Genomic DNA, 72,089 nt, shown 5'->3' with positions numbered 1-72,089 from the left:
ATATGTGTACATACCTGGCGGCCCGCCCACTTACCTGGGCGACCACATTGGGCTTTATACCCCAACATTGTCTTGGTTCACAGTCTTCTTTAGCCCATTCCCTAACATCCCTCAGGGCTCAGAGCTTCTAAGGTCTCTATGGGGGCATGGAACAGATATAGGAACTTGTCCAAGGTACACTGGGACTCCAAGTTCAACTGGCCTATCAAAGCTGCAGAATCGATATGGTGGTCTCTCCCCCTCGTCCCCCTCTGAACACTAACCAGCAGAGAACATCAAGGAGAATACACTATAAAGGAATTCAAAGGTGGAAAGCTGTGTGGCACCTTTAGGAGCACAAATGGCTGTTAGAAGAGGAACCGATAACCAAACATAGGCTCCAACCCTAGGAACTTAGACTAATTATCACAAGAATTTCACTCTTTCCTCAAAACCTAGCCTAGACTCCCTCATGTAGGGACCAACTCTTGCCAAAAACCATGTACTGGAAAGGGGGATTCAAGCTCTCTCACCCTCTTACAATTATTCCAGCTCTAGATGAACCTTTACATGTCACCCTCAACAGGAGATGGCACACGAGCTATGACAAAAAGCAGTGGACCTTCGATTCCAAAACATATGGGATAAAGGAATCCCGGCTAAGCATTCAATATTGCTGTGTTGACTGCTCCTTCACAAGGCTACTTGGACTAGCAAGATGCTGAGAGAGGCTAACTTAAGAAACAGGGTCTATTGCAGATGCAACAAAGCAATACAGGATATCCCTCACCTATTCATCAATTTTCCTAGGTCAAAAAAAGTTGTATCACTGTTAACATCTGCCCTGGGGTACACCCCCAATTGGAAATAGCTGCTCTTATGTAACTCAGTGAAAACATTGTTGCTTTATGGAACAGAATAAAAGTTGATTTTTTGTGGATTGTGTGGAACGATAGGAACAACAAGGCTATTTGACGGTGCTTACCAGGTCCATGGTCTGAGAAATCTGTTGTCAAATGTTAATCTATAAAGCTATCTACAAGGTTCTAATGGACTACTTAGGTTATTACAGTTGGGCCAATCTCAATAAGGTACAAGAAGTCCTCCATGATGGTTCCTATGATCATTTGTAAAAGATGTTGGATGAGTGCAGCACTAAAGGTGACAATGTTGTAAATTAGTACAATGTTGGGATAAAGCCGGTCAATCGAATTGAAGACATGATTAACAAGCTACTAGGGGATTTTGATTAAGTTTGATGGGTCAAAATGCTTTTTGTAGTTATGATGGTGTAATCGAATGTACTCTCATGAGGACTTGTGTATATAATCATGGTATCCGGGGAATGTAAAATTTGTGAGCTTCTACTTTTGTTCTTATTAATTTTAGTGCAAATTTTCGTTCTTTTAGTAACCTTATGCATTCAAGGGAGAGAAAGTAGAATTTTTTATGAAGAAAGTTTCAAAGTTGTGAGTGTGCTATTAACAAGACTCAAATGTTGGAATCATTAGTCAAGCATAAAAACCCTCTTTGCCATTACTTTCTAATTGAGATACATGTTAACAACATATATTCAAAGTTGTCATTGTGAACGGTAACGAATCATAAATGTTGAAATTAACATAGGATTATTTTCTAACGGAGATACATAGAAACAATGTTGCCAAAATTATTACAAAACAACAAAGCAAATACAATATATCAAAATTTGAATGTCAATCTAGACTAATCGGCTGTGAATGCCCAACATGAGGTATAGGTCCACAAGCAATAGTGGAGAGACACCCCTCGTAGAGAACATCATCGATCTCCATGCAAAGACAATGCCATCCCTCCTCAAATGCTCGCTCCACCGCATCCGGCAAACACGTCCAAAACATAATCATATCAATTCATAAAAGTAGCTAGGAGCCACTTCTGGACATTCCTAGTCATTTAACTTAGTCAAACCCATGAATTCTTATACAATAAGGTATTTGTATGAGACATCATCTGAAGAAAGTCAATGACCACTACGAACCTCCTCTCATGGGAATCCCCTGCACCTTCAAAGGTGTAACCTCACAATCTAGGACATAACTACGCATTGCAGAAAAGTGCACATAATCAATAATGGCACCAGCATCACGATCATAGGAGGGCACAGGCTTGCCAACATGATCCCACAAACATAACGTGAGATTTAGCACATGTAAATACATGATTCATCCTTATGTTGATGTTCTATTAAAAAACATAAATTTCCAAGACATAAATAACAATCCTACATAAAGGCCAATGAATTCTCACCACCTCTCTAATGACTGGGTGTCTATAGCCATGGCTAGTGCACATCAAGGTCCAAGTGCAATGAAGTTTAAGACTGACCCTAAGAGCATCTACAAACAGATCTCCAATGTGCTCTACTAAACATAAGGTGACCAGGGATCCCTCGTGTGCGAGAAACTTGTGTACTAGATCCATGGTGCCAGGAACAATTAACTCCTTAGAGTATACATTCCATGTTGGCACAAACATATTCTCTACAAATTCATAAAACATGTACTTATCACATAAAATTCAGTTACATTTGATTTAACAAGGAGAAGTTTGTTAAGGGAATGCACCTCCAGGAGTTACTTCCAAAGCATTAACCAATAAACCATTTGGGAAGTCGGCAAAAATCAATCGTGAAACCTCTTTGCATGGGACACCATTCTTACTATATAAATCCACTTTTTGAGGGGAAAGAAACATGTCCTAACTTTGGACAATATTACCCTAAATAGACTAACCGATTGTTTGCTCTCTCACTTTCAGAATTGCATTAAGGCCATCCCAAATGCATGGTTAAGCCAAGAAACCTCTTCAATTACACCTTCTTTATCTCATCTGCTTGCTTGCTGACCTAAAATAGGAATGGTCTATAGTGGGCTTAGACAATGCACCACATATCCCTACCTTAGTCTGTAAACAGCTTGTAAAAGCTGCTGTAGTAGAACGATTGAGTGGACCTAAATTTGAAGCTTCAGAAATGAATGCGGACAAGATAACTGAGTATATTCAGGAAGCCTTAAAATATTTCAGACTTGAAGCTCTAGGGAATAAGATTCCTATCCTCTTTCCCACCTACAAAAGTCACAAGCACAAATTTAGGTGGATATCGGATGCATCTAGTTGTATTATGATACAAGCCACCTCATTCATAAAATCTTGTTTGAATCTCTTTTTAGAGGATTTCTTCACCATATGTCAAAAGAAATCATTGACTGTCAAGATCTTCACTAAACAGGAAGTAAATACCTTTTGGCTAGTAAAGAATGACACATAAGTATTTGTTAACCTACCATACTTCATATTTTCTATGTTTTCGACTGACATAACACAATCCTATGATAACATTTCACTCTTTGACCCATCTGGGATCTACTACATTTTAGAAAAAATAGGAAAACTAGTATTTAGATACTAACAGGAAATGGAGTTCAAAAAGGTTTCTTTAAATAGAAATCGAAAATGGGTAAAAAACTCCTTAAAAGGACCACCTACCAATTATGAACTCGTAGAAATCATGGAACTGATTGAATGGCTTCTTCAAAATTGTTTTGTCCAACTTGGGAAAAGTTGCTACAAACAAATCTATGGGATTTTGATGGGTTTCTCATGTTCCCCTGTAATGTGTAACTTGTACTTAGCTTTTTTTTTAATATTCTTGGATGATGAGAAAGCTAGAAACCAGACTTATGATCATTCCAGCATACTTTCAGGTACATGGATGATGTACTCAGATTGAATAATCCTCACTTTGATGGTTATCTCCAACAGATTTATCCTATTAACCTCAAGATTGAACCAACTATGATGGAAAGTATGACGTGTTTTAGGGAAATAAAGGTAACTAAGACTACCTTCCTAAATATTGAATTTTCTATCTTTTCTCCTGGAAGAGAGACAAACTAAACCTCATTCACATAGAAATCATGAAAAAGAAAAGCAACAGAACCTAGAAAAGTGCCCTCAAATCCTATCTAGGAATGTTTTATCTTATCTTATACTCTTTTTCTGACTCATTCACAGCCTTTTAGGCAATCTGTCAACTTATGAAAAAATATAGGTCAAATGGATTCACAAATATGGAGCTTTTAGCTACAATCAAAAACTTTCTCAGTAAGAAGGAATGGCATGGAATGATGGCAAACATGGACACTATCATACAGCTATTAAGCCTCTAAAGCATTTGGATGAAGGGGCGGCCCCCCCTCCAAGTGGATGACCTTCCCTGGGAAAGGGTGGGTCTCTCTCTCTCTCTCTCTCTCTCTCTCTCTCTCTCTCTCTCTCTCTCTCTCTCTCTCTCTCTCTCTCTCTCTCATGTTTTACAAAAACTGACTGCCTATAAAAGCTACCTAAGATCCCTCCCCCCCCCCCCCCCCCCCCCCCTTTTTGTAGAAGCACAACCCCTAAACTGTCACCGCATGCATCACAAAAGACTTCAAAAGGCTTAAAGAAATCTGGCAACTTTAATAGAGGTTGCGTCATAAGCTTAGCCTTGAGTGCTTGGAAGACACTTTCTTCTTTGGATGTCCATTGATATTTAACCGTTTTCTTTGTTACATCGTGGAGTGGTCCAGCAATCACTGAGAACTTCTCTATGAATTTGTGATGAGTTAGATTATGGAGGGAGTTTCACAAAGCGAATTTTGAGCGAGTTTTTTTTTTGGGTTGTTGAAGTGTCATATTTGTCTTATGGGTGTCATATGTGCATAAGAACAACTTTACTCAATTACACCACCCAAAAGCTTCCTTTTCTAATGCAATTCTAATGTCTCTCTCTCTCCTTCCTCTCTATCTCCACCAAACACCTGCCATTGCTCATCATTGTCACCGTCCTCCCCTCCCTCTCTTGCTTACTCCTCTATTGCCACCAACCTCCTTCTCTATTCCTACATATATCCTCTCGATCCCTCTTTGTGTAGATAGAGTTGTTGCTCCCTTATGTGCAACCCATGCTCTATGCTTCTATCTCAATCCATCTCGCTGTCTCTCCCTCTTTCTTCAATCCTCTCAGTTATCTCTCTTTGATCACCTCTCTCTCTCTCTCTCTCTCTCTCTCCACCCTACAACCTCTCACTTCACTCCTCCCCATTCTCTCTATGGTCATCTCTGCTCACCTCTCTCCCTCTCTCTTCCTCTCTCTCTCTCTCTCTCTCTCTCTCTCTCTCTCTCTCTCGTCACCCACCTAAGAAAGAGAGACAGAGAGAGGGGCGCAAAGGTGGAGAGAGAGAGAGAGAAAGAGAGAACTCTCGACCTCATCCCCTTGTACTTAGAGGAGAGAAGGGAGGGCAAGAGAGAGAAAGATGGTGTAGAGGCAAGCTCAACAATTTTCTCTGTCTCTCTTCTCTCCCTCTTGGGGAAGTGAGGACTTACGTGGGGACGTGATTCCCTCATTCTCTCTCTCCCTACTCGTTACCCTTCCTTCTCTCTACCCTCTCTTAATGAGAGGGGGAGAGAGAACAAGGGGTAATAATATTATTCTACAAGAAAGGCACAAATGCAAGTCCCTGCATAGAGTTGGGTTTTGCAAGCCAAATCTGCTCCCCTGGATGTTTCATCCTTGTCCTCAATAGGATTCCGCCAGCTTAGCCCACCAAAGATTTCTTCTGTGTTTTTTCTGTGTACTGATGTATAATCATCATTCGTTGATTGCAAGGGACATCGCCCTCTATGCCACACTAATTTATCTCTCTCTCTCTCTCTCTCTCTCTCTCTCTCTCTCTCTCTCCCCCCGAAGTGAATAGGTTCAACAAAATTGATTCTCATCTCCTATTTACATACAATGTCTTCCGGCACTCGCAAGGGTTCTTCTTCTTCAACAAGGTCCACAACCATTGTGGAAAATGATCCAAAATCTCCTAAGTGTGGAGATAGCAACACAACCACCCAACCAACGACATCGGAAACCATGATCATGGCGTACTTGGTATCATTGCAAGAGACCGTAAACAAACAAGGCGAAGACTTACGAGCACTTGCAATGGAGAATGGCACACTAAGGGTACTTGTGGTTGAGAATGAGAATCTCAAGAGGACACTTGAGATGCAAACAACACATTTGATGCAACTTGAAGAGGAAGTCAAGGAATGCAAACGCTCTCTTGTGGACTTGAATGCTTTGAAGGAGCAGATGAGCAAAGTAGAGCATGACCATGTATTGAAAGAGGAGAAATTTGACACTATGAGCTGGGATGTATGCGACATGAAAAATGTATGCACAAACAAGTCTTGGGCTCATGTATGTGGTAGCAATGTGGTTTCTAATTCCTCACTCATGCAAGCTATGGTTCAAACAAAGAATGTTGAGAATGTGGATGTGGAGGAGTTCAAGGAACGGGAGCGACGTTCCAAGAACATTGTTATTCGTGGAATTCCCGAAGAGAAGTTAGAGACACCTCCTTCTCTTGCCATTGTTATTGAAGATTTCTTCAAAACCCACTTTGGCATGTCCGGAGTTATGGTCTATGGAGCACATAGAGTGGGGAAGCAAGGAGCTCCTCGCTCGGGAGAACGGCCAATTGTATGCACCATGCCGGATGAGACCAAGCGAAAGATTATCCTTGATAATAGTTGGATCTATTTGAGGGATACAAAATGTTTTGTATGTGAAGATCGCACTATTAAGCAACAAAATATGCGTCGCAAGGCATATGAGGAAAAGAATAAAAAAAAATGGAGATCTCTCATGAAGAAAATGTGCCCAAGGAGGAGGCAAGTCTCTCAGGCAAATAGGGATGCGTGACCTATGAGACCGAGTTACAATTGAAAATATGCTTTTGGAATTGTAATGGATACCCATGGAATGCAGGGGTTGGCATTGATCAACTAACAAGCAAAGCCGATGTTGTACTTCTTGTTGAAACATGGGAGCATGATACACAAAGGATTAACGGCTTGGAGGATTACAATGTACATTCATTGATGTGGTCAAAGAATCTCAAGCAACGAAGAGGACAAGGAGGGTTAGCATGTATGGTTAAGAAAGGATTGGAAGATTTTGTATCAATTGTGAAAGATGACAAGTACAAACGTTATGTATGGCTGAAAATTATGACACCAAAAAGAGCACCCATTTTTGTAGCCGGTTGCTACATTCCTCATCATGATTCTCCCTTTTATGCTTGCATGGATAGAGATCAACCATTTTTTGATTTGGAAGAGGACATTGCTTATTTCAAAGGTGAAGGTGATGTTATTGTATTTGGGGATATGAATGCTCGCACAAAAACATTGCAACATGATACTCAACAATTTGATATGCCATACATTTCAAGGGAGTTGGAGGAAGTTCACTTGTATGATCATACCTCAATGGATGAGAAAGAACCGGATCACTATGGAAAGTTACTTTTACACATGTGTAATAGCACGGGTATGCTCATTGCCAATGGTGTATCTTTGTGGAGTGGAACCAATGGATTTACATGTAGAAGACATAATGGGGATAGTGTGATTGACTATATGCTACTCTCTGAAGCCATCATGTATCGCATAAAGAGTTTTATGTTTGGTCAATGGACCCCGGAATCTGACCATCGCACCTTATGTATTGACCTTTCATGTGGAGAAGCAACTAAGCATGATAATCTCAGCCAAAGGAAAGAGAAGTTATCACTATGTATGGATTTCAAACGGGCACCAATGTACATTGAAATGGTTGAGCAAAAATTATGGATGACAAAGCTTCAATGTGATGCACCATTGGAAACTAAATGGGAAGCTTTCAAGAAAGCTATTTGTTCTTGTGCGGAAGAATGCTTTGCCATAAAGCATCTCCATGGTATCAACAAAGATAGATCACGCAAAAGGTGGTTTGATAAAGAATGTCAAGATGCTCGAAAGTCCTTGATAAAGCTTGATGCAACTATGGACAAAGACAACTATCAAAGTCATTTGCATACATACAAGGCATTGATTCAAAAGAAGAGAAGAAGATGGGAAGTAAAGCAACAAGAATTTCAAGTCCAAGAAAAGGCACATGCATGTGGAAGGTTTTGGAGAAACTTGAGAGGCAAGCGGGTTGAGAATTTTGGTAACTTGAGTCTAGTGGATATGTACACACATTGTAGGCAATTATATGAGCAAGAAAATACTGAAAAAATGCCATTTTATGGTTCACTCCCATGTATGCCGTCTTTTTTTACTATTGAGGATGTATGCGGTGGGCTTGAAAAGTTGGCCACTCGCAAAGCGGGAGATCTTCAAGGTATCAAGCCGGAGATGATCAAATGGACGGGAGATTTTACCCATGAGTGGATGTGTGATATGTTCAACCTTGCACTTCAACATGGTATGCCTTATGATTGGAGTACTAATTGGGTTAAGCCTTTGCATAAAGGAGGGGATGTAAAGAATGTAAGCAACTACCGGACTATAATGATTGGGTCTCTTATGGCAAGGTTATTTGGGTGCATAATGGAGATGAAATTGAGTGATTGGGCTGAAGAGAATGACAAGCGTGCAAAGGGACAAGCGGGTTTTCGTCGATGCCATAGCACCATTGATCATCTTGTCACTCTTCGTGTTCTCATGGAGGAAAGTCGGTTGAAAGGCAAGCGATTGTATTGTTGTTTTGTGGACTTTAAGAAAGCCTTTGATATGATTCCACGTAACAATTTGTGGAGAAGGATGGAAGAACTCCAAGTGCCAAGTGAGTTTATGCTTGCGGTTTCTCGAATCTATGAGAAGGTGATTTGTCAATTGCGCATGGGAAGAGAAATTTCAGAAATTTTTGTAAGCACTATTGGGGTTAAACAAGGATGTCCATTGTCACCAACTCTCTTTGGTCTATGCATCGATCAATTGGAACAAATGGTACTTGACTTTATGCAAGAAGAAGGCATTGAAGAGGTCACTATTTGCAATGCGGTAATCATGCTTTTGTTGTATGCGGATAATGTAGTGCTTCTAGCACACACTTTAGAAGATGCACAAAAGCTTATGGTTGTCCTTGAGAACTTTTGCTTGCATAGTGGGCATGAATCCAAAACAAAGGTTATGCTTGTGAAAACCAACCATAAGGAGAAGCCATGCATTGTGTACAACAACGAGACACTTGAAGTTGTTGAGAGCTTTAAGTACCTTGGCCTTGAGGTTCCATCCAATCACAAGTGGCATGAATGTGCTATGCATCGTTTGGAAGCGGGAAAGAGATCATATTATGCATTTGAGAACATGTGTAATGCGGGAAACATCAAGTGTTGGGTTCTCAAGAAGTATCTTTTTGATGCATTGGTGACACCGGTTCTTCTTTATGGAGTTGAAGTGTGGGGCGGGAGCATCTCAAAGTCTACTTGGAAAGAGTTTGAGAATGTCCAAAAGCGTTTTCTTACAAACTTTCTCCAAGTTAAGACACAAACACCATATATGCTCCTACTTCTTGAGTCGGGATCTCTTCCAATTGAGGTTATGGGCATGGAAAGGGTTGTGGAGTACATGATAAAGATGCGTCAAAACCCCTCACATCGACTTCCTACAATTGCATGGGAAGCAAGCAAAAAAGTTCAAAAGACGCATAAAAGCAAGATCTTGAGCACGGGATGGATGCAAGACATAAAGAAGTGGTTTGGGAGATGGGATGCATTACACTTGCTACATGATGCTTCAATTGACTCTCAAGTGAATGAAGCTTTTCTACAACGCCAATGTATTACGGCTTGGGAGAAATCCGGTGGGTCACGCTTCATACATTACACCACCTATATTGCCCCCAACTACAAAACCATGTTCTTCGCTGAGAGAGGAAACCGTACTCACACTTACATACTTGAGCCTATTCCCTTGTCCGCGATATGCACTATCGCAACAATTCGACTTAGCTCCCATTTTCTTCGATGCGAGATAGGGCGTTGGGGCAATGGAGAAGAGTCAAATCGATTGTGCACATTATGCTCACTGCAAGTTCGAGAGTCTGAGTACCACACACTACTAGAGTGCTCAGCTTTTGAGCACATCCGAACTTGCTTCTCTCACATTTTCAGCCATAACTTAGACCTACACACTTTCCTCTCCCAGCCAAAGTGTGGGCTCTCCATTGCGACTCTCAGTCACTCATCAGCCATACACATACTACATCACATGTAACTTTGGTCCCATAGGTCATATTTGACCTCCAAGGACGATAATAAAATCTATCTATCTATCTATCTCTCTCTCTCTCTCTCTCTCTCTCTCTCTCTCTCTCTCTCTCTCTCTCTCTCTCTCTCTCTCTCTCTCTCTCTCTCTCTCACACACACACACACACACACACACACACACACACACACACACACACACACACACACAACCCCATAGTTGTCATTCTAGCTTCTATTTATTGGTTGCACTGAATACTGAGTCTTGCTAGCCTTATCCATTACTACACTTTCTCAGCCTTTATGCTCGCACACAGACACAATACTCCTATTTGTCTCTCTCTCTATTTTCTCTGGACACTCTCAAGTCATTGACCCACGTGTGCTATGTCAGTAGCTCCCCCTTCTCAGCAGGATCCCCTTCAGTATAGTCCCGACATGAGCTTGGGTCTTCTATTTTGGAGATGAAGGAGCCTTCATGGTGAAAGCCAATTGGGAGAAAGAGCTTGTTCCAGTAAATTAGCATCCCCTGCAAGGTGCATGTTCTGATGGTCTTGGCATTCTTCACTGCCATCTGGTAGCTGGTGATGGCCCCCTTACACCTCTGTCAAGCCTCTGGAGAGACCCAAAAGCTATCTTGCACTACGTGTTAGATATGCTCCTTTCCACCTATCTGTTTCCCCTCCAACAAGGCAAGCACATCATCCCTCCTATGCAGGGTCACGCTATGTGGCACCTTAAATGCATCCGCACTTCCATACCGTTGTGCAATATGTGTGCCATTCCTTTTTCCATTCATGCCATCGGTAGTCCCTCCTATTTTCCATTGTCCACGTTGCAAGCCATGCCATACCCTACCTCGAACCACATGGTGTCCCTCCTCATACAACCTTCATTGACTTTGAAAACACCCTCATAGTGTTGTCCATTGCTCTTGTGCCTTACTCACGCCTTGTTGTTTCATAGCATCAGGGCACACCCTAGCGCTCGAGTGTTCTCCACACCTATATTGCTTGACCTCCTCGATCATCGATTATACCCTTTGCTGTTATGCATCTCCTACAGAGCTTCACCAGCACCATTGTAAACCTCCCTCCATCCCTTGGGTGGTGCGGCTACCCATCTCACCATCCCAGCCAAGTGAGCCACTCTCGCCAATTCTTGTCCTTTCTTGCGCTTTCACGCCCACCATGCTTAGTTACATGTCCACCAATCTCATGCACTAGTCTACCCTTATGCCCATGCAAAACAACCCTCCTCTCTCTTGTGCCAATGTCTCCACTAAACTATTTGCTTATAGTATGCTAACCCTCTAGATATTTGAAGAGAAAGCATTTTCTGTTGCAATCACTTGCTGAGAGAGAGAGAGAGAGAGCAGTTTGATGAGTGGTCAATGATCATGGTGCTGCAGCCTCCATCCCCCGCTTCTTCTCGCTCCATCTCTCTCTCTCTCTCTCTCTCTCTCTCTCTCTCTCTCTCTCTCTCTCTCTCTCTCTCTCTCTCTCTCTCTCTCTCTCTCTCTCTCTCTCTCTCTCTCTCTCTCAGGGTAGTGGATGGAAGCGAGGAGCTCCAGGAAGTGGTTTTCACCTACAGGCTAGGAGGGTTGCAGCAATAAAGGATCATCACGGGGGGTAGCAAGGGAAGGCACCAATGAAGGAGTTATGGCTGAGTTTGAGGAAGAGGAACGTTGAGAGTCACCTAATAAAAATGTAACCTATCACGTGAGTTCAACAGAAGGGCATATTTAAAGTTCTTGAAAGTTACAAAAATATATATACAAAAGGGCATTATTTTTTCAAATTTGATAAAAACTTACAGATTTTGAAAGAAAAGGGTACATTATATTCTTAACAATATTCACAGATAAGGGGTTTTACAAACATGTCTTGAACGCACGTGATATGGTAGTTTTACACATAGTGAACCCCCGGAGAGAGTTAATTGGAGAAGAGAGAGGGCCGGAGAGGAGAGAGAGAGTTGCAGAGCGGAGGTTGAGGAGGCGAGAGAAGGCAGGAGGGCAATGGAGGTTGAGGTGGGAAGCGTGTCAGAGAGGATGAGGGCGGAGGACGCGACACAGGTGAGGCCACACCAGGTACAAGACATGTCATTGGTAGCAGAACAATTGGTGAGCATTTTGTAAGTGTTGACGAGAGAGCCTTTGAGAAGGAGAAAGGTGGGTTCATCAGGTGATAGGCCAAGGCAAAAGGGGGCGAGGCTTGCAGCTGCAGCTAGTAGAGGAATGATCAGCATTCGCGGGCATGCATGTTGTATTGCAAGAGTCGAGGAGTTGGAAGAATTAATTAGGAGTGGTAAATACTCCAAGCATGGACAAGAAATGAACACAAATGCTCAAATGGAGGCAGTAACATATCCTCAAATGTACCAACGAAAACATTCGAAAGTAATTAACCAAGGAGAAGAGTTCTTGCATTCATCGTTTAATATGTATGTTTTCTTCTCCAATTTTAGAGCTCATTTATTCTCTCTCTTTCTCTCTCTCTCTCTCTCTCTCTCTCTCTCTCTCTCTCTCTCTCACTCACTCTCTCTCACACACACACACACACATGCATGCACTTGATATGAGTTACCTCATATGTATACTAATTGATTCTCTTGGCGTCGGATGACGGGTTGCATGCTAGTTTATCATAAGAGGAAAAGGGACGTGTCAAGAGCTGCCAAGTCCGATAGACCACACGCTCACAAAGTTGGCAAACCCGTTTGCTTTGCAGACATGAGTACTAACCAATGACCACTTCTACTAACAATATAATGGGGGGATGGATTCCAACACCCCCTCCCTCCACGTGTCAAGAGCTACCAAGTTCGGTAGACCACACACTCATGAAATTGGCAAACTCGTCAGGCGTGAACACTAACCAATGACCACTTCTACTAACAATATAATGGAGGGAGGGATTCTGGCACCCCCTCCCCCTAAGTGTCAAGAGCTGCCAAGTCCAGTAGACCACACACTCATGGGGCAAACCCATTTGCTGTGCAGGCGTGAGCACTAACGAATGGCGAGCTTTGAGAATCAAGTCAATCGACATAGACAGCTAGCCCAGGGCCCAAGCTGCAATTGTGCCAGAAGCCCAAGCAGCTAGTGTGCTAAAGTTGTCGGTCTTGCATTAAATTACACATTCTATGGGCTACCAACTTGACATGGTCGAGGTGGGGCCAAAGTTGTCGGCCCTACACTAAATTACCCCCTGCAAGCTGCCTTAAGGTTTTGGCCAATTGACATGAGCACTAACCAATGATCACTTGTGGCAATAATGGGAGAAAGTGAGAGAGACAAGGCAAATATCATGTCTTTAGGTGTTTGAAATTGGTTGGGGATAGAAAGACACATATGACACCAATGCACGCATCACTTGAAAAAACTCGTTCCAAACTCGTTTTGACAAAATCGCTCTGTAACCTTCCCCATTTGTGGTAATAGGCACACATGCCAATAAAACTTCGTAAGTCATGCAAATTCCTAGGTTGAGGCCATTCTGCACAATGACCTGCAACTTCTTAGGATCCATCTTAATCCCTTCCTTGGCAATAATATGACCAAGATAGCGGATTTCTTGTAAAAAGAACTCACTCTTTTTACCAAAAAAAATAGGTCGTGTTGTTACGCAACTCTTCAAATACTTTCTTAGGTGCTCTTTATGTTCTACAAGTGTCTTGGAGAAAACAATAATGTCATCAAAGAACACTCCTGTGAAAGAACGACATGGTCTAAATATCCTATCCATCAATTGGTTAAATGTGGCAACAGCATTTGTTAGACCAAATGGCATAACAAGAAATTCATACAACCCAAAAGTCATACAAAAAGCTGTTTTATGGATATCTTCGAGAACTATCCTTATCTGATGATAGCCACTCTTTAGGCCAATCCTATTATAGTAAGATGAACCTTGTAGCTTATCGAAGATATCCTCAATACTTGGGACCGGAAATCTATTCTTTACTGTGCTCTTGTTTAGCGCACAATAGTCCACACACATACTGAATGAACCATCTTTCTTTTTCACTATAAGCACATGCAAGCAAACTGGAGAGGAACTAGGTTGAACTAGCCCTTTCTCTAAAAACTCATTTATTGAGACATGATTTCTTCATGTTGCGCCAATGATACTCTGTATGGTGGCTTATTAGGAGGAGATGTGCTCGGAATAAGTTCTATTTTATGGTCATCTTCCCCCCTTGAAGAAGGCAACTCTTCCGGCAAGGTTTCCAAGAAACAATCAGCATAATCATTAAGAAATGATTCAAATTCTTGTTCCTGACTTGTTAAATACTTTTTAACTTCACCAAACTCAGCCTTTAGATCTCTTACAAAAATCATGTACGAGGAAAGGATTGATTTCATTGATTTATTGTGAGATTTATGATCTACAAGGGGAATGGTATTCCCTTTATTTTGAGTGCCGATAATCATATCTTTTCTTTTATGAGAAAAGGTATCAAGTCTTTCAAGAAAAATCAAACTAGTTGTTTTTTTTGTAAAACCAAGGACCTCCTAATATCAAATCTTGATGCAACAAGGGAGAAATAAAGAATTCCTCTTGGTTCACATAGCCTTGCACATGAATTGTGGAGCTTGCCAATCAACAAAGTGATCGGTGCTTCCTGGCCTTTAAAACCTCCATCAGCCTCCAGTGAAGGTCCCATTGCTTTTGCCTTGATTCCAAGCTTCTCAGCTAATTTTGTTGAAATCATGTTGTGAGTGGAGGTTGGATCCGTTAAAACAAAAACTTGTTAATCCCTTACTTTGCCCCAAACATAGCATAATTGATTAGCTTCTGAGCAATCAGCTTTAGGAGAAGAACATGTAACATTGCTTACCCAAGGAACATCCTTTCATGAATTATGTTGCAGGCATTCACAATAGGCATGTATATTTGTCCCACAACAAAAGCAGCAATTCTCCTTGCGATACTTCTTGAGCTCTGCAGGAGAGAGCTTGCTAGACCCTCTATAAACTCCATTGGATCCCCGCTTCTTTGCATTATTCTTTGCATTTGGGTTTCCATTAGGCTTGACATTAGCAAGTATGCTAACATTTCCATCCTTGGCAATAGTCTTTGGCCTGAAAATTTTATAAGCTATTGCAGTGTGATGTAGAACTTCAGCAATCATCTTAGGCCGTAGAGCTTGAACATATGTTCGCATATCTTCAGGCAAACCGGCACAAAATTGTTGTCTTTGCTCAAGAAAGTCTATCTTCATGTAGACAATGTCTTTGACAGATGCATCCCAAAACTTTTCTACTTTGAAGAGACTCACCTTCACCTAGCTTGATACTTTGCCAGGTAGAGAGTACATCATCTTGAGTTTGTTCATGAAAAAATTGTTTCATAATTGAAACTCTCATTGCAGACCAAGTCTTTGGGGCTAGACCTTGAGCTTGGAGACTAGCCCACCATTGTCGCCCAGTCTTTTGAAGATACATGAAAACATTTTGAAGCTTAGAGGCTTTTGTGAATGATTCACCTTCAAAAGCAGCATCAAATTGTTGGATAAAGTTAGGTATTTTGTCTGTATCTCCATAAGTTTCATCAAAGGTTAGGAAAGTAACGTTCTTTCTGCCTTCCTTGAACTTTTGAAGCTTCTTTGACCTCTTCCAAGTAGGATGCTTTTGTCTTTTGTCCCTGGCCTTGCAAGGCGGAGATGCTGGCTTTTGAGGAAGCTTCGTTATCAGAACTTGATGGACTAGAAGGAGGAGAAGGTGACTTCTTCCTCTTTCTGTTGAACAACATGGTTGTTCTTGTTTTTTTTATCTCATCCTTTGTAATTGCCTCTTGTAGAACCAATTGAATAATTCTTTTAGTGCATTGCTTCTTCTTTGTCCACCTCCTTTTCTTGTACATATAAAAAATGAAGTCCTTGCTTGATAGTGAGACTTTTTCATTCCTTGTGTATTTGAAGTTGTGATAGGTCCTTCTTTTCAAAATATGGTCCATGCAGGTAGAAAATATGCTACAAACACAAATTTTCATTAGTAATATTCATGTGATATACAATGTGTAACTTTAAGGACTGTTTTGGTCACTCAAAATTGTTTGAACAACCACCAAGTAATAAGTGATGTCGTTTTCTCCCCAAGCATTTGTGATAGCCTTTATCAAAAGTTTTATTGACTTTTTGAAGTCATCTGCATATGTGTTTGAACTAACTTGTTGTCTTAGGACCTTCAAGAAATTGTTGAGCTTCTTTTACACTTCCATGCATTTGTTGGCTACATCTGGCCTACTTTTGATGTTTATAGTTATGACATAGATATTCTTCCAACAGTTCCACATAGCATTGACTTGTTTACTGTCATGGTTGCTCAAGAATCTTCTTGCTTTTGTCCCTCCCAACGAAACATCTTGCAAAACATCACCTGTCCCTTTAGAAAGAGTAGGATCCTTTTTTTCAGATGCACTTGGTCACCATGCAAACCCATTTGAGAGAGTAAGGCTTCACATTTTTCTATGCACTCATCTACAAGTTTAGTTGACTTAATAGAGTATGCATAATCAGGATATAGTTGAAACAATTTATCAAAAATTCTAATCTCTACATGTAATGTATATACATGTATATTTTTTAAGTCTATTGGTAGAATTGGATCCCAAATCATTAAAGACGATGGGTAGTCGACAACATTCACATTATTTCTAGATGGTGATTTTCCAACCTTATGTTCATCGAGCCATCCTCTCATTCCAGTGCTTGCCATGCAATATAGACATGGATATTTAGTATTGGCACCCCTTCAGACACCAAACATGCACTTCACTACCTTAAGGTCAACATTCAAGTACCGATGGAGAGGTCTTATTACTAGGAGACTCTCCTAGGACAGTGTCTAACTCCTTACAAATGTGCGCTTCTCAAAAAACATAAATAAAATCATACATTCTGTGGTGTGATACTGGGTTTCAAATAGTTCTTTATTAAGAGTAAGAAAGTGAGATGCAAAAGACCCTTAGAAGTGTTTTGTGCAGACGTCACTTTAGTCTCTCTTAGCTTTGAGCTCTATGTGTGAGTTCTTACTTTCCCAACATTGTGTTGTTTAAGCAACCCAAAAGCTTTTACCTTATAATACTTAAGGACCTGGAACTAGGTTTTAGAGATGGTCCTATACGCTCTTCTACTCACCCCCACTGTGTCACAAACTTCTTGCATTTGGGAAGGTTGGACCAATATATCCATATGCCAAGCTTTTATTCCACACCGCTCCTTTTAACTCCCTCTTTGCATGGATTTTTGCTTCAAATTAATATGAATAAAACTTAAATTTTTTTCTCTTCCTTGGTGGGAAAGCTCGCCATCCACATGGGCCTTTAAGAGGGGTTTTTGCACCTTTCTTAAGCCTTTTTGGTTGTGGGAACTACCCCTTGTGTGTGTGTGTGTGTGGGAAGGGGGGGGGGGGGGCAGCACCTGTCTGGGCTTCCCACCCCATGCGCCTATGGGAGGCCCAAAGGCCCATGATCCCAAGCTCCCTCTCTCCAAGAGGGCCTTCTTCCTTTGTGATGAAAGAGGACTAGCCTCCATCCCCTCTATATACCCCCTTCCATTTGATCAAGCCCCCTATGTGGGATTATCCTAGAGCCACTTGGCAGCTTTGCTCCCTCTCCCCATGTTCCACAATTTTTTCCCTCTTCCATGCACACAAACTGGAGGTATTCTTAACCACTTCTTGCACCATTTGGACCATCAGGGTCCCAAGCATCTGAAGCTAAAGCTCATATAGGAAAACACGAGTACCTCGCCACTTTATGTCTATCCATGAAAACATAAATGAACATCTTGTCCTTTCAATTTCCACTTCTGGACCCTCCACTTGATGACACCATGCGCGTGCAAAGCTCGTTGTGGTGCCAATTGTGATGAGGAGAAAGAAGAGATGCGGTGTGGGTGGAGCCTCTACTTCTCAATGTGAGAAGTGTAGAGAGAGCTCCAAGGGCAAAATAGGATGTAAAGGCAAACGGTCTTTAGCCACCGGTTGTCCAATTCATTAGCAAACATCACATTGAACCGCAAACCGGATGGCGTCTGCATATACAGTCGGCCACCACAACCCTGCTTAGAACACCTTCTTGGTGGTTAATACAAATATCAGGAGGATGTCGGTGTTTTCAAACACTTTGATTCTGCCATGTCTACTACCTTTTATTACAGATGTTCTGATCCTAGAACCCATGAGATAACCAAAGAAAAGACCATGTATGTGTACATTAGAGAGGGTCCTATAGGTGAGGCTACTATGACGATACATAAGTACCGATGGCTAGTGTACAAGAGAGCCCTGATGGAGGACCTCACAGATGTGATGATTGCAGGACATCCAGCACCAGTGATACTTAGACCAAGAAAATCACGAGTGGAAATGAGAGAATCAGCGGAAAAGTTTTCTGCTTCAATGGGGACTTAAAAAATCAGTTCAGACTTGAAAGGGAAAGGGAAGATACCTGTTGAAAGAAGTGAGACCGCGGAGGTCAAGGCAGCAAGACCGACCATGACCACAAGCCTCATAGATGAGCCTATGTATGAGAGTGGTGGACATATGGTCACTTCAGGACCAACCCATCCACATGCAAGACCAGTTGTATCAGAGACAACAGGGCCTGAGTCTAGAAGACCAGAGTTGGGTCACATAGCTAGAGCACCAGAGAGAGAACTAGCTAGAGGACATATATTGGGGCATGGATTAGACCATCTACATCCAGCAATGCATGCAGGACAAGGAAGGGGCTTAGGTGGAGAAAGGATGTTCCATGAAAGAATTCCTAGGCCTTCCCAGATAGGAAAATGGGTGGCAAAAAAGTTTTCTGGATCACGAGACCCACATTCTTATGTGGCAACATTTGCTCAAGTGATAGAGGCTGAGAATATTGAAGAATTTACACAGGAGTTTTTGAGGAGGGGTATTAAGCATAATACCTTCTCCTTGATTTATGACTTCAAGCAAGAAACAGGAGATTCGGTTAAGAATGTTGCAAGAAGAATGAAAAGATATGTAAAGAGATGTCCTAGGGAAGAACTTCAATGGAAGAGAGACAAGTAATCAAGTTCATTGAGGGCTTAAGAAGCGATATGCTCAAGAAAGATTTGTATATGCGAGGATGTCGTACACTAGAAGATGTCACCAAAATTGCTATTGATTTGGTTGACAATTGCAAGATCTACGAGAAAGACGTCTTGGATACGAATTCAAATCAGAAAAGCACAAAGTCCACAAAGATTCCTTCAGTAAAGTCAAACCCAAGAGCAAGAGATGTGGACTATGAGCAGCTGATTGAGGAGCTTCTCAAGAAAGTGACACAAGTTCAGAAGACTTTAAGACGATGCTATACACAACATCTAAATTGAGGAAGACATGTCCACCGATGCTTTCCTTTGACCATATTCATCCGTCTGGGTTGCCCTCTAGTTGCTTATTTGTACCTCTTTATGGGCAAGGTCTTATTGGATTTCCTCCGAGATCATAGTGATGCTTTCCGAGGAGTGCTTCTACCTCCTGTTGGAGAGGATCTACTGGATCAGGAGTTTGTTGATTATACCTCGCTCTTTTTGCAGTATTTGCATGGGACACTTGAGGAAGTTCGCAAAGCCCTAGAGACTTTCTCTTGTGCCAATGGTGCGTGCATCAACTGACACAAGTCCTACGGCATTCTGGTTAGTTCAGAGGTGCAATCTATTTTGGGGAGTTGCATAGGGTTTCACTGGGTTACAACTAGGTCAATCCTGTAGATATTTGGGTTTTAAAGTAGGGATTGGCATCTCCCTGTAGCACAGTTTGCACCTATACTTTAGTCCATTAGACAGAAGTTATGTCACTGATCCTCCAGGCATCTCTCGCTAGCCATGTGGGCCCTGGTAGCAAATCAAGGCATTTAAGCCTCTATCTGGTACATTGCATCTTGCTGGATGCTACATATGGGCATCATCACCCAAGTGAGACATTTGGTTCAGAATTTTGTTTGGGGACGTTAGGAAAAGTTTGGACTCAAAAATGGGCCTTGTAAGAATTGTTGATGTGGCATAGCTTTCAAAAAGTGGGGATCGGCAATTTTTTTGCAAATAAGATCCAAACTTGTCGGAGGTTGGATATTTAGAATCTACTCTTCAAATGCTATCTATTGATATATAGCATGCATGTATCGGACATTGCCTTCATGTAGATCTAGAAAAAGGTGATTTTAGATTACCGTAACGGTAAAAAAACCTGGCTGATTGAAAAAAAAATGGCATAAATTTCATAGAAGTCATCCAAACTTTTCGGACCTTGGCTCTTTAGAATCCATTTTTCAAGAACTTTCCAATGATAGGTCATATCATGGGGTTCTAAGCAATATTTAGAGGGGTCTACTGGGTTGCTTTCTTTTGTACAACTTTGATGATGTGGCACTCTTAAAAGGCCCAAAAATGAGTTCAAAATTTTCCTAATGGGCTCTGAAGGCACCAGAGACGCTCGGGCTAGAGTGAGATGGCCTACCCTCATTATGCCATGCTCAATGGGTGGTATTGGCATCATCGATCCAAAGATTCAGATTAGAGTGCTTTTGTCCAAGCTCATCATCAGAGGACTATTTTCTGGCAATGAACCTTGGAAGAAGTTTCTCTTCGCAGTATTGTAGACGACCGCACCTAGCCATGGAAATTGTGATGGTCGTTCATAATCATCAGGCATGCGTTTCATATTTTTAGATGCACCACTATCAGTGTCTGATGCCTCACGTGTTAGAGATTACATATCCACTGCTCTCACTTCATGTTGTATGGCTAGTATTGGTCCGGGTTGGCCAACCACTCATGACCTTAGATAGCCAAGTCCAAGTAGGACTCTCCCATGCGCCCATGTGTAGCCACTTTTGGGTAGACAAGTCCTCCTAGAAATCGGCCCCTTTCTGACTGTCTTCCGGTCATCGTTCGGCCAAGATATTCCGACAAAAAGGAATATTCTAGTGAATTTGCTCCGTATCATCCACGATCACAAATAGAGATCTCATCAGCGTGCAAAGCTGGAATCCACCAAATCTCTGTGCACCATTGGCTTCTCCTCATATGGGGGCCTTACAAACTGTGCAGCATATATTGTGGTGGCAAAACTGAGAGAGGTGGGCATTGCAAGTATACCAACAGACCTACAACAAACAACAAAATCTCTTATGGAGGTAATGTCGCAGTTGTCGGGTCTCTAATCTTGTCATGTGTGTGTCATCTCAATGGCCGATGATGGTCTCGATGGTGTAAAAGCCGGTGCTAGAGCCTGGGATCTCGTACGATCAATATGTATGGCTCTCGTAAGTGTCTTGTGTCTCTATAGTTGTACTCGTATGTGTCATGGTAGGTGTGGGTACTGGCTCGGATGTGGTACTCATATGCATAGGCTGTGGCATAAGCTTGGTAGATACACTAGGTGTGGTCATAGTCATAGAGGAAGGACAAAGTATGCGCAATTGAGGGGAATATCAAAGTCCAAACATCAAGAAATGAATGCCTGCATCATATGAACTCCCATAAAACCTCAATCGTGGCTCCTCAACAAGCACTCATGTATCCACGTACAATGGGTCATCCTCCACTCTAGAAACTCGTCTATATATGCATGTATGCTCATCCATGTACAGTGTGAACTCTCCAACTCGCTGTAACTGAATGCTCTTTGGATGAGAACATGTCTCTGGGAACTCATCAGGATCTACCACTACTAGCTGATCTCTAGATCTTAGTGATAGGGTCTATAGGTCACTGCTACATCGTCAATCAGCCAATCCTCTATCGTGGAATGTGGTCGTGCTCGAAGGATCTAGCATGTCAAGGTCTGGTGGGTCATAGGCGGAATCCGGATGTAATATCGGTCATGCACAAAGTCATGATAGCATGGCCAACCACAACTCTCACCTGCAATCACTAAAATAGTGTAGTCCTCAATTGGATATGGTGCAAGAGATGCCTCCTTCTCCTGTATGGCCCTCGCTGCCATCGGTCTAAAGGGGCCTCATTTGGTATTAAACATAGGTTGTGAAGCTCTCATGGATGTCAAAGGATCTGTGCTATGCATCTTCATGGTCAATGTAAGGCCAATGTGTGTCTCGCATGCAAAATTCTGGCGATACTATGCTCTCATCTATGCCTGGATGTGCAAATATATAGAGTATAAACCCTCAAATATCTGTGCACAATCGGTGTTGCAATATCTGCTCAAAAGTGGCCTAAAATATGCACACTAGGTGCATCAAATGCTGGCCCTAAAAGCCCAATGAAATAGCCCTGAATGGCTAGGTAAGAGACTCTGTAATGGTCGCTAATGTCGTGTGAACTGGATGTAGGCTCTATATCAAAGAGTGTGCAAAGAGCAATGGAAGCTCAATCTCGGCCTATGTGGTGCTTGTAGGGAATCAATGATGTGCACACAAAGTGCTAGGAGCGTACTCAAAGTCTAGGTATGCTATATGGCAATAAACTCGTCAAAGAGAATCCCTCGTCACAATAATGGATGCTCAATGTGGTCAATGTCTCTAAGTCGCTCACTAGTCGGTGCAATGGATGCAATAGGTCTCTCTCACACACAATGTGCAAGAAATGGATTATACAATTGCCAATGTGATTGTGAATGCACGATGTGTCAAAACACAGTATATCTCGTAAATGAATCAACGGAGCATGTAGTGGGAATATCAATGTACTGTGGGGAAACCACAAAAACTCTATGCACATTATATGCCTAAGGGGTGCTCCCAGGTGGCCAAATAGTGCACACTAGGTGCGTCAAAATAATGACTCTAAATGCCCACTAAAATATCCTTGAATGTAGCCCTCAATGGCTGGATAAGAGTCTTATGTAATGCACTAATATCGTGTGAGCTGGATATAGACTCTAGTCATCAAAACGTGTGCCAAATAATCTAAGTCACAGTCTAGTCTATGCTTGCACAGAATGCCAAGGAGAGCTATAAACAGGGAACTAGGAGCCGTGTCCAAGTTTGAACCAGATATGGCTGGTGGTCTCGTCAATAAATGACTCTCTAGCCCCTCTCCTAGGTACTCAATGTCGTAGGTCTAGTGACGCTAAAGTGAATCTCGTACAGAGTCGGCAATAGGAGACTATCAACGTGCAAAGTAGGTCGCAAAGATGGTCAACATCTCAATGCCACTCGCTAGATAGAATGTATCTTGCACAATATAAATCACTTAACTATAAATTAGATATCGTGCAATGAATCCAATAATGCGTAATCGACATACTATGAGTGACTCCAAGTATAAAAACTAGATATGCCAAGGTATCTCAATCGCACTCTAGGATATGCTTGCACAAAATTGGAATGATATGCAAATGGAGCTTGGGGCACTCTCTCAAGTCTAGGTACCAGATAGGTCGCTAAGTCTCGCCAAAAAGGCTCACTAGGTGGTCATGGATGCCCAGTGTCACATCAGTCATCAATGGCAATGTCACTCATAATATGTTAGGCATGTCGTATGTCTCTGAGATAGGTCACTGAAGTGCAAAATAGGGTCTCACAAATTGGTAATGTGCACACACATATGGTGCTGGATGTGTCGAAGCTCCAATGTACACCTCAATTTGCTCAATGGAATGTGTCCCATGGATATGTAAAGCCCTTGTAAGTGGCCACAGGAATGGACCCTATAGCGAAGTGTTTGTGTGTGGTGTGGGGCGGTGTAGGACGTCGAGAAGAAGATGGGTGTGGATCGTGGGCTTGTAGAGCCAAGGCTATGCCGAGGGGAAAAGAGAGCAAGGGCCGAAGGAGGGGTGTGTGTGAGGAGAGTGTGGTGGGAATAGCCCCTTAGAGAATACTTAAACCAATTTGTCTCTTTTGTTTTTTTTTGAATTTATTTATTTATTTGGGAAGGTGGCTGGGAGCCAGGATGGCGCATTCACAGCCTTTGGGTTCTAGAGGGGGAAAAAGAGAGTCTCCATGCGGATGAGTGGGCACAAATTGAAGAGGGCCTGAGGCCTCTGCAACAAACACAGCAAGGGGCAAGGAGTGCGGGACCTTCTGCACTAAACAAGGGCGAGAGAGAGGGAGAATAGTGGTGTGGGCTAGCGGGTAGGTGTGTGTGTGTGTGTGTGTGTGCACCCAAGCGAGAAGGAGAGAGGAAGAGAACAAGGCACACAAGGGATAGGGGGGTAGTAGGTGCGCCGAAAGGAGGAGGCGGGGCCCGTGTGTGTAAAGCCCGGGCCAGGGGATGGTGGGCGAGTTGATGGTGGCACGAAAAGGGGGCTGGCAGGGCCGCCGATTACACAGGTGTGCGCTCCTTGCCGCACTGTCGAAGCAAGGGACTTGCCAATACACCGTATGCGAGCCACAAACGGCTCCAAGAACACAACAAGCCTAAACTAGCAAGCTCAAGAAAACAAAGAGTGTGTCACTCACCGCTCTACGCTCGCCTTCGTGGTGGATTCCTCGCCGCGATGAAGAAGAAGCTGCAGTCGTGCCGCGCTCAACCGCTTCGCCGCCGTCGTGCCTTCGTAATGCTCGATCGCACACACACTCTCCCTCTCTCTCTCTCTCACACACACACACACAAGGAGGTGAAGAAGAAGAAGATGGAGATGGAGCAAGAGCACTCTTCAATTGCACAAATGAGAGAATGAGTAAAAATTAGGTTTAGTTGGCTTTTATAGGAGCTCACCCCATTCACACTTGGGCGCCCATGCTTAACCAACTAATCCCTTGAATGTCCAAGTTAAAGTGCGCCTCTCATCGGCGATCACTCTACCTTTCCCTATTGGTCCGACAAGCCCGGTACCTGACTCTACCAAATACATAATACAACGTTTATAGATCATAGGGTGTCCGTGTGCCGTGAGGGTTAACATGCCCCCCTTCCTGATGTAGATTCCGTCCTCGGAAGCTATTGAGTTGAAGCTGGTTCGTCGAGGTGGAAGAGCATTTGAGATGAATGTCCTTAGCCTTCTTCAGTCACTGCAAAATCAAACAACATTGGCACAGTAATTGCATTCTCTTAAAAAGCATATGCAGTTTTAGATAGAAAAATTGATTGGTAAAAGAATTTCAAACAATTTGTTAGCAATGAACATTAAATTGCAATGTAATCAAATGCATAAACAGATGTAAAGGCAAAAAATTAAACAAGTCTGGGGTCGCTAATTTGACGGTCGAAAAGCACTAGAGATCGAATATTAATACCATGGGTAAGCTTCTTAATTTTCTGTGGTCAATTAAGTTGTTTAATCGCGAGAGCCAAGTATTCATGTTCGAGGGCTGACTAGAGGCTATATCTAGAAAACCTTGTAGTTAAGCTACCATAAAAGGAATTTCTCATGAAATCATCGCCTGACTGATTACTTTTTCTTTGACTCCCCAAAGTCTTTTCACATTGATTCAATCATGATGTGTGTGCTTATTTTGTATGCCTTGGGTTTTTTGCTTTTCAAGGAAAAGCGCCCACGCTGGGAACCTCTAGGGCTCTAGTACCATAGGCAATACATGTGAGTGAAGTACCAAATCAAGCCGAGATTTCTCTTCCAGCTTAAAATTTTACATTGTGGCACTTTGATTTTTTGCTTGTTCATTTTCAACATTTAAATTTTGTAACTTTGGGGGGTCATATAACATTGTTACACTCCCCAGGCTCATCACATTAGTAAACTCCCTTTATAATACTTAAGCTAAAGGTCGATAGGGTTAAGCCCACTAGAAAGCCCTAGTACATTTCATACAATGCTGCCTAAATCGGATTAAGAACCTAAGTAACCATTGCTTATTAGGAAGGCATTCCCCATGGTATTAAGAGAAGATCTCTAACACCTAGCTTGGTCAACGTAGCTTAGTCAGACTGCTTGATTTTTACACCTAAACAAGTGATTATGACAAAACATTACATTGAATTAAATGTTTGATACTAAGCAAATGCACTGAATATTATGCTACCAATCACAATCAAAGCAGACAAACATGGATGCAAAAAGATAACGGCAATGCTAATGGACAAGAAACATCTGTTTGTGTTGATGGTCGCGCTTGATTTGAAGGTTCCATGAAGATCCAAATCCTATCAATAGCAACACGCTCCTGTACACACTATGAAACACAAACAATACCTCTAGGAGGCACATCAGTGGGAAAAGAGAACTTTTCTAATCACTCAACTCTAAAACAGAAACACTCCTATCGTACCAATCTTACCTACCCTCCATCACTCAAGTGATGAGGATCAAAGGTGTTTTATGGCATAGGTTTCTGTTTCACTGTACCAGATGTGACATGTGTAGGTCTGAGTCAATGTTTTGACTTTTAATGTGCATACTCGTTTGCTAATTGCTCTTGCTCTTTATTTTTATTTATTTTTTTGTGAGTATAAAGCTTTATATGTACATTCCCTAAGATTGGAATTGAGAGGTCAGGGAAAAAGGTTGAGAGGGAAGCAAGTGAATAATGGATGTCAGCAAACACTCCCCCCTTCCTTGGGTAGATCATACTGTTTGAAATGAGCTTGCCACCCTTTGAAACCAATTGTTCCAGTTGGTAATAGGTGAGGATTTTTGCCATTAGTTTTCTATTACCCTAGGTGCCTTGTCAAGTTGCAACGGTGGTAAGGTACTCTCCCAGGATCGAACTCGAAGTGGTTCATCAGGTGATTCTTGAACACTGGGAGGTGTGGATTCTTTTGTAGCTTCATGGAGGTCCACTACTATAGATGGAGGCGGTGTAGAAGCTTTTACCTCTATGGATGTATTACATGAGGAGCTAGAAGCTTCATGGGACTCCCCCCTTCCTGAGCTAGGTGGAACAAATCGTTCTTTCTTTGGTACCCAAACTAGCTCTGGAGCGGGTGTGTAGCATTCTGTGATTTTGTTCTTTCCACGATCATTGATTCGTTTTGGAGCTACGGGATTGGGCTCACTTGGGTCAGGTGATAGGTAAGAGCACAATACGTTTTGGCACCCAGATTTGATCATTTCCTTGATAGTAGCCTTGGGCTTCCAATAGTCGTTTAGGATCCATCGCAACATTTCTTTACTTTTCTTGGAGTGAGTGGTACGGTTCTTACAAGGTTTCTTTTTTTTAGCACTAGCATGGTCACTAAAGAAGCTTTAGGGACCCACTTGTATGTTTTCTTCGTTACCTTAGGATGAGTCTTGTCAGAAGCGATATGCATTGCTTGTAGCATATTTAAGGGTATAGGCATTTCATCCCCCTCAGGTGTTACCCAGGTCGTCCCCCTATTTCCCCAAGTGTCTATGGTTGATGCTAGGTGGACCCAATCTACATTGTCTGATTCCGTCATACCCGGTAACACATCCATGTAAGGAGAATCTTGGCCAATGTCTGTATCCTTCTTACAAGTGTAACAATATTGTAGTGGGGCCGAGTGAACTGTGGTGTCAGAGCGATGATCAATAATGGTTTTACTCCCTAAGGGGTGTACCTTACCAGTCACCAAATCCACTCTAAGGACAGAGTCTTGGAATTGCAAATAGACATGATTTTTAGACCAATCGTGAACCATTTGTGCTTCCCTCATGAATGGTCGTCCTAAAATCATTTCATATGACATAAGGTGTTTAGAGAAATCCATTACAATGAACGTATGTCGTACCTTGTGTCCTAGAACTTTGATCTTAAGATCCTTGAGCATCCCCATAGGTTTGGCTATGGTACCATTTGCCATCTTTACCACAATGTTAGTAACACTGAGGCGGGGTTTTCCCATGGATTCCCAACAATCTTTTGTAACGATGCTAACTCCCGCACCACCATCAAGAATTCCCTTTATAGTTAATCCCTTGGTAGTGATGGGTAGGGTCGCATTAGACTCGTCGCCTTCAAAATACTGCCCTAATTCGTTAATGGGTACCTCGATCACAGACTCGTGTCCATCTAAGTCAAGTGATTGCACATGATTTTCCTCATCAATCATAATCGAGTCAGGCCTATTTGGTTGCGCAAACTGCGGTAATCCCGTTCGTAGCTCTCCGTTAAGGAATGCTCGAAGTGCAAGGAATAACTCAGGATCTCCATACAGCTTTGCTATGATCGTGGTTCGGACCTCAGAAGACATGAAGTCCACTAGTTTGGCAACATTCATTGGCGTTTTGCAGGGTGTAGGTCCTTGACTAGGAACTAGTGAGGATGGAATCTCATATTCCTCAATGGGATCAGGTATTCCTTCGTTAAACATCCTTTCCAACAAGAAAGGTGTATGCTCACTTTCTGATGTCCTGTCCTCACTCCCTTCTTGGATGATACTAGATATGGCTAACGGTCTATGGTTCATGTGGGGTGGATGAACTTGCGTGGGAAACACTGTGTCATGAATTTTGACCTGCATGGGTTCTGGTTCTAGTTTCCTTTGAGTCTCCTCCACTAAACCTCTTAGATGTTTCACCTGCTCAATCTCGTCTACTGGGTTTGGGTACGTCCCAATCTTCTTTTTACGATTCTTTCCTTTTTGCCCCTGCGGTTTTTCTTGGGGGTCTTGGATTGGATTTGGAAACACTTGTGGTGTTTTCAGAGGCTCTTTATGGTTTTCTCTTATTCGGTTTTCATTTGGTTCCATGTTACGGTTTTCTTTGTCGGTCTTTCCCTTTGTGGTATTGGTTCTAGTCTCCATTGTCTCGACTGAATCTGAATCATCCTCGAGGTCATTCATATACACGGGGTCATCTCCTGTTCCTATGTTTGTTTTGGAACTTGGCTTTGAATTTTGGAATGTGCGCTCTCTTGGCATTCTTTTTCGCTTCCTGCTCTCTCGCTTTCGTGTCTTCTTTTTCTTTGCTTGGATAATTGACGCGGTATCTCTCTCTTCGAGGATATGTCCTGGCCCTTGAAGCATGGACCGTGTAATCGCATAAGCGGGTGCGACGGGTGGTATTGGCGATGTCACACTAGCAATTTCGACCAAATTCAAGGGGTGTGATTTTAGGCGCATTTGGGTTATAGGGGCATTGGGCAATCAAGTGATCTATGCCACAACGATTACATGTGAGTATTGGCATTGCAGACGTGCTCCCTTGATTCATTTGCATCTGTGCAGCATTCTTTTGCAGCCTAATAGGGCACTCCGCTACTCGATGTGGTCCACCACACTCGTAGCATTGAAGAGGTGGCCTCCTAGCCTGGGTGTTGATATTTTGACCTCTGGATGCGAGAGCAGCAGCTTGATAAACCGGCTTGACTTGTCCCCAACAATCTTCCATGTAGTATATAGGACACTCTTCCAATGTATCAAGTCCGTAGGCAATACTAGTGTCTATTTCCTCCTCACAGCCATCTGCATAAGCATTTGATGGCTCGCAACCCACTTGGTTCATAGGGGCGACTCTTGGATGCGGGGCTGCGGTCCTAGCACAGGAGGTGGTAGCGGTGTAGCTTGTACAACATTTTGAGATCTAGGGACCATGTGTTGCGGTAGTTGCTCAACAGGTGGAGTAGGCATCAATACAGGAGCTCGAGGCGCATCCGTCCAGGCTACAGGTGGTCTATTTGCCATCATACGTTTGATCATTAAACAATCCTTAGCTTGGTGACCATACCTACCACATGCGTTGCAAGTTCCATTAAATTTTACTCTAAACGTAGGGCACTCACTAGTGCTATGTGGACCTAAGCAAATGGAACACCATTGTTGCTCCCTTCTTGGATACATGTGACTATTTTGAGGGGGTCGATTATCCTTAAGAGACTCTTGGATTGCCTTGGTGAGGTCTGTCAAGAATGTCTCAAATACCTTTGGCTCATTGGCAATGGGCTTTGCAGTCATGGGTTCATACTCAATGGCTTGTGAGCTAGTGGATCTCGTGTCAGTAGACACCCTCATGCCTGCTATCATCAAGTTGTCCTCTAATTGGATTGCATTGGCAGTGACATCTTCCCAGGTTGTGATACCTCTAATCACTAGTCCATTATAGATTCCTTCATTCCTCAACCCTCGAATGAATCGATCAAGCAGTTGGTTATTGTTGAAGCGCTCATTTACAGGGCAGCGAGAGTTTAAGTGCTTTAGACGACTAATGAAGTCCCTTACTGACTCTCCTTCCTTACGTTCGGCCTTCTGTAGCTGAGATGCTACACCCCAAAGCACACCTTCTCGTATGTACTCCTTTAGAAACAACCTTCGAAGGGTAGGGTAGATTGTTTTCTCGTCCACCCTTAGGGTCCTATACCAATCTCCAGCCTTCCCACTTAATGTCAAGCTTAAGGCATTGCACTTATGTAGTTCGTTGCGTTCCCCTAAGGAATCACATACTTGTTCAAACACTTCAATGTGTTTCCTAGCATCTTCGTCCCCATTGAATTTTTGCGTGAGTTTGGCAATTTGTACTGCCTTACTTCTAGGCTCTCTATCAGATGCGTGACGCATATTTTCCGCGATAGATCGACCTATGGTTTGAGCAAACGCTGCCAAGTCACCTATGTGAGGAGGCAGGGCCGGTGGAGGTACTCTTGGAATCATATGTGGGAGAGGAACGGGTACCGGTCTTGGCATATGTGTGGATGATGCAGGATATGGAACATAACCGGGCATAGGTCCACTCGGATAAGAGCTAGGGAGCGGCACTCGAGGAGCATAAGCAAGTGGTACAATTGGAGGTGTGGGGGCCATGTGTGCATAAGGGGCTAGAGGCACATATGGTCGAGGCCCCATATTAGGTACTATGACACTAGGTAGTGGCACTGCGCTAACCGTAGATGTCATCGGTACATTCTCTGTCAGGCTTATCCCTGGAGTGAGCACTGTGTTTTCCTTGATAGAGGGTTGAGCCAAGTTAGGGAAGCTAAAGTTTTCGCTCGGAGGCTCAGATTGCATAGAGACCCCGGGTGAAATGACGTAAGATGGGTCCATGGGGCTCATTAGAGGAGTCTCCATTTGTGATAGAGTAGGCTGTTGAGCCTTGCTCGTATCCAGAAATCTCATGGGGCCAGTTGAGAGTATATTTACCCCTCGGTTTTGCCTTTCTGATTGAATAATGCCATGGATAACATTACAGATCATTTTCTGTTGATCTTCGATGCTCGTGGCACTAGAGGTGGATTGTACAATCTCTATCCATCCTACATGGTAGGCGTGGCCAGAGTGTAGATCCGTCAACACCTCAGTGTGGAGGTCGTATGTCCAATGATCATTAATGAACAATCCTTCTAGAGTCGACGTGTTAACGGTTTCTTGTGAGGTAGAAGCAATGTTGCTCCCCGTGGTTTTACTTGCCACCAACGGTACTCTAGAGGGAACTTCTGAAGGAGGCAGCTCAACAGGGCCTTCTTGGTAAGAAGTTGGTAGGATATCCACATGGACACTCTTTGGGGGTGTGGGGTCCACGTGCGATGTGAAAGGAGAGTCCACTTCCCCACCCCCTTCGTGTGCTTCATTTGCATCAGGTTCCGAGCGAGTAGCTCTACCTAATGTTTCCATGAAACGGCTAAACATACTAGTACTAGGTTGTGGAGCTTCGGGAGGTGCATGGCCTTCTCTCTCAGTGTTTTGGGTAGGGTATGCTTCCATGATTTCTGAGTCGGAGGAGGAATCACTAGCGGCTATTTTAGGGTCTTGGGTGGTGCTACCTTGTGTCCCTGCTGAGGGTATAGAGCTTATCGTGGATGGGTAATGGGTGTCCGTATGAACAGAGGCACCCTCAATATGCTCGTGTTCTAGCACCCGCCCAGAGCGTAAGTGCATGTGCTTTTGATACCCTTAGGTGTCAAAAAGCTGCTCTAGGAGGCCTTATGACTAGTTTTTAGCGTGTTTTTTGTTTGTTTTTTTGCTAGATTTTTTAGAGCGTGTCGTGGAATGGGCCGTGTGATAGCTCAAAACGAGCGTATCGGTCAGAGGGTCGTGCCGTGCTTTACAGCCCTCCGTTTGGTCACTCTATGCCCTCGGAATCCCTAAAACTGTCAATTTCCAGTAGGGAACTAGGCCCAAACTAGAAAGTCTAAGGGTGCAAGTGGGAAGAGAAAGGAGGAGAGTGGAGGACTTGTCCCACATGCTCTCATTCTCTCTTGAGGGAGTAGGGTATATATATAAGAGTGAGTCTAGTATATATCATAAAACTGAGGACTGAGGCCTGGGCTTGGGCCTGGCGCTCGCGTTTTTAATTTCCGAATTTTTTTCCTTTGAAATTTATTTTTTTTTTCAAAATTATTATTATTTTTTTCTCAAAACACTTTTTTTTTCAAAAAAAAAATTTTTTACCTTTTTTTTTTGTGGATGCAGAAAATACAGAAATTGAAAAAAATGCAGAAAAACGCAGAAATTGCAGAAATTGCAGAAAAAACGCAGAAATTGCAAAAATTGCAGAAAAAACGCAGAAATTGCAGCAAATGCAGAAAAAACGCAGAAATTGCAGAAAATGCAGCAAAAACGCAGAAATTGCAGAAAATTGCAGAAATTGAAAACGCCGAACTTGAAAATGCAGAAATTGCAGAAATTGAAAAAACACAGACGATAGCAGAAATTGAAACTTGACAGCAAATGCAGAAAACGCAAAAAACAGAAATCTCCACACACTCCTTCCCTGCCTTTCCTATGATACAAATTGCACCACAAGGAAGCGTAAAGTGCTAACCGAGCTTAGTGTAGGGCATATCCCCGGCAGCGGCACCAAAAATGTGCGCTCCTTGCCGCACTGTCGAAGCAAGGGACTTGCCAATACACCGTATGCGAGCCACAAACGGCTCCAAGAACATAACAAGCCTAAACTAGCAAGCTCAAGAAAACAAAGAGTGTGTCACTCACCGCTCTACGCTCGCCTTCGTGGTGGATTCCTCGCCGCGATGAAGAAGAAGCTGCAGTCGTGCTGCGCTCAACCGCTTCGCCGCCGTCGTGCCTTCGTAATGCTCGATCGCACACACACTCTCCCTCTCTCTCTCTCTCTCTCTCACACACACACAAGGAGGTGAAGAAGAAGAAGATGGAGATGGAGCAAGAGCACTCTTCAATTGCACAAATGAGAGAATGAGTAAAAATTAGGTTTAGTTGGCTTTTATAGGAGCTCACCCCATTCACACTTGGGCGCCCATGCTTAACCAACTAATCCCTTGAATGTCCAAGTTAAAGTGCGCCTCTCATCGGCGATCACTCTACCTTTCCCTATTGGTCCGACAAGCCCGGTACCTGACTCTACCAAATACATAATACAACGTTTATAGATCATAGGGTGTCCGTGTGCCGTGAGGGTTAACAACAGGTGGCCGAGCAAAGGCAGGTGGGCAGTGGGCTGGTAGCCCCTCTCTCGGTGGCAGTAAATGGGGGGCAAGCCCCTGCGCACGCGGAAGGCAAGCCGGGGTGGCCGTTTTACTTGCTTTGTTTTATTGTTTTTTTAATAGCTTTTTTATTTATTTTTCTTTTTTTTTTCCTTTTGTTTTTGTTTTTTATGGTTTAGTTTTTGTTTTGGGTTTCTTTTTCTTTTTGTTTTTTTTTCATTTGCCCCTGTTTCTTGGTCATTTTTTTAAACCCCTTCTTTTGTCTCTTTTTTTAAAAAAATAGGGAGAGAGAGAGAGAGAGAGAGAGAGAGAGAGAGAGAGAGAAATAAAGGAGGCCTGAGGGGCAGAGAGAGTATTTTTGCAAGATATAAAATACGCTTGCTTACTAAAACGGTCTACAATATTTTCATTGTGAGCGGACGTAGTAGGCAAACCAGTGAGATGAAATCCATGGAGATTTGCTCCCAAGGACCAGGGGGAATGGGGAGAGGCATCAAAAGACCATGAGACTTACCATGATGGCACTTAATACGCTGACAAATAAGACATTCAGACACAAAACTACTATTGTCAAATTTCATGTCAGGCCAAAAGAAATGTTCATGGCAAGCAGCAACAATAGATTGAATGCCACAATGACCCATGTAAGCAGGAGCATGCATTTCATGTATTGTGAGTTCCCTAAAAGGTGTGATAATGCATAGCTTCTTTTTAAAGAACAGGAAACCATTAGCAAATGAATAATCGCCCATAGCAAACAATAGCCTTTGCCCAAAGGGTGCGGGGCAAGGGCATTACATATCGCCTAGTTGAGCAAGTTCAAAACATGCAAGGTGTTGATGCGGCAAGGATGCAAGAGATCAAGGACCTTGATAGATGGAATATTATGCACTCACCATTGCATGTTGTGGGAAACTTGTTGCATCCTGTATGGCGAAGAAGAGGGCAATATATTGATAGCGAGGTTCGTGACGGGTGGATGACATTCTTGGACACCCACCAAGTCTGGTCTTGCCTTCTACATGTTGCCTATACTCTCTTGAGCTCATACATGTGTTTGGATGAGTCTTTGACATATTTTTGACCCATGTTGATACATGTTTTTCTCTAGCTAACCCTCTTAGGGGCAAGTGGTATTTGACATATTTAGTCCAGGTATCTGTTTTCAAGTCATTTGGACAAATGAAGGTGCACCTAAGCTCCTGTTTACTAATTGCTTCTCTGAAAGGAAACACTAGAATTGACCCAAAGACCAAACTAAAAGTCCAAACTGAGTGAAAATTGGTAAGAAGTGATAAAACCCAGAGGTGAGGTCAAAAGTTGAATTGGATCCCAAAAACATCCTGTGATTTCTCTATCGCGATAGAGAAGACAACTGCTACAAACAAGATGAAATTCAAAGTTTGGCATCATCCTGAGGATCTAAACACTCCATAGAGTCCATACAAGCTTTTAGAAGTGAAATTAATCTAGTAGAAGACCTAGAATCGTCAGTAAGATAGATGACGCTAGTGCGCAAAAGAGTGATCACTTGCAATTGGCATTTGCACAATGGGCCAACAAGTCCAGAGATTGATTGTACATAACATAAGTCTCAAATTGATATTCAAACTTTGTTCATACAAAAAATTTTGCACATTTGGTGTTGATAACCAACCCTTGAGTCCAAAAAGGCTACTCATACTTTTGTAGATACAAAGAAAAAATGATCTTCAGTAAGAGCAAGAGAAGTCAGACATGTAATTTTTCAAGTTTGCAAACTTCTGTTGCTTCCAAGTCTTATGTATTTGAGGTCAAGAGAAATCATCAACGCAGGAGCTAAGAGTGTCATAAGTCAAGCAAGTAGGGTGTCAACAAAAGAGAGCGTAAACCAGTTTGACTTAGAACCCTTGAACATCATTCAGGAAGAATCATCTACTACTTTGTCAGAGTATTCTTCTCACAAGATGGCTTCCAAATGACTTTCTAGAAGCTTCATTAGTGGCAACTTAGTGGCCGATACTTCCAGTATTTTTGAAGAGGACAACAAGATTGAGTAAGAGCTCAAATACTCTGACCAACATGGCGCGGTCATATTCCAAGATGGTAATGGTAATGACTATTATCGTTGCGGTGATGTACCAGGGCATGCTCATGAGCAGGTGAATGCCTATTACCACTCTGATTGTTATGTGGACATTGAGGGTGCACAATACCGCGTAGTGGAGGATCCTAACTCCATTGATGAGTTTGGAACCATAATATTACCAAGGGATGAAGATAATATTTATGAGCGTTAGCCTGAGATTCCAAGGGCTCTACTCAAGAGTGTATGAAAGGTTTGGAAGGTCCATATGAGCTACATAAAGGATGGATTACACCGAGGGCACTTTTTATAAGTGTATGAAACCTGAATCACATGAGTTGACAGATGAGAAGTCTTTATATGGTTTTGAAGATCACAATCAGCCAGGAGCACCGACTCTTATCTTAGATAAGTTTGGGAGAAAATATTGCCGACATGTAGGGGTAGACCTTAACAGGTTTCGCATAAAAGGAGTCTCAGTGTCTGAAGCATTGAGGGGTCCTACAAGACCAATGGCTTCTCAAAGAGTAGAGAATGAGCGAGCGGTTGAGTCGCAAATGGAAGGATTCTCCTTAAATCCAAAAAGAACTAGCCGAATATTTTGCTACCTCCAAAACACCTGCGCTGGCTCTTCTACTGCTCCCAAGTACCTTCTTAAGCTTTTCTATAGGTCCTAAGTACCTGCACTAGATGTTCTACAGATCCCAAGTTCATGCGCTAGACCTTTTTATTGGCAGATAATAATCTAGGTGAAGAGTTGGCTCGCTTATAAAGAGTCCAAAGTTGCTTTTCACACTTTTGGCTTTTCTATTGTTAAAAATACTTACGCTAGAAGTTCTAAAAAGTGTCTACGTTGAACTTCTTATGGTTGCGCATGCTTTTTTGTGATCTCAAAATGCGTGCCTTGGAACGTTAACTGCCTGAGTTGACTTTTCGGTTGGTGGACTTGTACTTGCACTGATGCTTTTCTTTGCCACATGATCTACGTTGACAATCATGCTTTGTCTAAACATATGTTCTTGCGTTGGTAACTAAGATTAGAGTTAGGGTTAGGGTTTGCAACAACCAGTGATAATCATCCCGGAGCTGCACAAGTTAGAGCTTGATATCTCAACAAGAGTTGTATGTGTACGTACGTGATAACGATGGGGTAGTGTTGGGGTGAGGTTACAAGCAGATGGGGAGTGCTTGTTGTGTGGAGGTGGAGCTTTGTTTACAATAGAGTGGCTCGCAAAAGATTCAGAAGGGGATGCTATCGAGATCCAAGGTGGAGTAGGTGGTTGAGTCAAGTATCGTGCGGGTTATAAGCTTTAGGCCTACGCTTACCCCTGCCCTACTCCACCCGGTCCCGCTTTCCACTTCGGGAGTCTGAGCTAGAGTGGTAGGACCCCGCCTCCTGTAGAAGTTCCTCAAGCTCTCCCACCGGGACAATAGAGGGCAATTGTTGAAGGAGAGCTACTTGCTTGACATGGACTTTCACATGTTCTCTATGCAAATAGTGTATGAAAATAGTCTTGATGTGCTCTTGTCCCTCTTGGAACCCATAAAGGAACTTAAGGGTAGACTTCTTCAAGGAGTCAAGTGGGAAGAAGGTGGAAACCTTAAATATCACAAGTCAGTAGGCATGGTCAAACCAAAGAACGTCGCATTTCCTGCAAAGGCCACCTTCACCATTAAACCCACACCCCACACAAAAATTCCCTCCTTCACCTACCTTGTTCTAAGTGAAAGAAGCTAATGATGCCTAGGCTTCTTTAGAAATTATCCTCTCTCCATTTTCTGAAGCATGCAAGCTCTCCCTCAGAAAACCCTAATATGTCTTCTTCAACTTGCCCAAAGGGCTCTACATGCTTCCTTGCAATCAGTCCACAAACTAGTGGGAATTTTTTTATGAGGATGAAGCATCTTTGAACTTTATACATAGCCTCTTTTTTTGGACATGCCAACTTTGTATATGGGACATTTCATGCAAGCTTGAGGCTTTACAATCCTAGAGGTAGTAGAACATGTACGAACTCATGGCCTAAATCACATGGAAGCAACACCTTCCAAAAACTACCACGAGTGTTGGCATTGGTTTTTTTAAAAAAAATGCTCAGAGGAGCTTGATTTGTATTAATCAGTCAACTATTACACATCAGCCCCTGGCATATCCTTTGCACAGGGTACTACTTCAACCATATCACAAATACTTCACTGCTTCCTTCTCCTTAGGATTTTTGACCAACAACAATCTAAGATCTCCCTGTCATCTAGGGGCTCATTCTTTTTCTGAAAAAAGAGCATATTTCAAGAATTCCAGATTTCTCTCAACATCGTAGCTCTAACAATAGAGATCTCCGTTAGCAGGTCCTCATTTTCAATCCATCTAGAGCCCAAAGCAAGGTCCCTTCGGAAGAAGGGAGTATCCAAGTTTCTATAAACCCGAATGAGTCACTCATGATTTGGAGTGTTGGCACTGGTTTTGAGTTGTGGATCTTGCTTCCAACTCATGAAACACTTTTCAATTCAAGGATTGAAGCCTCACCTCTTACAAGCTTTCCATACGCGCTTTAACATATATCCATAGTTTCTTATGTCGGACATGGATGACTAAAGTTCCATATGCAGTTGCATCTTCATGTTATAATTGTGCTTGTAATATGTATATGCAAGTGATGATACCACATTATGTGGATAAGTTTCACAAGATGGTGCATTAAACGTATATATCTCACACTATGAACAAGTGACAAACAATTTATGAGCAAACGCTCCCTCATGTTTTGAGAAAGTTGCTATTGTTACATGTAACAATGCTACAATGTAAAATTTCTAAACCTACTGATAATGCTTATTTTTGTGCACAAACAAGTTCCAACTAGCATTATTCGTATGATCATGTGTCCAAACAGGATGCATGTTTAAATATACATTTGTGTTTGATGTTTTTGTGTGTGGAGCATGAACTTGTCAGAGAATCGACATTGTTGAGCGGGATTGAACTCTTATTATCCCATGTGTGTAAGTTAAACAATAGAAATACACTTTGCAAGATCATGTTATGACTGTCAAGGCACATTGTGAATGGTTCTCTCTCTCTCTCTCTCTCTCTCTCTCTCTCTCTCTCTCTCTCTCTCCACCCTTATGTGGGCCAAAAGGAGGTAGAGGACGAATTCTATGACTCCTTAGAGCACCTAGACTCTAAAGAAGAGGCGGATGATGAGTGCTCAGAAGGCCCGAGTGACTTGGAAAAAAACATAGCGCACGTCAGGTTTTACGACTTCCCAAATCAAAAACCTACACGCCAACATCACTATAAGAGCAAAACGACGGCCAATTAGCCAAGACCAAACCCCCTGCCTAAAATTCAGGGCAAGACACAGTTCTTAATGCTGGTCAATGCAACTGATTGTGCTAAGGACAAAATAATGGGTAGATTCCTAGGGCATAAGGATGCACCAAGGTGGGAAACCACAAGGAAACAACAAAAACAAGCAAAGGAAACAAATAGGTTGGAAAATGGGAGCAAGAGATCTAACCAACGTGAGGTAATTAGAATAGGAGACCCCCCATGGACCAAGGTTGAAACAAGGAAAAAGTACAAGGAGCTTAAGAAAACCTTGATCAAAGTATGGACAACAGAGATGGAGAGTAAGGAGGACGAGAAGGATAACATCAATGTACCCTCGCACTTGAAGAAGGTCACCATACAAGATAGAAAGCTTGTAGTAGCACAAACCATGAGAGAAAGGACACAGGGGAAGTCTTATGACCGGCTAGAAGACGGAAAAAACATAGACCTAGCGAAACCAAGAGAGAATCCCAAAACGGTCTACATAGCAATAGATTTGAGCTCCGAGGAAGAAGAACTTCTAATCAGTCTCCTCAAAGAATATAAGGATGTCTTTGCATGGTCTTACCAAGATCTCAAGGGAGTAGACACTAGCATCTACCAACATACAATGCCCTTGAAGCCAGACGGGAAGCCAAGCAGACAATGTCCTTATACCTATAATGATACGTTTGCCAAGCACATTAAGGAAGAGATAGATAGGCTTAAAGAAGCTGAATTTATCTACGAGATAGAGCATACAGACTGGGTGTCACCCATCCTGATAGTGCCCAAGAAGAACTGTAAATTGCGAGTATGCATCAATCTCAAAAAGGTAAACGCAGCTACGATAAGAGACAACTATCCCTTACCAATCACGGAACATCTTCTGGAGAGGGTAGTAGGCAAACAAGCTTATTCCTTTCTGGATGAGTTCTCAAGATATTATCAACTTGCCACCACGCAAGAAGGTCAGCACAAGACGGCATTTGCCACGGAGTTTGGCATATATGGTTTCAGAGTAATGCTGTTTGGCCTTAAAAATGCCCTCACAACATTCCAAAGGCTTATGGCCCACGCATTCAAGAAATATCTGTGAATATTCTTGGAGATCTACATGGATGATCTTTGTGTATATTCTTTTTTGAGAATGGAACACGTAGAGCATCTACGAAAGGTTTTTGAGAAGTGCGGGACTTACAAGATCTGCCTGAACCTAGAAAAATGTGTTTTGATGGTAAGACAAGGTAGAATCCTAGGGCACATAGTGTCGGAGAATGGCATATCCACGGATCTCGACAAGATCAAGGTCTATAAAACTCTTTGCATAAAATTTCACATATGCAAAGCACCTTTATGTGAGTAACAAATTTTCCCCATGTGAATCTCCTCTATCCCTTTTGATAGCAACCCTTGGCACATGGATACACCCTAGTGGTTATGTGCGGGGTTTGGCTGCTGGTGGGAATCCACTTTTAATTGTAAAAGAGTTAATGGGACTTTTGATTTTCACCTTCATTCATATTTAATTCTTAATGACATGTAAGGACTTTAAACAAGGTGACTATGTACTAGCATTCACCTCATATCAACACATGTCCTAGTGGGATTGTTAGACTAAAAACCTTGGAAGGAGAACCCATGCCTAATTGGATATAAACCGATAAGCGGTTGTCTTTTCAAGAAATATCATTTACCTCTAACTCCTCAAATGCTTAAACAAGATCATGTAGCTAGGAAAAGGTAGGAAAAACATGCACTAATGGTGGAGCAAGCTAAAGAAAAAGCCAGGCTCAGAGCTCAAAAACACTACAAGTTCCAATTAGTGTAGTAATAAGGAACAACAAAAAGGGTGCATATTTGTCAAGTCCTCAACTATGATGTTGAAGATGAGAAACAAGCTCCTTACATTCCTATACAAGTAGGCAATAATCATACACGAGATTTTGTGAGGGGATCCATAGCCCTTATCTACCAAGTGGACTAGTTGGATGAGGAGCCAAAAGGAGAAGACCCCCCGCATTGCACTACCCAATCTTGTAACCTGAGTCGCCCCCTGCATCTTGTTGCCCTATCCGTGTAGCCTGCGTGATTCCATTGACATGACGCGAGGCCAGCATGATATAAGATGAGACCCCTATAGGAGCACTGAACAGCTGTACTTTTCACATCGTCGATCATGGTCCCCCACCCGTAGATCCACTCATTACCCCGCCGTGTCATTTATAGATGAGTTCATACTCCCCCAAGCCTTTATTGAAGTCCTGTCACATCAGATGCACCAGCAATTTGTTCATCAATGTTTGACATGCTTCCCTTGGCAGCCACAACAATGGTTTGCTCCCCTTGTTTTCTTTTGTTCCCTTGCTCTCATTATGGTCTCTGGACCCACAGTCATACAACATGTACTCTGCCAAGCACTAGGAAAAGAGATAGAATGTGAGGCAAGTGTGTTTTATTATTGTTCTAATTTCATATAGATTCTTGTGTTTTGACCCCCAATCTTAAATTGCCTTCTCACATGATACAAGTGGGAAGTCGACGACACAGTAAGAATCTTGAACAACAACTTGCTTATTTATTCACTATAAGGATGATAGAATCAGCCTCAAATCTTCTAGGAAGAGCCACTAATCTTGATGTGTTGCTGGAAGATGCTCCAACAGAACGACACATGAGAGGGAGTCCTACCATATGGCGAGCAAATATTTCTGAGCAAGGAAATAACCGAGCAAGAAATGAGAGAGAGAGAGAGAGTTGGGCTTCTCCCTAACTCCCTCAAATGATGTCTAGTCAGAGCTAAACTAAGTATTTGGTGCCACATAAATGAATCAATTGGTCATACTTCCAAGATCTTGGAAAGTTGCTTCCTCTGCTAAGTGAAATCAAGTAGACTCGCATGTCTCCTATGTCCCATGAAGATCACAAAATATTTGCACTACAAACACAAAAACAATGACCATAGCTTGATACGCTTTTTATCATCGATATTGATTGAGTTTTCAATAAAAGTAAAAACATGCTTTACTCGGTGAAGTCACCCAAGAAATCAAGATAGCCAAAAGAAATATGAGAAGAACCATAATGAAATGACCAATAATCAGGTCTAATGGAGTATACTTTGCCACCCACCTTAGTGCATCATCTTTGCAACAAATCAAGGGCAATGTTTTCATTATAATCAAGCTATGTATTTTCCTATCAATTAATTCAAAAATTGGGATGAACAACCAGCTGCATGCTTCAATGACACATGCCCATGGAGATTCATCTGTCCAGTTATTTTTGTGTTTTATACAATGAAAAGAGAGCATGTCACATTTCTCTATCTAGATATTTGAGAGCAACAATGCATGGTTTCTCATAATTTTTAAAAAAAGTTCCTATCTGTATCTCTTTGTATTGCTTGTAGCCGTTCGTGGAGACACAGATGGAAACATGCAATGGAAGGTGACAAAGAAAAGAGATTGTGCGCACTAGCTTTGGTTTTTGGGCGAAGAGAACTAGCAACCTTTCAAGGTACCATTGATACCTATGTGCAGTTTTTTATGGTAGAAGATAGCCATCATAGGCCAACTTAGGGCATTAAAATTAAGTTTAATTTGTAATTTTTTATGTGTGTCAAAAATACTTTCCTATGTTGCTATGTCTTTAGCCCTCTGTCGGCAAAATTATATCCTCTCTCTCTATGCTGTCATCCTTTCTAATGCAATCAAAGGTCGACAACATTTTTGTAGGGCACTTTATGCAAGCCGACTAATATTGTTCGCAAGTGAAAAAAATGATGGTCTTGTTCCATACGAAAGTACTCTAAGGCCTGTGTCAGACAAGTCCAGCGGACAAGTGTGAGCTGCCTCCTTTTGGGCGGCTACTTTCTCCACGGCTCAAGGCATTTCCGCTCGTCGCAGTCACACAGGGCGGTATCCAAGCAAGTGATTTGCAGCGAGCTCAACCAATAGCTTGCGTTTTTCTTCAGACTGGCGAGGGAAGGGCGGCTTGGGGGGGTCGCCCACCAGCAAGAGGAAAATGCCCATGACTTGGCTGCCAGCACAGACGTTGCTTCTGTGTCCACCGGATGCGTGTGACAAGCAAGGCAAGAAGCGTCGATTGTGATTCGCCCACCTCAGCACTAAGCTTGTCCATCCGGATGCGTCTGACACAGGCCTAAATAAGGCCCATGTTAGACACATCCACAAGGACTAGAGTGGGGATGTCGTGGCAAAAGACGGTTGGACAGAGAATATGTCCACTGCTCTGCGATCAGCACTGGGGCAGACCCCTCGCCCATCTTGACTCGCTGGCGGACGTCTGCAAACGAAGTGGCGGGAGGTGCAATCAGGGGATTTGAACTTGAAATAGCAACCGTCAATTGCGGATTATCTACCACCTGGGTTACGGATATTGGGTGTCCAATATATTGGAAAGTATAAATATGAACTCTGTCCGCCCTCTGTGTGACAAGCAAGGCGCCCAATTTTTATTTTTATTGTCCTGTCCGTCGCCCGTGTGTGACAGGGGCCTAAGCAAACTACATTAGAATATTAAAAGGGATAAGGACACAAGAGTCTTCACGCACTAAAAAAATTCAATAAATCTGTTATATGGTTTGAACCATGGAAATGAAACGATGATACTTAATATTTTGGTAGAAAATGCAACTGCCTTTAACCATCCATGCCGGCGCGGATGGCTAGAGGTAGGTTTTTATTGAAAATTGCATTCTTAGTACCAATTGCCTATAGCCATCCACGCCGGCGTGGATGGCTACAATGGATGGCTACAGGCAGGCTTCTTGTGGAAATTGCAAAATTTTGGCTTCAGCATTGCATCTAGCACCCTCATCTTACAGAGCCGCCAGGTGGTTGATATCGAGACCTAACTGCAGCATTGCATCTGGCACCCTCGTCTTACAGATCCGCCAAGTGCTATGTATCAAGACCTGAGTGTAATCTGATTGATTAGAAGGTGTCTTTATCTTCCACAAAAAAGGCCGGCACCCACAAGGTAGGGTCGCCCATTCGAAAGTACCCATTTTTTGGGTTGACTGGTGCATTCAAGCTGCTGCCCACCGCGCTGCTCCATCAAGTAGTCACAAGCCTGAGGTGCATACGCCACTCACTTTCGCGACTGACGGCAGCAGTACTGCTTACTGCCAGCAGCGCCAAAACCACGATCATCATTTTGCAGGCCATGCTTGGGCGTAGGCTAGTACAAGCTGGAGAGTGCGCCGGTCTCTCTCCCTTTCTCTCTCTCTCTCTCTCTCTCTCTCTCTCTCTCTCTCTCTAGCTCGTGCTCGCTCGCTCCCGAGCTCTGGCTGGATTTTTCTCCCTCAAGATTCTGCATGCAAACAAAAAGGTGGATTATCAACATCCTCTGAACATGCACTGGCCTTTGCCCACTTCCTTGCACAACTGTACATGCGATCATGTGTGACAAATCCAAGGACCAAGATTAACACCATGTGCAGGCTACTGTGTTATGTATTATTGTAGGGCAGCCAGCGATGCTACCAGAATTTGCAGCGCATCTCCTCCAATCGATGTCGTGCTCTACAACAGGTAATTTATGGTGGTCGGGGCCGCCACATGTATCCCAACTCCGGCCGTGAGTCACCGTACGAAACCAGCAAAAGTGCACGACTAGAATGGCATCTCATCTTCTTCAACAATGTGATCTGGGTCCTCGAGAGTGCATAACTGGAGATGCAGAGACCTGGCTTTGGTGGTGAGCTGATGAGGACTGCCAAGTAAACTAGGCACTAAAGTTTTCCACTTCAATTTTTTAATAAGCATACATAAAACATGTACATACCAATTGAGATTGTCAAATACCGATCTGTATGTGAACAAGTCTATGTGAAATGTAGCTAGAAATAAATTGACTTGTGCTTGCTAGTCAGGCCACTTGAAAGGCAAATCAAAAAAAGAAAGAAAGAGAGAGAGACAAAGAGCGCGATCTTTCTTCAGTACTCTCTAGACGCATGTCTTGCATGGCATATTGGCGCCCTATATAAGGGTTTGATCAACCCTGGATGGACTATCCTCATCGAGACTTTAAAAGAGTCCAAAAGTTCAGTACGTTAAAGAATCACGTGCACCTGCAGGTGAGTGCTGGACAATCGGAAGGGATCGCCAATATTAGGGAGGGTGCCGCTGAACATGAGATCACACCCACACTCGAGTGACCACGATCATGTGTGATAGAGAAAGGCCATCTTTTATAGGGCGATCTCATACCGAGCCTCGTCCAACCGACATACTCATATGTCAAGGGCTTCAGTCTTGTTAGCGTTTACATTTTGAGTAACTTCAACCTAGGAAAAATGTTATTTCTTCAATTAAATGAAGTAGCCCTCTTGATGACAAGGCCGGACCACTATTCCGAAAAAGTATGTCAACTTAGCCTTGAGCTAGTTAGAAATTTAGTACAACTAGATGAGAGCAAAGTGAAACCCGAAAAAGTCTACTAGATTTAGCAAGAAAATATAGTAAATATAGTTAGAAATATGGCCCAATTTGCCAAAAAATTCACTTAAGTATTACTATTAAGGAATTTTTGTGAAGATTGATGAGGATTTCTATTAGCGGGTTGTTGTAAACAACCACCACTATAAAGGATTTACCAAAAACCCAAAGAAATTGAAGGTCATGTGTACATCCTTGGTAGGGGTTATCCACTTTTTTTGAAAGAAGTACTATATGTGCATTATGATGTGCCATCTATTGCCTTTAGAATTGTCATCATGAGAGTTACTTGCTTCCGGCCCCTAAAAAAGTTTCACTTTCATTGTTGAATATCTAACTCCCTTAGATTCTGGCTTCACATGGATAGGCATATCCCTATATATCCTTGGTCCTCTGATGTTGGAATATACAATGTTTGAGATCAAGGTTACTCTTTGAAAAAATATTTGGATGCCATTGAAGACCATACATCTTTGCATCTATTGACATTTTGGAAGCACACGGTTTGGATGCTATAAAAATAGATGATGAAGAAGATGCATATGTGAAGTTGGGGCATAGAAATAGATAAAGGAGAGTATGACGCTTTCTTACTAAATCTTAAATTGCATCAATTATACAATGTGGATGTATTCAAGATGCTTTGCCAAATATTGCTCGATTTTGTGTTAGCTCGGAATGGCTCGCTCGGAGTTTGGGATTCCTCCATGAGAGGAAGACCCAAGATGCACCCAATTTTTTGATTTTCCACCCAATTTTGTAAATCTGGATAATGGCTATCAGATTGATGCCCATTACCTTTTCTACATCTAATCCGAGTCAAAAGCAGTTGTAGAAGAACTCAAATTATGTATAGCTTTCTTGGAAAATTGAGCGTAGGACAAAAAAGGACTAGACTTCTAGACTCTCTCTCCCCAAGAAATTCAACCATCTTCAGAATTCAAAACTGCAATTGGGAGCAATAGAAAATAGTAGTTTAAGACAACCAGATTTCCAGTTGATTACATATCCCACAGAGGAATCGCATAAAAAGAATTTCTGCATGTGTGGAAAGATCATTGTTCCTAAAAACTTGGTGACTGAATCAAAATTGACTCCAAGAAGATGAAATGAGAAAACAAACATGCTAGAACAGTGAATCATTAAAATGTTTACTTTGCATTCTCGTTGATTAACCGTTACAAGTACTCAAAACATACGTTGACTTGAGGCCTGTCAAATGTCTAAGAGCCTGACTGAATCAAAACTGACTCCTCACAAGATGAAATGGGAAAACAAACATGCTGGGACAACGAATCATTAAAGAGTTTACTTTGCAATCTCATTGATTAATCGTTACAAGTACTCAAAACATACGTTGACTTGAGGCCTGTCAAATGTCCAAGAGCCAGACACAGTTCCTTTGATGCAATTGTCTAAGATTGGTAAGCTCGGGACAATGTTGTAACACCTTGGAAACAAGTTTTTTTGGGCTTTTTGAAAAGATGGCAAAATAATTGCTACATCGAAAACTGAATCCAACATCACTTCATAGTACTGCATGACTGCCCTGAGACCCCTTTCCAACTGCATAAATTTATAGAGAAGCTTCGTGGATCTATTGTTGCTGAGGGTTGTTGAATGTTTGTACTCCACTACCAATGAACAAAGATGCATGATATGCGTCACCTTTGCAATAGCAACCTGATTGAACGGCTCCACAACATTTTCATCCACAGTGGACGTGCAGACTACACCAACGATTGGACTCTTCATTGGGACCCAACCATCACCAGATGCTAGCATCTTTAACAAAACGTCAATTTTTGCATAAAATGGAATCAAATGTGCAGACAACTTTGAATCCCACAAACCTGGCCGTGAGCAAAGTTGACCAAGCCGCTCAGCCTGCATAGATGACTTATAAGGTAGAACCTTATTAGTGACGAGATATATTGCCTTTGGTTTAGGAGGCAAACTCTTACACAGATCTGCAAAACTTGAACGGGAAGATCTCTGTGTAGCTTTGGAGACTGAATCGTTTATCATAACTATTTCTTCGATAAGCTCTCACTCCACTCTAGCCTTTAAGACGATCAAAGATCCCTGACATTACCACATGGAAAGCGGAACATAAATCTTTGATTGTTGCCTTATTTCCTTTTGTGTCAATAAGAGCTAAAGCCTCCTCTGCTAGGGCTTGCTTGTTTGTACCTACCTTTGTAGCATTTCCGTCCTCTATGTCCATAGCCTCAATGCGGTCAGCAACCTTTGCCTGCACGCCCTCATAACTATGCTCAAAAGCCTCAGCCTGCCCACCCGCATCAGTATGATCAACAATCAATGCATGGATGCCCTCACCAATTTTATGAACTACCTTTGTATGCACATGCTCAACAACCTCTACTACCTCTGCCTCATCGACTGCTGCCAATGTCTCAACAATAGCCTCTGGCTACATAAGAGCCTACATATCAACTTGAGTTTTTTGGGAAGACTCTCCTGCCGACCCATCCTCATCAACTACTACCAATGTCTCAGAAATAGCCTCTTGCTACATAAGAGCTTGCATATCAACTTGAGCTTTTTGGGAAGACTCTTCTGCCGACACATCCTCATCAACTGCTACCAATGTCTCAACAATAGCCTCTGGCTGCATAAGAGCCTGCATATCAACTTGAGTTTTTTGGGAAGACTCTCCCGTTTCCAAATTCTTCTCTGTTGCCTCTACCTTTTCCTCCAAGACGTCATGGATTGCACGTCTCACTTCAACATATATATGTCCTTCCAAATGGAACTCCGCCCACTCCAATCCATAATTCCAGTATCGACTATTCTGAACTAATTTTCCCCCAGTAAGCATTTTGTACAAAATGTGACATGCTACCTCATTAAAAGCAAACCATATGTGTTTTCTAGCTGCTCTTTGGAACGCTTTGGCAGATACATTTTCTGTTGTTTCAGTATTCAGGTCTGTGTAAGTTATCTGCAAACTTGGAGAATTTATGTGCAATGACTGTTCTTTGTGAACCCTCTCTTCCTCTATAAGTTCTTGTTGTAACATGGAGCGTCTGTCTTTCTTGAGCTTTCTCTCTTGCAGAACCGCGACTGCATCATGAAACTTAGAGGAATCATCGACATAAACAACCTCGTTGGAAAAAAAGGCGTCCTGGCTCTGCATCTGCTGAGGGACACTATGTGTCTTCCCCAGGGTCTTCACCTCTTAAAGTCACTACAGAAAAGGATTCAAAATTGAAACAAAAAAGGTCCTCCTTCTACACAAGCTCGAGGAAGGCAGCCTCTTCCATTGCCATTGTTTGCGGTCTAATGTTGCGCGCTCGTCAATGACCCGCACGAGTTTCTTCTACCCTTCCTTAGGGGCCCTTCTACCTTTACTTCGTGGCATTCTGAGTGGTGGTGCGTGCCTAAGTGGCTGGTGGAGATGCATCTAATCTTCACCCTCCTGTCGCACGTCGCCCCGCGCTTGAACAGCCTTATTCCATAGCACGCCCTCACTGTAGCACACAGTAGAACACGACTAGGAACCAATTAAGCCATGTCTTCTTCTACTAAGCCTCAAAAAATAAATCATGCAAATAAAATATGCTCTCAAAATCTTGGGAGATTCTCCTCATGGAGGATCAAGGAGGAGCGAGAGCAGGAGTCATTGCCATATTTCCGTTTTACACTTGTGGTCGAGTGGTGTATGCACTTGGGATACGATCATAGCCTTTGGATCCAAGGATCAAGCCTTGTTGGCAGAACGTCTCAGCCCCTCTATTTGTGTTCTCTCAAGCACCCACTTTTTTATATGGGAATGCAAAAAATGATGTCATGCTTCGTCGTCCTTGTGTCATTCGGCATGTCGATTTTTTAATACAGCCAGTTGATGTGAAGGGCTATCGTTTGCACCCCTCCATGGTCAAACTGGTGTAGTGCACACTTCAAAAAATTTCCCCCATTTAATTTTGTGTGGAGTACAAAAGTCTTATGAAAGATTCCCCAATCCCATGCATTCATCTCGTTCCTCTACAATAGGGTGAAGGAGCCAGGTTCGAGGCGTCGCCGAACTTGGGGGAAAAAATTTGAAGTATGTACTGCACCACTTTGACCATGGAGGAGTGAAAATGATAGCCCTACACATCAACTACCTGCATCAAAAAATCGACATGCCAAACGACACAAGGATGACGGAGCATGACATCATTTTTTGCATTCCCATATAAAAAAGTTGGTGCTTGAGAGAACACGAATAGGGGGGGTATTTAGAGACGTTTTGCCAACAAGGCTTGATCCTTGGATCCAACGGCTATGATCGTATCCCAAGCGCATAAACCACTCGACCACAAGGGTAAAACGAAAATATAGCAATGACTCCAGCTCTTGCTCCTCCTTGATCCTCCATGAGGAGAATCTCCCAAGGTTTTGAGAGCATATTTTATTGGCATGATTCATTTTTTGAGGGTTAGTAGAAGAAGACAAGGCTTAGTTGGTTCCTAATCGTGTTCTACTGTGTGTGCTACAGTGAGGGCGTGCTATGGAATAAGGTTGTTAATCACGGGGCGACGTGCAACAAGAGGGTGAAGACTAGCTACATCTCTACCAAACACACAGGCACGCATCACCACTCAAAATGCCACGAAGGAAAGGCAGAAGGGCCCCAAAGAAGGGGAAAAAGAAACTTGTGTGGGTCACTAACGAGCACAACGGTAGACCGCACGCAATGGCAATGGAAGAGGCTAGCTTCCTCGAGCTTGTGCAGAAGGAGGACCTTTTCTGTTTCAATTTTGAATCCTTTTCTGCAGTGACTTTAAGAGGTGAAGACCCTAGGGAAGACACATGGTGTCCCTCACAGATGCAGAGCCACGACGCCTTTTTTCCAACGAGGTTGTTTATGCCGATGATTCCTCTAAGTTTCATGATGGAGTCACGGTTCTGCAAGAGAGAAAGCTCAAGAAAGACAGACGCTCCATGTTACAACAAGAACTTATAGAGGAAGAGAGGGTTCACAAAGAACAGTCATTACACATAAATTCTCCAAGTTTGTAGATAACTTACACAGACCTGGATACCAAAAAAAACCAAGAATGTATCTGCCAAAGCATTCCAAAGAGCAGCTAGGAAACACAAATGGTTTGCTTTTAATGAGGCAGCATGTCACATTTTGTACCAAATGCCTACTAGGGGGGAAATCAGTTTAGAATGATAGATACTGGCAGTGGATTAGAGAGGGAGGAGTTCCATTTGGAAGGACATATATATGTTGAAGCAATACGTGTAATCCATGACGTCTTGGAGGAAAAGGTGGAGGCAACGGATACGAATTTGGAGATGGGAGAGTCTTCCCAAAAAAACTCAAGTTGATATGCAGGCTCTTATGCAGCCATAGGCTATTGCTAAGACATTGGCAACAACTGATGAGGATGTGTCGGCAAGAGAGCCTTCCCAAAAAACTCAAGTTAATATGCAAGCTCTTATGCAGCCAAAGACTATTTCTGAGACATTGGCAACAGTTCATGAGGATGTGTCGATAGGAGAGTCTTCCCAAAAAGCTCAAGTTGGTATGCAGGCTCTTATGCAGCCAGAGGCTATTGCTGAGACATTGGCAGCAGTTGACGAGGCAGAGGCAGCAAAGGTTGTTGAGCATGTGTAGACAGAGGTAGTTCAGCAAATTGGTGAGGGCATCCATGCATTGATTTTTGATCATACTGATGCGAGTGGGCAAGCTGAGGCTTGTGAGCATATTTATGAGGGTGTGTAGGCAAAGGTCGCTGACCGCATTGAGGCTATGGACATAGAGGACGAAAATGCTACAAAGGCAGGTACAAACAAGCAAGGCCTAGTAGAGGAGGCTTTAGCTCTTATTGAAACAAAAGGAAATAAGGCAACAGCCAAATATTTATGTTCCGCTTTCCATGTGGCATTGTTAGGGATCTTTGATGGTCTTAAAGGCTTGAGTGGAGATTTCAACTCAAACTTCAGCAGGGTGGAGTCTAAGTTGCAAGTGGTAAAGCAAGAGCTTATGGAAGAAATAGTTATGCTAAACAATTTAGTCTCCAAAGCTACAGAGAGATCTTCCCGTTCAAGTTTTGCAGATCTGTGTACAATTTTGCCTCCTTAACCAAAGGCAATATATCTCGTCATTAATAAGGTGCTGCCTTATAAGTCATCTATGCAAGTTGAGCGGCTTGGTGAGCTTTGCTCACGGCCAAGTTTGCGGGATCCAAAGTTGTCTACACATCCGATCCCATTTTATGCAGAAATTGATGTTTTGTTAAAGATGCTAGCATCTGGTGGTGGTTGGGTCCCAATGAAGAGTCCAATCGTTGGTGCAGCCTGCACCTCCACTGCGGATGAAAATGTTGTGGAGCCATTCAATCAGGTTGCTATTGTGGAGGTGATGCATTGCATGCATCTTTGTTCATTGGCAGCAGAGTACAAACATCCTATAGCCCTCAGCAACAATAGATCCATGGAGATTATCTATAAATTTGTGCAGTTGGAAAGGGGTCTCAAGGCACTCATGCAGTACTATGGCGTGATGTTGGATTCAGTTTTCGGTGTAGCAATTATTTTGCCATCTTTCCAAAAAGCTCACTAGCCGAAAAAACTTGTTTCCAAGGTGTTACAGCATTGTCCTGAGCTTACCAATCTCAGACAGTTGCATCAAAGGAACTGTGTCTGGCTCTTGGACATTTGACAGTCGTCAAGTCAACGTATGTTTTGAGTACTTGTAACGGTTAATCAACAAGATTTCAAAGTAAACTTTTTAATGATTCACCGTTCTACCATGTTTGTTTTCCCGTTTCATCTTGTTAGGAGTCAGTTTTGATTCAGTCTCACCAAGCTTTTAGGAACAATGATCTTTCCACACATGCAAAAATTCTTTTTATGCTATTCCTCTGTGGGATATGTAATCAACTGGAAATCTGGTTGTCTTGAACTACTGTTTTCTATTGCTCCCAATTGCAGTCTTGAATTCTAAACATGGTTGAATTTCTTGGGGAGAGAGAGTTTAGAAGTCTAGTCCTTTTTTGTCCTACACTCAATTTTTCAAGAAAGCTATACATAATTTGAGTTCTTGTACAACTGCTTTTGACTTGGATTACAAAGATGTAGAAAAGTTAATGGGCATTAATCTGACTGCCATTATCCAGATTTACAAAATTGGGTGGAAAATTAGAAAATTGGGTGCATCCTAAGTCTTCCTCTCATATGTCGTTCTGTTGGAGCATTTTCCAGCAACACATCCAGATTAGCGGCTCTTCTTAGAAGATTTGAGGGTGATTCTATCATATCCTTATAGTGAATAAATAAGCAAGTTGTTGTTCAAGATTCTTACTATGTCCTCGACTTCCCAATTGTATCATGTGAGAAGGCAATTTGAGATTGGGGGCCAAAACACAAGCATCTATATGAAATTAGAACAATAATAAAACACACTTGCCTCACATTCTATCTCTTTTCCTAGTGCTTGACAAAGTACATGCTCTATAACATGTGGGTCCAGAGACCATAGTGAGAGCAAGGGAACAAGAGACAACAAGGGGAGCAAACCATTGTGGTGGCTGCTAAGGGAAGCATGTCAAACATTGATGAACAAATTGCTGGTGCATCTGATGTGAAAGGACTTCAATAAAGGCTTGGGGGAGTATGACCTCATCTATAAATGACACGGCGGGGTAATGAGTGGATCTACGAGTGGGAGACCACGATCGACAATGTGAAAAGTATAGTTGTTCAACGCTCCTATAGGGGTCTTGACTTTTATCGTGCTGGCCTCGTGTCCTGTCAATGGAATCACGCAGGCTACACGGATAGGGCAACAAGATGCAGGTGGGCGACTCGGGTTCGAAGGTTGGGCAGTGCGATGCGGGGGGTCTTCTCCTTTTGGCTCCTCATCCAACCAGTCCACGTGGTAGATAAGGGATGTGATCCGCTCAAGGGGAGTATGATAGCAAGCTTAAGCCTATCATCTTAAATCAAATTAGTATCTTAAGGAATAGGCTCTCCACTTTGATTATCCCAAAGGAGATTGATTTATTGGTGAGGACCTCAATAAGGCAAGTCCAAGCTATGAGACACAATGTTAGAGTGGAAGAAGTCAAGTCCGCTTCCACAGGAAATCACTAGTATTTTGCTCCCCTTTCTATAGTAAAAACATACCCAAAAGCAGCAATAAACAACCACACAAGTTCACGACCCATAAGTTAGGTCACAACCGTAACTAAAAAAAGAACAATGTCATAGACCATATTGTGAATCGAGAAAGGTAACCAACACTAATACAATAAGTGATAATGGACATCATTGAATTGAGAATATGAACGCCCATAGAATACTGGCTTTAAACATACATCGTGCAAAAGATGATCACGAAAAAATGATGTAGCTTGTGATGCCACGAGTCACTTCAACCAAGAAGCACTTGGAAGAGTGACCTGACTTCCATACAAGTAGTGAGATGCCTCTCCATCCGTTGTATCGCCAACTCTGCGAGATTTTCCAAGTTACTCATCGCTTGCTCGACATTGCCGCAAAAGCCTCCTATCGGACGACAAGACCTCTACATATGGTCATGACATGGAGAGCATGGAGTGAATCCTTGTTGTCCCCAATCCCTTTTTCAATGTCTTTGGTTGATCCACCTTCAATTTTTGCCTTTTGCAAGTGCGATCTTTATGCTGGGGTATGAGCTTTGTTGCACCTAATTTCAGTGTGTGAACACTTGTGAACACCCTCTCTGTTGGGGTGCAGGCCAGGTGGCCATGGGAAATGTCCCTAGCCCTGTAAATTAACCCTTATGATAATATATAGGGAGAGAAAGTGAGGGTCAACCTTCTCTCACTTTCTTCCCCAACTAACATATTCTCTGTGTCTGCTTCATCTTCCCCATCCCCCTCACACACTCCCTACTCCATAGCTCGTGCACACACGTGCACCTACATGCACACGCATCCGCACTACACTGCATAGGCATCGACGTTGTTGTGCCGTCCTTTCAACTAGTATCAAAGTCCGGGGATTTCATGCAAGGAAACGGATCTCGCAAGCGATCGGAGGGAATCGCAGCTTTGCAATGCATTTTGGGTCTATGAAAGCTCGGCGCACGTAGCCACTCTTGCACACTGATCATTGAGTGATTGATTGGAAAAATCAAATGATGAAGCAGACACAAAGAATAGGTTAGTTGGGGGAGAAAGTGAGAGAGGGTTGACCCTCATTTTCTCTCCCTATATATTATCATAAGGGTTAATTTACAGGGTTAGGGACCTTTCCCATGGCCACCTGGCCTGCACCCCAATAACCTCCCACTTGAAGATCAGGGTGGCCAATAGTGGCGTCAATATAGTTAGTCTATACAAAGTTAATGAAGCATCATCTAGGCTTCATCCTACACCCATGAGCTCTATACAATGTGCAAACCACTCCGAGACTAAGCTCTTCGTGAGAACATATGTGGCATTGTCATCAGTATGAACCTTTGCAAGCTCAATGCGCTTGCCAGCCAATACATCTTGTATGACATGGTAATTGATCTCTATGTGTTTCAGCTGTGAAACTTTGGATTTTTGCCAAAGCAATGGCACTCTGACTTTCACAATGCAATACTGGAACCTCGTGAATGCCCAAATCTCCCACTAGACGAGCTAACCATATGGTCTCCTTACTGGCGTCGGACGTAGAACATACTCTGCCTCAGTGGTAGATGAAGACAAGCAGACTTGGAGACACGGTCTCCAAGAGATAGCCGTTCCAGCAAACATAAACACATAGCCAGATGTGGATCTTTTGGTATCCACACAACCCGCATAATCCACATCTGTGTAACCCACAATGGATGCATCGTTGTTCCCAAAGCGTAGAAACTTGTTAGTTGTACCCTTCATGTATCTGAGGATTTTCTTCACTGCTTCCCAGTGCTTCTTGGCAGGGTTTGACATGTACCTACTAACCACTCCCACTGCATGTGCAATGTCAAACTGCCAACCCCACTGAAGAATATTTCACTTTTGCCATTTCCTCTTTCTTAGCATACTTAAAACTTGGCAATCTTCCTTGCCAAGTTTTAAGTATGCTTGCATTGGGGTACTCAATGACTTCCCCCCCGCATACTAAAATGCTACAAAACTTTTTGGATGTATGTTTCTTGAGACAATTCAAGAATTCCATGTTGCCTGTCTCTCTTGATTCGCATACCAAGAAAATGATCGGCATTTCCTAAGTCTTTCATAGAAAACTGAGTGCTTAGCATCTTTTCAACTGATCAATCTCGTCAATTGACTTCCCTGCGATAATCATATCATCAACATACAAGATTAAGATGATTAAAGAACCATCATGCAACTTTCTTGTGTATAAACAGTGATCCTCTTGGCTCCTTATATAACCCTGAGACTGCATGAATTTTTCAAACTTTTGGTACCACTGCCTTGAACCCTGCTTGAGGCCATAAAGTGCCTTCTTGAGTCTACAAACCAATTTTGTCCTCGTTGTCTTTTGAGGTTCACATACAAAACCCTCTGGTTGTTTCATGTACACATCCTCATCAAGATCCCCATGAAGAAATGTAGTCTTCGCATCCATTTGAACAAGTTCCATGTCCTGGATAGCAACCAAGCCAAGCACGGTGCGAAGTGTAGTCATCTTTACTACGGGAGAGAAAATCTCATCAAAGTCTACACCCTTTTACTGCTTGAAACCCTTGGCTACTAAGCGAGCCTTATACTTAGTCTCGGGATCTTCTGTTGTATACTTCTTCTTCTATACTCATTTGCAAGGTAAGGCCTTTTTGCCCTGTGGTAACTGAACCAAACCCCATGTCTCACTTGCCTCAATCAAATTATATTCTAATTCCATAGCGTGCTCCCACTTGACGCTATCATCCATATCAATAGCTTCCTTATAGCAAATTGGCTCTCCACAGTCAGTGACCAAAATGTGGTGTATACCCGCTCAAACCGCTTGGGTGCACGTGGTACTCTTGTAGAGCGTCTCGATGCCTGATTGCTGGACTCTGCACTCTCTGGAGAAACAATAGTATCTTGCACTTGAGAAGTAGGTGCATCAATACTTGACTGAGTTTTTTCAGAAGCTACATCCTCAAATCGAACACGTCTGTACTCAATTTCTTTTATGGGCTTCTTATGCATCTTTGACTCATTGAAAATCACATGTGAGCTACGAATGACTTTGCGGGATTCTGGATGTCAGAGACGATAGCCCATCTCTCCATCTGCACCATAGCCAATAAAAATGCACTTGTGTGATTTGGGATCTAACTTTCGACAAAGTTCTTTGGGCACATGTGCATATGCCTCGCATCCAAATACACGTAAATGCTGATAGCTTGGCGTTTTCCCAGTCCATAATTCTTTGGAATTTTTAAATTCAAAGGAGAGCTAGGTTACTGATTGATAATGTGCACGACTGTCAAAACACTTCCCCCAAAAACTCTGGAGTAAGCTTTGCCATAGAAATCATAGAGATAACTCACTCCTGAATCGTGCGATTCATTCTTTCAGCTATCCCATTCTGTGAAGGTGTGTATGGAGCAGTAAACTGCCTACAAATGCCTCTTTGACTGCAGAAATCCTTGAACTCCGTGGAGACATATTCTCCACCATTGTCCGTGCGAAAAGCCTTGAGCTTTTTCCCTGATTGGTTCTCAACCATGGCAAGGAATTTTTGAAACGTAGAAAAGACTTCATCCTTATGCTTAAGGAGATACACCAACACTTTCCTGGTAGAATCATCTATGAATGTGAGAAAGTAGTTTTCCCCCCCTAGAGTCTTATGTGGCATTGGACCACACAAATCACTGTGCACAAGTCTAGAGGTTCACCTAATTTCTTTACCAATGGCGAAGGTGTCAACCTAGTCTGTTTGTCGTATAGAGAATGCTCACACAATGTAAAATCTGTATAATCTAAGAAAGATAAGTAGCCAAAACATTGAAGTGTTTTCATTCCCTTCTGGCTAATATGCCCTAGCTGGCTATGTCACAACTCAGTAGACGGCAACTTGGCAACATAGACAGAGTGTTCGTCGACACTCGAAACAAACATAGAGTACAAGGATTCATTTTTGCAACCTTTCATAATGATAAGGTTGTTCTTGTGGATCATCCAAGAACCATTACCAAAAACAGTAGTGTAACCCAGCTGATCTAGTTGCCCTGAAGAAAGTAAGCTCTTTGTAAGCTTCGGCACATGTCTGACATCTTGCAATACAAATATGATACTGTTTCGCATCTGAAGCTTCACATCACCAATGCCAATGACCTCAAGCTCATATGAATCCCCGAGCTTGACTATACCCTGCATGGGTGCATAAGAGGAAAACCACTCTCTATGCAGCATGACATGAAAGCTAGCACCAGAATCTAGGATCCAATTCTGCGCATAACCCTCTTCTTGTGCAATCAAAGCGTCAGGAGTGAGATCTACAGTGAAGATAAGAACATCCGAGGGATCTGTTGTCAGCTATGCATCAATCATTGTTTGCTTGGGAGAGTCAACCACGTTGATCTCCTCGATCTTTACAGTACTCTTGCCTTTGTCTGACTTATCCTTTTGCATGATTTGCTTCTCTCTTAGGAAACTGCGGCAATCTTTCTTATAGTGGCCCTTCTTATGGTAATGGCAACATTCACATTTTTGGCACTACGCTCTCTACTAGGTTTCCTATCCCTGCTTTCCTACTCTTGCTTCTATTCTTGAACTTGTCACGGCAAGCCCAAGAGTCATTCTCATGTGGCTTGGGGTTCCTTGGTAGCAACCCCGGCTCGCAATTATGGAGATTGGCCTCATTTTGAGAGCCTTCCGGAGGAGGCTCATGTGGCTCGTTTGAGTCATATTCAGGGGGCACAGAGCATGTGGCATGATATTCAAGAGGCTCTACCAGCGGCATGTCAGGACCCTTTTGAGCCTCAAGCACCAGTTTGGATGGGGGCCTTCACTCACCTAGAGATTCTTATAGCTGCACGAGCTTGCAGGCTATTTCGGACTGTGTCTGAGTCGCCATTGATGGCAAAGTGTGTTTTTTAGTGGATCCGCGTGCTAGTTACAGCTGCCTGGAAATGGCTTATTGAACCAAACCAGGTCGAGATTGATGATGACTGGAGGATTTGGGCTTATGGAGTGCAGCCTTTGGCGAGGATGCATAGGGACCCAAGAGAGTGGGTGTGGCATGATCCTTTTGCTTCTCCAGATTCCAGGAGGATTCCTTGAGGAGATGGTCACAGGAGATGAGCCAAGCTATCCCTAGAGGTTTTTTAGTTCCCTGGTATTGACATCTCGCGTATTGCAGATACAGTACAGATTTTACATGTTTGGATTTGGATACCAGCTGGGTGGTATAGGCCTCTTCGGGCTTATGGTCTTTGAGTCCTAGGTTCTTTGTGCCTCAACACTCACCTTACCACTAGCATCCACTTCTACCCAGTTTTGATGTATCTCTTGGAAATCTATACTACAGGGTTTTTCCCCTCTTATTCATGTATTATCCTTGGCCATTGAGGGGTTTTTTCTCCACCTGTATTGTATCAGGAGCACTCAAAAACCAAGGTGACGACACGGAAGACTGCTAGCCGACCTACCAGGTAAGAGGTTGGGTTTGCAAGGCACTTTTTCTTGTCAATTAATGTATTTACGATCAAGTAGACTTTTGCTGAGAGATCTCAGGGCAAGAGGAGACTAGGTTAGCCTAGTATCCACAGAGGAGAGTGTGAATCAGGCAGGGATAGATCCCCTTGCACCAATCATAGAGGAAGGTAGTGAACCGACACCTCTTCAAAACACTCGCTTTACATGATGGCTAACCAACACATAGGAAGTCAATTGCTGACCATAGCAAAAGTAGGTGGCACCTCAGCAAGCATGTATCAAATTCCTAGGGACACCACAATCTTTTTAGAAAAGGGACAAACACGCACGGAGCCCTCATTTACGCTGATAATAGGGGACGCAAGTGTGTTTGCATTGAAGAAAAACCTGCTAGAGGTCTAGAAAACGTTCAAGTTTATGACGATGGCGATAGGTATAGAGACAAAGAGGGTGGACACTATCTCATAGGCAGAGACCCAGAAAATTAACCAGTATGGAGACAATGTAGCAAGAGGGAAGATGGTGATGGAACGAGAGGACCAACCACCTCATGTGGACCTTCCCAATGCCACATATATCTTTGAAAAGAGAGTAAAAAGGGTCGTGATGAACCTAGGAGAGGAAGGAATATACGAGCACAAAGATGGATGTACCAAGGCCTAATTTTGTTGCATAGAACCTTATCCTAGAGAGTTGGGTATGGAGAAGGTTTTGTACCTATTCTCCTACGAAACATTCCATGGAAGTGACCTTCTATATGCAGATAAATATGGACGTGAGTACAAGCCCGTGGATCCCAAAGAAATGGAAAGAATATCAATCCAAGGAGCACTAGAATTTTCTCCAGGAGCTAGATCAGGCCGGAGACCAACACCCAGCCGAAGTGTTAATCCTTTTGGTGATGAAATTGACATCATCACAAGTCAGATGGAGAGGACAAGAATAGTAGAGTCACCTGGCGTACGGTGCATGCACCTATAGAGCCTACGGTAGACCCGCATTCGTTAAGTTCTTGGTTGCACCGAGATGACACACCAGGAAGGAGCCACCTTTCCCTCCACAAGTCACCCTTCAACTTTGTATTTTAAGCCATGCATCCAAGTAGAAAATAGTAGAAATTGACTTTTTTAGGGACTTCAAGAGCTTTCAAAAAAAGTCAAACAGTGTGTTGTAAAGTGCACCTAGATCTCCTCAGCGATACGCTCGTTTCGAGCTATCACACGTCTCAATCCGCCTTTTGAACCTCAAAAAAATTTTTAAAAATCAAGTAAAAAATGGGGTGCAAAACACCCACGAAACAAATTTGTGCTCGTATATTCCTTCCTCTCCTAGGTCTATCACGACCCATTTTACTCTCTTTTTGAAGATATATGTGGCATCAGGAAGGTCTACATGAGGTGGTTGGTCCCCTCGTTCCATATCCATCTTCTCTTTTGCTACATTGTCTCCATACTAATTATAGTTCTCTGGGTCTTTGACTATGAGATAGTGTCCACCCTCCTTGTCTCTATACCTATCACCATCACCGTAAACGTGAACCTTTTCTAGACCTCTAGCAGGTTTTTCTTCAATGCAAACACACTTGCATCCCCTATTATCAGCGTAAATGAGGGCTCCGTGCGTGTTTGTCCCTTTTCTAAAAAGATTGTGGTGTCCCTAGGCATTTGATACATGCTTGCTGAGGTGCCACCTACTTTTGCTATGGTCAGCAATCGACTTCCTATGTGTTAGTCAGCCATCACATAAAGTAAGCATTCCAAAGAGGTTTTGGATTCACTACCTTCTTCTATGATTGGTGCAAGGGGATCTATCCCTGCTTGATTCACGCTCTCCTATGTGGATACTAGGCTAACCCTGGTCACCTCCTACCCTAAGTTCTCTCGGCAAAAATCTACATGATCGCAAATACATTAATTGACAAGAAAAAGTGCCTTGCAAACCCAACCTCTTACCTGGTAGGTCGACTAGTAGTCTTCTGCGTTGTCACTTTGGTTTTCTGAGTGCTCCTGGTACTTGTTTTTAGGCAAATTGACAAAAACTTTGCCTCTCGACCGTTTAAGAGTATTCACTACAATTTACACACAAATTTGTACAAAACTTTCAAAAAATGACAGAATCTAGAGCAAAAAATGTGCAGTTGGTCTTGAATCTTTCACGGAGTGTTTGACTATGATTCTGGAGTCTGTTTTGAACAAACAAGGTACCTCTGCGATGCTCTCATTGAGTACTAGGCGCTGGTATGTCCACAGTCTAAAAATTGCACAAGTGGCAGCAACCATGGTTTTTGTCAAAATGCTCAGTTTGGGGTGTAGTCAATTTCCCTTGACTCCTTATGTCTTGCTGAGTCTCATGAGCCTATGCATGTAGTAATTGGACTCTTTTTGGGCAGTTTGGGGATCAAGATACTGTTTCAGACTCTAAATTGGTCTTTGGGCTGTTTGGAGCTCTTCCATTTGTCCAAATTTAATGGGGAAAGTTTCTTTGGACTCCTTATGATGTCAGGAACATGTAGGTATGGTCAATTTTCCAAAATCATGAAAGTGGTGAGGCGGTCCGGGGCGGGCAACAAGAAGAGCGGCCTCTAAACACCTTTCGAGGCTCCCGTGCTGCTCAATTTGGGGCTGGGGCAAGCACAATCAGAGACAACAACAACCCACAGCCAGAAATCAAACAAGAAAAGGGGCACCACCTAGTTGTAGATGCGAACTAGGACGCACGTGATATCTCCTTGTACTCAAACGCACAAAGAGAGGGGAATGCAAGATAGCCACACACACCAGACACAAACATTCACCACGCCAGAGAGAGGTAAAGAGCACAAATCAACTTGAGCAACTCAGTCTTAGCCTTAAAGACTAGATGCACACAAAGCTTGATAAGAAATAGAGGAACAACACAAAACTTGCCCTTGTTGCCAATACACAAATTGTCTTAGGGTCACGGGAGCCCTCTCACCGAGCACCCTCTTACAATTTACCTTTTAGGCAAACAATTCAACAAGCCCTCAAACCACCAAGCATGAAATGGCACAACAAACTTCAAGGACAATATACCTTCAACCACCTGATGAGCCAACTTATCAAGTCAATTTGGAGAGAAGAGTCCTAGTTGCAGCATACAATTGCACCCAAAACTATAAATCTTATTTATGCACAAGAGTAGGCTACAAGTGTGGTGGAGAGTATGGCATACACTCCACTCCTCTATATGGAATAACTAACTTCAAGCTTCTCCATGCACCTATGTGTAATGATGGAATAGAGCACTCACGATGCACACACTCTACACAACTAGGCTTGAAGAGTAGTGTGTTATGTGTTGAGAATGGTGTGGTGTAGTGTGATCATGTGATTCTTTACAAGGGAGAGAAGGGCTCTATTTATAGGTTTTAGAAGCCCCGATTAGGATTAGGCCTAATCAAGTTTATTTGAAGGAATAAAAGATTATGCATATTTTTATTTTTATTTAATGAGGGTGGGTCTCTCTTGTCCTTTGAGTCACATGGATGTGGGCTCAAGGGAAGAGAATTATTGAGGATGAAAGGAGAGAGGATTGAGTGAATAATTGGGGAGTGCCTACTCTAGTAGAGGGTGCATTTCACAATAAGGTTAGTGGTTAGTAGTTAGTAATTATCACTAAAAAATATTTACAAAATCATTCACCAAATGGTGAGATATATGGTGAGAAAAGTTAGAGAAGGGATGAGCTTGTAAAGAGAGGTTGAAGCTTTGGAGAAGTTGACATTCACCTCTTTACAGCACCGGAAGAAGAAGCAGTCAGCATGGCGAAGCAGCGCGTGTCGATGAAGCTATGTTATTTCAAACCTTGGAAAATTCATGATAAAAGCCTTCATTTGCAGAGGTTATCCTTGGATTTTTGCTGATTTTTTGAAGTTCTTTACAAAGCTGAAGAGAGTATGGTAATATGGACATATATGTAGAGAGAAAGGGGAACACATAGGGTGTAGAAATGGAGGATGAAAGCTATGGAGGTGTGAGAGATGTGGCAATGGTGAAGAGGGTGAATTAGGACATGGGAGTTGCAGGTTTGGGAGTGGGAAGGAGAGGGAGAAGTGTGTGTGAAAGAGGAAAATGATAAAGTGAAAGAGGGAGTGTGGCTGCATAGCATGGGCAAACTGGGGTCCACCAATAAAATCATATCTCACAGCTCGTAGCTCAAAAAATATGAAAAAATTTGAGGTGAAAGTTCAGCTCACGAGCTACAACTTTTGTTTGTATCACCTTTTCAAATTCGGGGAGCATGTGATCTTTAAAAATTCAGCAAAACCGACTGTTTTTTCCACTGCACAAAGTCCTTGTGAGGTCTTTCTTTGGATGATTCTTTTGAATACCTCCAAGAGTGAGCTCCCCATGGTGCATGCATGCATTCCACATACCCTTGACCTTATTTGGTAGGTCTATAATTGAAGATATTGTTGAGATCATGATATAATTGAATAGTACAACTAAGAAAATCAAATATTGAGGGGTCTAAAAAATATGTACATGTCAAATATAAATAATATAGGTGGAAAAAATATAAAGGGGTCAAAATAAATCTCTCTCATTATAAGTCTACCATAAAAAGATAAATATTTTTGGTGGTCTAATTTATGAGAGTAATAAAGAATAGATGTAGAAAAGAAAAAATCACAATAGTGAAAAAATATACACATAAATAGAACTAGTTTTTTTGGATTTTTGTTAGGATGGAGTTACACCAAAAATAAAAGAAGCTTGCATGAAATTATTTTTATACGGAATAAAGAGTATGCAAAATGGTAAGAAAAAATATGGTAATGGTGAGTCAATGTACATAGCATAAATAACACACCATAGGTAGAAATATTTAAATAAATACCAAAATAATTATGAAAAATCCTTTTATTTAGGCCTTATATACAATGAAATATTTACACACAAATGGGCCATAATATACTTATATTTTTTTATTTTATTATTTTTTTGGCTCAACTAGCCCAGTGACTAGCTAGCTGAGGGTTTTTAAGAAGATATGGGAAAAGTCCCCTAACTCACACACACCTATATACAATGAAATGGTATGGATAGCCACAGTGTTTGGATGATTTTGGTAGGGTGGGTTAACTCACTATGGCAATTACGGAGAGCCGAAAAACGGCTATCAGTGGCAGTAATCGCAAAATACCTGCTGGCAATTTTGTTGATACCACTAGGAAGCTTACATTCTGTGGAGTCTATTGACCCTATGTATGTCCAAGTTGCCCCCTCTTTAGATAATGGTACATTCATGTACCATTTATCTGACCATACAATATGTAGATTGTGTAACGTCTGTCTTTGTCTGCTCTTATCTTTGAAGAACCTTTGTTGTATGATTAAAAAACCTTGCGTGATATGAAAGGTTCTGAGAGCCAATAGGAGGATGTAATGAAGTGACTGAGTAAACCTCCTCCATTGAGAAAGTTCCATAAGCACCCCCCAGGATCAAAGATCTTGAAATATCTTTCCCAAAGAGAGATGTATGGTATGGAATCACTTACTGATTTTGTTTGAAGAAACTTGTAGATTTTATTGTTGTCCATCATTGCATCTATCACTATGAATGTGATATAAAAGATTGGTTGCTCTTCCTCCTGTGTAAAGTTGATGTATCTGCTACGATCTTCAAGAGCTTGTATGAGCAAATTCCTGAACTGTAGCTCATAAAATTCATTCAACCTGGGTAGGCTCATTAAGTCAAAGATTCTATGACCTTCATGATTTAGGAAAGCTTGATCCATGCTTCCAACTGCTATTGGAAGATATTGCAAATAGTTTACCATATAAGTAGATAATAGACGAAGGTTTCTATTGCTTCCAACACATTGGAAGAGAATAGATTTTGGTATTGATTGATGAAATATCCACATGTAGCAATCAACAAGTTTTTCATCTATGATAAAGACCAGAAGCATCACAATGTGCGACCTCCATACACCAAAGAACCAAATGAAGAAGGTTTAGAAACATCCGTTCATCACCAAGTATTCATGTCCTCTTCCACTTAAGAAGGTATGGGGCTCCCGATGAAAGGTATATGTGAAGAGAGGAGAAGTTGACTTTGAAGAGGTGAAACCCAATGTGAAGATGATTGGGGCTTCAAAAGTTTGGATTTTCTTGCTAAGAGATTGTCCCATGAATGAAGAGACACCCACTAAAACACCATTGGAGAGACTGATACCCTTCTGACAGTTTCCTTTTATGATTTTATTTTTTACTACTCTCCCATGTTCTTCATCCCCTTCTAAGCCCCCCCTTTGGCAAGGTTGTAACTCCTCACATTGTACCACCTCAAAGGTTGATGGATTACTATCTGATTTTGTGAAAACTTTGGCTTCTTGCATGATAGGTTCCTCCATGCTTAACATACATGGGTCATACCAATGCTTTTCAACATCCTCAAACACTTCTTCAAGATTATCCTCACATGGATTCAACTCAGACTCTTCTACATTGTTTTGGAGTTGGCATTCCATGTACACAATCATCTCTTTATGATCAATGTGGTCCATGATCTCCCCACCTATGATTTCATCTTCTTCTTCACTCTCTTCTTTTAGACAAGATACACTCTCAGAACATTCCATAAGATCAAGGTCACCTTCAAGGTCTTCATTCTCCATAGAGTCATGTTGCACAAAAGCTTCGTCTGCTCGGACTAGAAATTGATCCTCCGCCAAAAGGTTGGATGTATCCATTATTGAATCATCAATGCCATTTGAGATATCTTGTGTTGATTTTTGCATGCTTGTGATAAAGGTAGAAGAAAGAGATTCCACATTTGAATCTTGGCCACACACTTTAGCACTTGAATAATCAGTTGGCATGTAAGTAACTTCTTCAACATTTGTTGGAGTAGAAGGAGACAAGTAGGGCAAAGGAGATGACTCCTTGATAGAAACACTTTCATGATGGTTGGTTCTTCCAGCATGATGGAAACCATTTTTGATGTAGAAGTACTTGTGAAACTTCCTTCGGGCAATAGTGACCGCTTCTTCAAAAGTAGAGGGTCCACTACAAGTAACCTTAGTCTTTAGGAAAGGAGACAAACCCGAAATAAATTGCTCCATTTTTACATAATCTGGAAATGTAGAACTAAACCCACATCTTTCCCATTGACGAGACAAAATATCCTCATAAGCATAGTAGTCTTCACCATGTTGTTGAAGTCTCCCTAATGAAGCCCATGCTTTCTCCGTTGTTGGAAATTTAGAGAATCTGGTCTTCAAAGCTTTGGAAATTTGGGTATACCCATCTTCAATCTGAGAAGACATACTCCAAAACCATTGCTCAGCGTTGCCTCTAAGGCATAGCAATAGAAAATCCCCTTTTTCAATGTCATCCCTTTTACCAAGGATACGACAAACCATTCTAAAATCAGCAAGAAAATCATCAACATCTTCTTCTAGATTTCCGAAGAAGATTGGGATATCATCAAAGGTATAGCGTGTCATAGTCTCTCAATGCTAGAACCACACAAAGATTAGTTCCAAACAATCATTTTCTCTCATGAAATCAACTAACTACACAAAGTTTTGAAAGGTCTCATGAATTCTAGATTCCTATGTGAAAATGTTTTTTTCCTTTCTTATGTTATGCTAATCCAAACCATATTCTAGATCAATATTTGTTGCATTGAAATTAAACTCGGTCATACAAGTTTTCATGATTCATATAATCTTCTTGATTATGCTAAATTCAAGCATTCATGCAATACAACAACAATAAGCACAAAGTCAGTTCCTCCGTGGGGGCACCAATTTGAGGCGGTCCGGGGCGGGCAACAAGAAGAGCGGCCTCTAAACACCTTTCGAGGCTCCCGTGCTGCTCAATTTGGGGCTGGGGCAAGCACAATCAGAGACAACAACAACCCACAGCCAGAAATCAAACAAGAAAAGGGGCACCACCTAGTTGTAGATGCGAACTAGGACGCACGTGATATCTCCTTGTACTCAAACGCACAAAGAGAGGGAAATGCAAGATAGCCACACACACCAGACACAAACATTCACCATGCCAGAGAGGGGTAAAGAGCACAAATCAACTTGAGCAACTCAGTCTTAGCCTTAAAGACTAGATGCACACAAAGCTTGATGAGAAATAGAGGAACAACACAAAACTTGACCTTGTTGCCAATACACAAATTGTCTTAGGGTCACGGGAGCCCTCTCATCGAGCACCCTCTTACAATTTAACTTTTAGGCAAACAATTCAACAAGCCCTCAAACCACCAAACATGAAATGGCACAACAAACTTCAAGGACAATATACCTTCAACCACCTGATGAGCCAATTTATCAAGTCAATTTGGAGAGAAGAGTCGTAGTTGCAGCATACAATTGCACCCAAAACTATAAATCTTATTTATGCACAAGAGTAGGCTACAAGTGTGGTGGAGAGTATGGCATACACTCCACTCCTCTAGATGGAATAACTAACTTCAAGCTTCTCCATGCACCTATGTGTAATGATGGAATAGAGCACTCACGGTGCACACACTCTACACAACTAGGCTTGAAGAGTGGTGTGTTATGTGTTGAGAATGGTGTGGTGTAGTGTGATCATGTGATTCTTTACAAGGGAGAGAAGGGCTCTATTTATAGGTTTTAGAAGCCCCGATTAGGATTAGGCCTAATCAAGTTTATTTGAAGAAATAAAAGATTATGCATATTTTTATTTTTATTTAATGAGGGTGGGTCTCTCTTGTCCTTTGAGTCACATGGATGTGGGCTCAAGGGAAGAGAATTATTGAGGATGAAAGGAGAGAGGACTGAGTGAATAATTGGGGAGTGCCTACTCTAATAGAGGGTGCATTTTACAATAAGGTTAGTAGTTAGTAGTTAGTAATTATTACTAAAAACTATTTACAAAATCATTCACCAAATGGTGAGATATATGATGAGAAAAGTTAGAGAAGGAATGAGCTTGTAAAGAGAGGTTGAAGCTTTGGAGAAGTTGACATTCACCTCTTTACAGCACCGGAAGAAGAAGCAGTCAGCATGGCGAAGCAGCGCGTGTCGATGAAGCTATGTTATTTCAAACCTTGGAAAATTCATGATAAAAGCCTTCATTTGCAGAGGTTATCCTTGGATTTTTGCTGATTTTTTGAAGTTCTTTACAAAGCTGAAGAGAGTATGGTAATATGAACATATATGTAGAGAGAAAGGGGAACACATAAGGTGTAGAAATGGAGGATGAAGGCTATGGAGGTGTGAGAGATGTGACAATGGTGAAGAGGGTGAATTAGGACATGGGAGTTGCAGGTTTGGGAGTGGGAAGGAGAGGGAGGAGTGTGTGTGAAAGAGGAAAATGATAAAGTGGAAGAGGGAGTGTGGCTGCATAGCATGGGCAAACTGGGGTCCACCAATAAAATCATAGCTCACAGCTCGTAGCTCAAAAAATATGAAAAAAATTGAGGTGAAAGTTCAGCTCACGAGCTACAACTTTTGTTTGTATCACCTATTCAAATTCAGGGAGCATGTGATCTTTAAAAATTCAGCAAAACCGACTGTTTTTTCCACTGCACGAAGTCCTTGTGAGGTCTTTCTTTGGATGATTCTTTTGAATACCTCCAAGAGTGAGCTCCCCATGGTGCATGCATGCATTCCACATACCCTTGACCTTATTTGGTAGGTCTATAATTGAAGATATTGTTAAGATCATGATATAAATGAATAGTACAACTAAGAAAATCAAATATTGAGGGATCTAAAAAATATGTACATGTCAAATATAAATAATATAGGTGGAAAAAATATAAAGGGGTCAAAATAAATCTCTCTCATTATAAGTCTACCATAAAAAGATGAATATTTTTGGTGGTCTAATTTATGAGAGTAATAAAGAATAGATGTAGGAAAGAAAAAATCACAATAGTGAAAAAATATACACATAAATAGAACTAGTTTTTTTGGATTTTTGTTAGGATGGAGTTACACCAAAAATAAGAGAAGCTTGCATGAAATTATTTTTATATGGAATAAAGAGCATGTAAAATGGTAAGAAAAAATATGGTAATGGTGAGCCAATGTACATAGCATAAATAACACACCATAGGTAGAAATATTTAAATAAATACCAAAATAATTATGAAAAATCCTTTTATTTAGGCCCTATATACAATGAAATATTTACACACAAATGGGTCATAATATACTTATATTTTTTTCTTTTTTTGGCTCAACTAGCCAAGTGACTAGCTAGCTGAGGGTTTTTAAGAAGATATGGGAAAAGTCCCTTAACTCACACACACCTATATACAGTGAAATGGTATGGATATCCACAGTGTTTGGATGATTTTGGTAGGGTGGGTTAACTCACTATGGCAATTACGGAGAGCCGAAAAATGGCTATCAGTGGCAGTAATTGCAAAATACCTGCTGGCAATTTTGTTGATACCACCAGGAAGCTTACATTCTGTGGAGTCTATTGACCCTATGTATGTCCAATTTGGACAAGATTTGGGTTGTCAAATGCTAGAATTTCAACCAAAAGTGCAACTTTACAAGAATTGCTCTCTTGATCAAGATTTTTTGGTATTTTAACCTGGGGAAAGTGGATGTAGGATTTTCTGAGCAAGAGATGAAGCATGAGATTGCAACAACACATGAATCTTTGGATGATGGTGCCATAACTGAGGCTGATACTTGTCATGAACATTCCCATTCTATAAATGCTCTTGTGGATACTTATCTTGGTGATGATAGGGCTGATTTTGATGACTTAAATGCTGATTTCGAGACCTTATTGATGAACGATGATGAGGTGGATAAAGATAATGTGTCTACATTTGGTTTGTTTGATGAGAAGTTTTGGAAGCGTATAATATGGATAATGCTTGTGGTGTGGATTCCATGAAGTCTCTTAAGGATGCACTAAGATGTAGCCACTAGGGCTATCTTGACACACAGACTTGATATAGGACACCAAGGCCTCAAACCACGTAGGGTCATGCAAGGTGGAAATGTGATGCTTTGATGCCTTGATTGTGGGCTTGAGCTTTGTGCTTGGCCATGTGTGAAGGGTGAATCATCTACATACCTTGGGAGATCGTAGATATTGCGGCACTACCCAGAAAACTCTCCCTCTATGTGTGTGCAAGTGTGGGTGTTGGTGGTGATGTGCTCTTGAATACAAACGGTGACGTGAATGTGTGGAAGTGCAATGTGGGTGGATATGGAGGTGGGAGAGATGGTGATGGTGATGGTGATGGTGATGGTGATGGTGGAGTTGAGGGGGAGAAGCTAGGTAGCAAGGGAATGGCATGGGTAAGCACCTCTCAAGCAAGCAAGATTCTTTTTTTCCTCTCTTTCTCACAAACTAAATGTCAAAACCCTAGTCTACGTATTTGCACTAATTCTAGCTGGAATCACTTGGATGAAAAGATAGATTGGAATATCTTCATCAAACTGGGCTCACTTTTGGTGTGCACCCTTCTCGAGGCAGGTTGAAACTCTATCTGAGGTCACATATCAAAAATTCTCTAGCGGTTACTCTTTTTTACTAGAGTGCACTGACTCGAATCACTTCAACTCTTTTCATTATTTTTTCCCCAAATTCCAAGTGTATATTCTCTTTTTCTTGTAGATTGCAGTGATGTGGCTAAATTTATGTTTTGACTTCATTTTGATTCTCCATATTCCATGGGTTTCCAGAATTTACTAGTTGTTTTTCCCTTTTTTTTGGTGCTTTTTCCTAGATTCATTAGCTTTTGGGTTGTCTTGTGGCCATCAGATTTGTTTTGGTAAGTTTACCTTTACTTTCTTGGTGGCATTCCATTGTTTTTGACATCTTTGTGCAATTTTCCCGTCTTGTTTGCAAAAATTTTAGATGCACAAAAATGACTAAGACTGAAGACTAGGAAGGATAGGCTAAGGACTGGCGGAGATAGAGCTGACAAATAAGGTGCGAAGAAGCTACACAGGAGGAGGGGGGAGGATTGGACGGGGTTAGGGAAGGGAGGACTGAACGGGCTGGGTAGCCTAAGGTCGACCAAGAGGATGTCAACCAGTCTAATGATGTCGCCTAGTCCAATTAAGCCGACAAAAAGAAAGTTGAAGGCTAAGGTCGAAGGCTAATCCGCAAGGGCGAGGGGAGAAATGAACAGGCGAGGATATGTAGGATTTTGGCTAGCAGGCTGGATGAGGGTGTACAGGCGAGGGCGAGGGGATGATTAGGCAAAGTTAAGGCGAGCAGGCTGGTCAGGCGAGGGCGAGGGAGAGTAGAGGCGAGGATAGGATTTTGGCGAGCAGGCTGAGTAAGGGTGTGGCGAGGGCGAGGGGATGAATAGGTGAGCAGGCTGGTCAGGCGAGGGCAAGGAGGGTGTACAGGCTAGGGCGAGGTTGGGGTGCAGGTTGGCGGGCGACATGTAGAGCAAGGGTGTAGGCGAAGCAAGTAGAGCAAGGGTACGGTGAAGCAGACAGAGCTCGCTCTCTCTCTCTCTCTCTCTCTCTCTCTCTCTCTCTCTCTCTCTCTCTCTCTCTCTCTCTCTCTCTCTCTCTCTCTCTCTCTCAGTCTAAAAAGCGGGCTAGTTACCTTTCCATTACATATTGAAAAATATACAAAGACGGTGAGTGGCCTATAGATGATACAAAATAAGGATGGAAAACCCCTCTGTAACTGATAATACATTAAAAGAGAGAGGGAAAAACCTCTGAAGCACAGATACAAAAATACATCTGATCTAAAAACAAGCTACGATAGAAGGTAGGTTAGTGTCACGTGACACATCCAACCCTATGTGTCCGTGGACAAGCTACAGCATGATCAGGGTCCAGTCAGTCTAGATTATAAGTGATCTGGCACCTTTGTGAGTCTATTCATAGACCGTGCATGCCCAGTCACTTAGTGTAGATGCATATTCTCTGGTTACACACAGCATGATCATAAGCATTCCCATCAGAATCCTTCAGGGAGATTTTCCAGTGCATTTAGCCTATTTTACCTTTTTAGACAGTTTTCACTTATTATTTTTAAGTGACTTTTGTTGGAAAGTAGGTAAGGCATATTGAGTAAGTTTGTATATAAGCAAACCTAGACTAGCACTAAATGGCAGAAGAGGCAGCAGGAGCCAAGCTCAGCAGGCAACTTCTCCAAGAAGACCCTTGGTGGATTTCCTTCAAGCAAGAAGACCATCGCCATCAGACCCTTGTCCCTAGCATTTTTCTCATCAGCAGATCCTCGCTAGAAGCAAGCTCAGACATAGCGTTTTTGCATCAGCATCCTCGCCAGCAGAACCCAACAAGCCAGCCTTTTTGAAGACCTTCATCAACGTTTTTTGAAAACACTTCAGTCTAGCGTTTTTGGATCCCAGCATATACAGAGTTGCAGCGTTTTTCAGCCATAGCAATGCAGAGATTTGTAGCAGTAGAAGACCT

General features: G+C 42.3%; 1 protein-coding gene across 1 annotated transcript; it reads left to right on the top strand.

Annotated features, from left to right (window-relative positions):
• Positions 1–50,562: 50,562 nt before the first annotated feature.
• On the top strand, positions 50,563–51,207 carry LOC147435019 (uncharacterized). The gene is made up of 2 exons (XM_086490404.1): positions 50,563–50,721; positions 50,848–51,207. Exons 1-2 carry the CDS (start codon positions 50,563–50,565, stop codon positions 51,205–51,207), a joined length of 519 nt encoding a protein of 172 aa, XP_086346530.1.
• The last annotated feature ends 20,882 nt before the right edge of the window (positions 51,208–72,089 follow it).

Source organism: Adiantum capillus-veneris, chromosome 19, assembly GCF_014529385.1.
Source record: "Adiantum capillus-veneris isolate H3 chromosome 19, ASM1452938v2, whole genome shotgun sequence".
NCBI classification, from domain to species: domain Eukaryota; kingdom Viridiplantae; phylum Streptophyta; class Polypodiopsida; order Polypodiales; family Pteridaceae; genus Adiantum; species Adiantum capillus-veneris.
Note: the sequence above shows the minus strand (reverse complement) of the source record. Positions and strands in the feature narration are given on the sequence as shown.

What these genes read in the sequence shown, in the direction of transcription:
- LOC147435019 (XM_086490404.1), top strand. Translation starts at nt 50,563, where the DNA reads ATGCAGCCAAAGACTATTTCTGAGACATTGGCAACAGTTCATGAGGAT. An exon ending in ACGAGGCAGAGGCAGCAAAG is followed by an intron (nt 50,722 to 50,847) that starts GTTGTTGAGCAT and finishes GAGGGTGTGTAG; the next exon opens with GCAAAGGTCGCTGACCGCAT.